The 57,607-nt window shown below is 43.2% G+C and overlaps 3 protein-coding genes and 1 long non-coding RNA gene across 4 annotated transcripts in view; 1 reads left to right on the top strand and 3 right to left on the bottom strand.

The window, feature by feature from the left end:
* Positions 1–1,415: 1,415 nt before the first annotated feature.
* LOC125178360 lies at positions 1,416–2,652 on the bottom strand. Its single transcript, XR_007156872.1, has 2 exons — positions 2,453–2,652; positions 1,416–2,315 (listed from the first exon to the last, which is right to left on the bottom strand). It is a non-coding gene; the product is annotated as an uncharacterized LOC125178360 (long non-coding RNA).
* A 4,277-nt stretch (positions 2,653–6,929) lies between these two features.
* LOC125178358 lies at positions 6,930–22,421 on the bottom strand. The gene is made up of 13 exons (XM_047881910.1): positions 22,167–22,421; positions 20,572–20,649; positions 18,442–18,569; positions 18,113–18,161; positions 16,152–16,276; positions 13,821–13,918; positions 13,311–13,450; positions 12,765–12,867; positions 11,443–11,508; positions 10,818–10,957; positions 9,912–10,078; positions 9,780–9,786; positions 6,930–8,987 (listed from the first exon to the last, which is right to left on the bottom strand). The coding sequence occupies exons 1-13, from the start codon at positions 22,309–22,311 to the stop codon at positions 7,564–7,566; spliced, it is 2,670 nt and encodes an 889-aa protein (XP_047737866.1). The 5' UTR covers positions 22,312–22,421; the 3' UTR covers positions 6,930–7,563.
* A 6,378-nt stretch (positions 22,422–28,799) lies between these two features.
* LOC125178361 (beta-1,3-galactosyltransferase 1-like) lies at positions 28,800–30,397 on the top strand. Its single transcript, XM_047881916.1, has 2 exons — positions 28,800–29,755; positions 30,196–30,397. Exons 1-2 carry the CDS (start codon positions 28,863–28,865, stop codon positions 30,278–30,280), a joined length of 978 nt encoding a protein of 325 aa, XP_047737872.1. The 5' UTR covers positions 28,800–28,862; the 3' UTR covers positions 30,281–30,397.
* Positions 30,398–39,858: 9,461 nt separating this feature from the next.
* LOC108672996 (eye-specific diacylglycerol kinase) overlaps positions 39,859–57,607 on the bottom strand; it is a 25,186-nt gene continuing 7,437 nt past the window's right edge. The window contains exons 5-18 of the mRNA XM_047881909.1: positions 57,125–57,246; positions 54,755–54,936; positions 53,637–53,813; positions 52,628–52,836; positions 51,913–52,105; positions 51,548–51,647; positions 50,777–50,961; positions 49,789–49,936; positions 48,873–48,948; positions 48,417–48,666; positions 47,667–47,730; positions 46,282–46,439; positions 45,913–46,076; positions 39,859–40,233 (exon numbers count right to left, since the gene is read on the bottom strand). Of these exons, the coding sequence (XP_047737865.1) occupies positions 40,181–40,233; positions 45,913–46,076; positions 46,282–46,439; positions 47,667–47,730; positions 48,417–48,666; positions 48,873–48,948; positions 49,789–49,936; positions 50,777–50,961; positions 51,548–51,647; positions 51,913–52,105; positions 52,628–52,836; positions 53,637–53,813; positions 54,755–54,936; positions 57,125–57,246 (2,081 nt within the window). The 3' untranslated portion in view covers positions 39,859–40,180. The remainder of the gene's footprint in view (positions 40,234–45,912; positions 46,077–46,281; positions 46,440–47,666; positions 47,731–48,416; positions 48,667–48,872; positions 48,949–49,788; positions 49,937–50,776; positions 50,962–51,547; positions 51,648–51,912; positions 52,106–52,627; positions 52,837–53,636; positions 53,814–54,754; positions 54,937–57,124; positions 57,247–57,607) is intronic.

The raw sequence follows: 57,607 nt of genomic DNA, 5'->3' as shown, positions 1-57,607 counted from the left end.
AACGCAGTACACTCACCGAGACAAGAACGCAGTACACTCACCGAGACAAGAATGGAGTACATCTGTCTCTTATACACATCTAGATGTGTATAAGAGACAGGTCCCAGGTGGGGGGTGGGGGGACAGCCCCAGGTCAGGAGGGAGGGGGTTAGTCCTAGGTGAGGGAAGGGGGAAATTATTGTTAATATTATAATATATTTAAAACTTATTATATACTTATTATTATGAGAAAGTATTAGTTGAAGATTTTCTCCATAGTAGACGTTATCAGAGAAATATGCTGAAAAAGAAAAAATTTTTAGAAAGAAGAAGAGGAAGATATTAATAAAAGATTTATTTAGAAAAAATAATATTATGAAGGTATAGAATTTATATTATAATATTATGAAGGTATGAATTAAAGACCGCGTTATACAGCAGGATGACGGGGGGATGTGGGATGTGTACCAGAGCTACGCCCCCACCCCCGCCTTCACCCCCAGCCGCCTCCCCAAACCCACATCAAAGATGGCGGCTAAACCCGTGAAAAAACCGTCGGGCATCCCGCGCCCGAAGACCGGCCGGAGCAAGTAGACCGAATAGTGAACATAATAATTATATCGATTAAATTAATATTTAATTAGTTATCATTTATTTATACAATATTAATTAATTAAATCCATTATAATATTATAATAATTATACCAATTAATATTTTTAGTATTATGAATGTTGTTAATATTTATTATTGTTCTGTTCAATAATTGTGTATAAATTTCGCATATTAAAGTTTTTTAATTTATTAATAATTGTACAAATTTTTGCAGTATTTTTTACTTAGAATATTTCAATTTTGGCAAGTGCAAGTTCCATTAATAATTGAGAAATCGAAGTTTAGTTCAAATATTAAAATGCAATTAAAATTGGAGTTATGTGCAAATTGTTGATTGGAAATTGACTTAATATAATTTTTTTATGTTTTAGGATCATGAAAAAAATCAGTCAAATAGGATTATTAAATATCAAGGATTTTTCACTCCCAACGCCGGATTAAAGTGCTATAAATATTACTGATTATTACATAGCATCGCTGTAAATCACCTCTTGTAATATTAGTACATAATATATATACATATTAATTCCTGCATATATGTTTCATTACTTTTAATTAAATATATTAGTTTCATATTATGTTGAGAACATGCAGCTCTGTAGTCTGCATGTTGCGATGTGGCCAACATTCCAATTAAACAATTAATTCGATAACATGTATTAATTAGTTCGATAATTAATTGGATAACATGATTAAGTAGTGAATTAATCCTGATTAATTAGCTACTGCTGGATTAATGAAGTAATTCATGAAGTAATTCGCTATTTTGTGTTGGGTTCAGGATTCCTTAGTTGAAGATAGAGGATTTAAATAAAATTCATTGTTTACAAACATAAAATAAATAAATATATTCTCACTGAAACAACAGCAACCGTTATTAAACTTTACATTCAAAACATCGATCTACACAAAACATTTTGTACTCTTCACACATTACAAAAGTTATAGATGTACACTCTTCACACATTACAAAAGTTATAGTTGTACACTATAACAAGTTACAAAAGTTATAGTTGTACACTCTTCACACATTACAAAAGTTATAGTTGTACACTCTTCACACATTACAAAAGTTATAGTTGTACACTCTTCACACATTACAAAAGTTATAGTTGTACACTATAACACATTATAAAAGTTACAATATGTAACAGTGCTACTATTTCCTTGGACGGTTGATACATGAAAATAATTCCCCTGAAAAGTAATTCTCCTAAAAAAGTAAAAAGTAAATTAAAAAAATAAGTAATAACAAGCCACACACACGGCAGGTTAATCAGCATTAAACAGCTTCAAATCATTACCTTCTTGCCTAACTATACTTATTAATAAATAATATTGAACAAGTCATGAACTTGTGAGTTCAACCAGAACAACCAAAAGGTAGGACTCCGGAGGGCAGGATAAGTTTAAGTCAATCATTAAAAATGACATTTCTTTTAATTTTTTCTCATGAAAAGACAAGATAATACTGGGAATATAGAATGTTTATCCATAAGTAAAGACCAGATCTATTATAATACTCGGAATGTAGATTATTTGTCCTTAGGGAATGACCAGATCTATAATAATACTCGGAATATCAGATATTTTTCCTAAAGGAAAAACCAGATCTATAATAATACTCTTAAGACTACAAAATAGGCACGTCACAGAAACATTTTAACGTCGTGCTGATTATAACGCTTAACACCAAATAATAACACCAGTATCTCGTTGTTACCTTGGGTAACGTATTCAATAATAACACCAGTATCTCGTTGTTACCTTGGGTAACACATTCAATAATTAAAAACACCAGTACCTTCGTTGTTACCTTGGGTAACGTATTCAATAATAACACCAGTACCTTGTTGTTACCTTGGGTAACGTATTCAATAATAACACCAGTATCTCGTTGTTACCTTGGGTAACACATTCAATAATTAAAAACACCAGTACCTTCGTTGTTACCTTGGGTAACGCATTCAATAATAACACCAGTACCTTGTTGTTACCTTGGGTAACGTATTCAATAATAACACCAGTATCTCGTTGTTACCTTGGGTAACACATTCAATAATTAAAANACACACTTGTCATACTCCTGTCTCTTATACACATCTAGATGTGTATAAGAGACGGGTCCTATTCCATAGGATCCTTAGTCCCAGCTTCTCTAAATAATTAATTATATAGTGAAACGTATCATCATAAACTCTGCTGAGGCGCAAGACTCTCTTCACGGCGCCTGTCGAGGCGCAGCTTCTCTTCGGACACAGGACTCTCTTCACGGCGCCTGTCGAGGCGCAGCTTCTCTTCGGACTCAGGACTCTCTTCACGGCGCCTGTCGAGGCGCAGTTCCTCTTCAGAAGAGTCGCTGTCGAGGTAGCGGGGCCTGTGCGACCCTTTGTTCAGTTTGTAACCCTCGCTGTTGGGGTCGGGGGGTTCAAGCCCCTGTTCCAAGTAGGCGGGGTTGCTGTAGCGAACCCCATACGTGAAGTACAGGATTAAACCTGCACAATTACAGAGGTGTTAAGGCATTATTTTGATGGATTTAGAAGTGACGAAAGGATAGGATTCTTTAGGATTCTTTGTATACGATTCTATACAGAGAATCGTACAGAGGAGTAAAGGTGCCCTTACCCTAGGTAAGCTACTCGAATTGATCGTTTGTATTCACGATGTATGTATGTATTCATGAAGAATGTAGGTATTTATTATTGACGTGTGTATGTACTCATGTGTAAACTTTCATAAGCACTACTTACCTACAATGTATGGCCGATGTATGAAGGACGCGCAAACAGTTAACGAGATTATGTCACAAATAATGAATACGAAAACGGAAATATAATGAGGGTTGAATTACAGTGAGATTTTCTCACTCCTTTAAATTATAAATAATCTTACGATGTGATACATGACATACGTTACCAAGGGGCGCGTATTCGTATCTTGGCAGACAAGTGCTGGCATGGAAAACAGCTATTGTTTATTGTTATAAACGTATATCTAAGTATATATCTATAATCTAAGTGAGTATTGCAAGTATTGTACCCTAGTCGTTAGGACTTGAAGTTAAGAGGCCAGTATTGTACCCTAGTCGTTAGGACTTGAAGTGAAGAGGCCAGTATTGTAGCCTAGTCGTTAGGACTTGAAGTTAAGAGGCCAGTATTGCAGCCTAGTCGTTAGGACTTGAAGTTGAAAGGCTAGTATTGTACCCTAGTCGTTAGGACTTGAAGTTAAGAGGCCAGTATTGTACCCTAGTCGTTAGGACTTGAAGTTAAGTGCGCATCTACGACGCTTGATTGCAGAAGTAAATGATATAGGATTGCAGTTAATCATTTTAATGCATAATCACAATGGTCACATGATGGTTGTTCCTGAGACAAGTTCATCAGTTAAAGCTCAAATAACATATAGTTTAATAAAATAAATAGATAGGCAAAGAAATGAAACCGAAAATGCCAGATGAACGGCCGAAGTAACGTAACAACCAATGGGTACATAATTTCAACGGAAACTAAAAAACTGTTTTATTAATGAGATAATATTTAATTTTTATTTAAAACGTTGACTTCGATTGCTTCATCTAGTAATATTATTTCATTTTTGTACTATTTTGAAACAGGGTTGCCAGAGGGTCTTTTTCTCAGGACCAATTCCGCAATTTAGTTTTTTCCAATTGCGTTGGCCGGCTTAAATTTATGATAGGGGTACTATCTAATTAAATTTTAATAACGGCAAAAAACTTGAATTTTTACACCGGAACCTACAAATACGCTAGTATATATCGAGTTATATTCCTTTTTTGGCCTTTTTTCTTCGCGGACTTGGCCGTTTTTATTATTACTTGGCCGTTTTTAGGCCATCTGACAACCCTGAATTATGTACCACTACGTCTTGGAGAAATACACTTCGTGGTACGCATATGTACCACTTCGGAGTCAACGTGTTGAAATATGGTGCTTTTTTAGGCACTATCTTTGTTTTTAAATCATTGGTTAATTTGTGATTTAAGTAAATTAATAATACATAAATACATTCACTGATTATTAGTTTTCTAAAGCAAATCTCTACAGGTTCTACTTCAAGTTCTACCTTATCTTTTAAATGAAGATGAAATTAATCAAAATTTTATACATGAATTTCGTAGGGAATTAACCTCTGAATTTGTAAATAAAAGGCTAATTCTGCATGCATTCAGAGAAATATATACGTCATATCGTCCAAAAAAGTGACAATTTTCTCACGTAGCACTGATACGTATTTTTTTCGGGGTAAAACAAAATCAAGGTAAAAATTACCTTGATTTTGGATTAAGACTCACTCATTTCTTTGAGTGTGGATTCGACTCGTACCACCATTCTTTCTATAGCATACAAACCATGTGTAGGTACGTTTTTTGGACAAGTGGACTTTACAATTAAAAAAATATATATTTTTATCTTAATATATCATGTCTTAAATTAGAACATACAAAGCCATGTGATTTGCGTGCAAAAGCAGGCAAAAGAAACCGACAGGTTGAGGTCCTTAGATGAAATTTATCAAATAAATAAATAAATGATTGGAAAAATGTAAAAAAAAGTTCATCCAGTTACCAAATGCCAGGCTCCGTAAATGTGTTTTTACACATGGAAACTAGTGGCGGCCACTGGAACTATCAAATGATAATGGTGAATATTTACCGTGCTATTAAAAAAATATTAATTACCGCCACTATTTACCGTGCTATTGGCCCCATGAAAAAGACGCTACTGGCCACTGAAGGACCCAGTAACTGTTTACACGAGGCCAGTAGCACGAATATTTAGTGGCGGTTAGTATTAGCAAGTTTTACTGGCCGCCACTACTGTCCGCGTGTACTAGCACCTTATGGCGTGGAAAGTTAAGATATTCAAATTAAACAAATGGCTTGTTTTAATAGCATTATTGTGACGGATATAGTGACGTCATTATAGTTGGAAAGTTTAAAAGATATATATATGTATAAAATACACACTTAATAGAAAAATTATTTGATAAATAACCTAATTTTAAGATTGTCAAGAAAATTCTGTATATTTCACAGAAAAATTCGAATTTCGTTTTCATCGCCACAAAATTTTAAGATGAAAACAATCAAATTTATTTGAAAACAGAATAAAATTATTGTTATTGTTAGCTTCCACCCAGTCGTTATATTTCCGGTCACAAATGAGAGCAAAATGAACAGGCAAGCAAGGGTTTAAACGTTGATGATAGATAATATTATTATTATTATAATCAGTATCATTATTACTATTCTGTACAGCATTACTATTATGTACAGCCTCGGGTGCAGTAGGCATTACAGGTTACTACTTCATCGAAATATGGAACAAAATAGTCGAAGTAAAATGATCCAGATCTAAAAATTATTAATGAGAGACAAAGAACTGATAGCAGCCAAAGAAAATTTCGGTTAATTTTATATAGGTCTTTCTTATTTTCATCAAATTATTCATTAATAATGACCGTTCATAGAGGTTTATTGATAGAGTGCGCTATATTTATAAGGGCGCTTTTCCGCTCCCCCTAGGTGATGATGGTTAATCTAAAGATAATTGCATTATTGTTGTATAAGAGCTATTGGTAATATAAACTTTTCATGGCATAAATCGCTTAATTCCGCATTATACTCATGATATCTAAAAGCTTACAATAAGTTATTTTATTAGTAGTTAATCAAGTTCATATTTCATGTCAGCGAGATAACAAAGCATCGATAAAAAACTATTTTAGCGATTAAAAACAAAGCACAGAAAGGAAAAGTCAAAAAGCAGTCAAAGGAAAATACGGCCATGCGTGCTAATAAATTACAGCCAGGCGTGCCTTTATTATAAAATATTCTGAATATACAAACTAATTACAAGCATGAGCTGATGTGTGACAGCTATTGCCGTGCAATGAGAATGCTCCAGTTCTGAGAATGGCAATGTTCCAGTTTTGGGATTGGAGCAATGGGAAACCTCCAGTCATAGAAATGATGAAGATCCAGTCATAGAAATGATGAAGATCCATTCCTGAATGATGATGCTACATCAGGCGCCGCCCAGGACTCGGGGAGCGCGTAAATCAGCCGCTCATGTCCGCCTCGGCCGGGCTTGAAGTGCAGCCTCTGAGCAGCTTGCAAGCTCGGCATGACTCGGCCATGACAACCGTTGTCATACTCTCAGGACACACTTGTCATACTCTCAGGACACACTTGTCATACTCTCAGGACACACTTGTCATACTCTCAGGACACACTTGTCATACTCTCAGGACACACATGTCATACTCTCAGGACACACTTGTCATACTCTCAGGACACACTTGTCATACTCTCAGGACACACTTGTCATACTCTCAGGACACACTTGTCATACTCTCAGGACACACGTGTCATACTCTAGACCCAAAGTAACTTTGGGCCCAGTGTAGCGACTCCAGCACAAAAGCGAAGGCGTTCCCCGACTTTAGTAAGGGTAGAGGAGGGAATGCTCTCGTTCTAAGGGAATGTTAGGGCATCCAAGAGTTGGGTCTGCAGCTCTAAGCACGAATGCAGGTGCCACGAATGCAGGTTGCAGGTGCCACGAATGCAGGTTGCAGGTGCCACGAATGCAGGTTGCAGGTGCCACGAATGCAGGTTGCAGGTGCCATGAATCACTGAAATTTGTTCCTGAGGTCCGTAAGCAACGCCGGCGCTGCGCTAGATGGTAATAGGATCGCTGGCCGCCGATGGCGCGTCCTTAGCACCGTCAGCAGAGAAGCTCTGCACTAACGTCCTGACCTGAGACTCCCTGCTACTGGGGCGCAAGTAGGGGGTCCTCCTTTGGGGAGGTGGCATCCCCAGGGAGGATAGAAACATTGGGGAAAGACTCGGGGATTTCGGTGAAGTCGCTGTGGATGACGGCGGATGGGATTGCTAATGGTAACGTCTTGGCAGGTGGTGATACTTCAGCGGGGGTTTCAGAAGGGGAATTTTATTGGGGGGAAGTAGGGGGATGATTTTGGGAGATACTTTCTCTTCGGGGAGATGTAGGGGGTGTGAGGGGAGGCGAAGATGATGGAGGAGTAGGAGGCATAGGGGACGAAGGAGGAGTAGGGGGTAGAGGGGACGGCGGAGGTGAGACTGATGAACCTACCAGGGGATCTGATTGCAAATTATCAAAGGGGGAATCTTTCCGGTTGACTGCGTTATCATTTGTATTATTATTTGCATTATGATTAGTGTTATCATTTGTTTTATTTGCGGAATCATTTGCCTTATTATTAGCGTTATCATTCAGGCTATCATTTGCTTTATTGACGCCGTAAGCGCCAGACAAATCATCGAACGGGTCACCGGCGACTAGTTTGCTCTCGCCCCGTTCACGTATAACGTCTAGCCCGTCAAATGGTTCTTTAACGGGTATCACCAAGAACTCGTTGACCCGTTTTGCTAACGGGTCAGTTGGAGAGCTGGGGGGTATTGAATCGAAGCTTGAATTCCGTATCAACGGGCCGGGTCTTTGGGCCAGCGGTGTTGATGGAACGCTTGATGAAACGGGGCCGTGGGCCTCGATGTCTTCGTGTACGTCACCAACGGACGATGATTTGGCGAGCAGAGTTAGAGGGTCCGCTTGGTGGGTCACAGGGTCCGTTTGGTGGCCCACAGTGTCCGTTTGGTGGGTCACAGGGTCCGTTTGGTGGGTCACAGGGTCCGTTTGGTGGGTAACAGGGTCCGTTTGGTGGGTCACAGAAGCAGACGATGATAATGCTGCTTCGTTACCTTCGTCTCGTGCGACGTCTTCAGGTCGTATCCCATCGTCAGGTTCGTCGTCGGACAGCGACCAGCGAACAAGCGGAGCCGCAACCAGCGCGGAGTTTGGTACCGATGGTTCCTGGTCGCCGGTAGGTGGTTCTTGCCCGCCTGGAGAAAGTTCTTGCCCGCCTGCAGGTTGTTCCTCTCCGCCTGCAGAAGGTTCTTTCTGCCCTACAGGTGGTTCTGCCACTTGACCGTAAGCTGGTGGAGCGTCGTAGCCCAAAAGAGCTTCTTCCTTTTGGACGATTTTTTGGTCGCTGTTTTCCATTTCAATTGCCATGCCATCAGTTACAGGGTCGTCTGCTTGCGGCATTTGCCGTACGAGTTCTTCGGTAACTAGTGGAACCATGGCAAGTTCTTCGGTACCTAATGGACTAGTAACAGGTTCTTTGGTATCACTAATCCCTGGGTCTTTGTTATCGGTACCATCAGGGGTCGGGGTGTGGGGTCGGGACGGGTGTGGGGTTGGCTGCTGGACCAGGATTTTAGGGACCTCAGGGTCAGGGTTGTCATCCTCAAAGGCAGGGTTAGTCACGGATTCCCTACCGGTCGTTTGTTCAGGGTCCACGTGGCAAATGCCGTAGAAAAAGTAGATGGCGAAGCCTTAAAGAAAAAGAAGAAAAAATAATGTTTAAGGAAAAAATAGGCAAAAAATGTAACAAGGATAACGGAGTGCATGCCCAGAACGTGATTAGTTTCGTGCATGTTTAAAAACAAGCGTGAACAATTAGTAATAACAATGAAGTAAAAAAAAGTTAGGTATAAATTTAAACAAAAATGAATTAGTGAAGTAGTGAGGCAATAGTTAGTGAGGGGTCGGTGAAAAATTATATTCTAGTGATATAGTAATTAGAACAGAGGCAGCAATGTAAATACTTAAACAAAAAGTGTTATAGCAAGCAGATATGTACACGTGCAAGATGTAAAATAATAGTAATGCAAATAAAATAAAAATAGCAAAATTAAAATAATAATTACCACTCAAAAATAAAAAAATTGAAGATGCAAACTTAAGAGAAGTGGAAACCAGAGACCAAATTTGCGGAAGTCGACGGCAAAGTTTAAAGTTTGCGTTTAACTTACTTCGAATTTCGCTGAGCGGAGATTTTGGTCTTAAAGAAATAATAAAAAAATAATTTCCATGTGAGGCTTAGTTACGGTAGAGTGAGGCTAAGTCTCACGCCTCACCTAGCCTCCCTAGCCTCACCTAGCCTCCCCAGCCTCACCTAGCCTCCCCAGCCTCACCTAGCCTCCCCAGCCTCCCCTAGCCTCCCTAGCCTCACCTAACCTCCCCAGCCTCACCTAACCTCCCCAGCCTCACCTAGCCTTTCACACATCCAGACTGACAGTCACACATCCAGACTGACAGTCACACATCCAGACTGACAGTCACACATCCAGACTGACAGTCACACATCCAGAATGATAGTCTCACAAATTTCTCTGACGAAGGCTACCGGTGCACCGCTATGTGGACAGTCCCACTCGTTCCTCTAAGTGTACAGGAAAAAGTTTTTATTGGCGTACCTCGAAAGCGAGGCGCTTCTTTGACCGCGGCTGTCTGGAGATGGACGCCACGACGATGATGGACAGCACCAAGCACAAAGAGCAGAAGAAGATGGACACCGCATCACCGTCCACCACGGACGGCCCTAGCAGCGTGAACAGCAGCGTCGTCGTGAAGCACAACACACCTGCCAACAAATGCCATCTTCAACTTCTCTGTGCAAATACAATTGTTACTAAATCCTGACACACCCGAACAAAATTTGGGTACCGCCTCGACGTCTGCCCTATAGAGTCGCCACACTCGCTTGAAGTTATTCCCCTAACAAAATTCGGGGTGTGCTTCAGCCTCTGCCCCAGAGTTGCTATGTTCGCGTTAGAGTTATTCTGGGTCAGTTGGCCAACTGATCGCAATCAGCGACTAGTCAGAACCTTCTTGCCGACTTTATGGTCTCCTGAGAGTTGGGCAAGAGTTGGCAGAATCCCCTCAGTCCCCTCACCAGGCTCTGGTAGCTGTCTGATTCGGGGACCAGAATGTAGACCAAAAAAGCGGACATATATATATAGAGAAGCTGATTTACGTTCGGTCCGAGTCCTAGGCGGTTCGTAATTCAAGGTCGCCAATAACTAAAAATTTTGATAGGGATGCTGGTGGACTATGCTCCCAGAGGCCAGAGTCCTAGGCGTTCCTTAATCCAGAGCCGCCCTCGACTCTAAATTTTGTTAAAGCTCTGTGACAACACAGTCGTTACTAAAACCCGACACACCCGAACAAAATTTGGGTACCGCCTCGGCTTCTGCCCTAGAGTCGCTACACTCGCTTAAAGTTATTCTGGGTCTGCTTGGCCACCCGATCATGAGAGTATGACAAGTGTGTCCTGAGAGTATGACAAGTGTGTCCTGAGAGTATGACAAGTGTNCACGCACCAGCGAAGACGCCCGACACGAAGGTGGCCACGACGGGGGACTGGAAGCGCTCGCTGACGCGCGCGAGGCTCCTGAAGAGCAGCCCGTCCGCTGCCATGGCGTAGATGATGCGAGGCATGGGGAAGATCGCGCCGAACAAACTAAACGCGTAATTACTGTGATTACCTGGTAATACTTTACGATATTAGCGATGCAAACTACCGGCGTAATTGCCGTCATTACTGCGATTAAACGCGGAATTACTGTGATTACCTCTGTCTCTTATACACATCTAGATGTGTATAAGAGACAGGTCATACAGCAGGGTGAAGGCAAGTAACACAAGGCAAGTAACACAAGGCAAGTAACACAAGGCAAGCAACAACATACAAGTAACCCAAAAATATAACACACATCGGGGGGCAGAAAGTGCACTGATATTAGGACAAAGTGTCGCTCATTTCTCTCAGTGTACAGGGCCTATACTTTCAAAAAAATTTAAGAGATCGTAAGTCCATCAGCCAATTATTGACGGCCTTTCAAGCAAAATCCACCAATCATAGATAAGAAAATAGAGCGTAAGTACTTACGTTCACTTAGCGAGTTTTGAAAGTATGGCCCCTGGTAAGTAACGCTAATTACTCACGGCAGTTTCGAGTATCCGTACTCATGTACTGTAGGTACTCGTACGTACTCAGGGTCATCCGAGTATCTGGGGTACGCATACAGGGAAAAACACAAGCGTCATCACACAGAATATACAAAGCTTATTAGTCCACACAAAATATACACAGATATTAAAGCCACACGGAATATATGATGTTTATAAACCCATTCAGAGGTGTGCTGTATTAAATGCTGTGTGAGCATCGAATGTCGCCAATCAGACAAGTGTGTAATGTATGGATGTACTTTCTTCCATACACGACACATGTATAGAGGATATCATGAAAAAATCAGCAGAAAACTCAAAGTCAAGCTAATTAAATTATTATAAATCAAATGCCAAACAAATCAATAATAAACACACGGTGGCAAATCAATAAATCATTATAGATAAACCATGGAAATGCAAACGCTGGGGAGAAATCAATATAAATGAGCAACACACGACAAGCAAACAAAAGAAAAATAACTAAAATGTTATAATAATAAATAAATATACTATTAAATCGGTAGGATAAGCGAACATAATTCTGTGAAACAATACGGACAGCACAGTAACGATACGGTACATGTATAAGTACAGCATCATTACAACACCATTACATCCACAATCTAAAAGCAATGAAAACGCCATATAAATTCATCATTCTTCGTTCGAAAACATTTCGTAGTGCAGACCGGTCGTCGCTTCGAAAAATTTCATTGAACATAACTAAAATCAAAACAAGTAATTCCATAAATAAAAGAGAAATTTAAAGCCTCAGTAACGAGAAAACGATAAACGGAACATAAAAACCTATCGTTTCCGTCTAAAATATGCAAAAGTTTTACAGCAGGATCTTTCGTTCGAATCTGCTACTTTCTAATCCTTCTCATTCTGCTGGGCGGCTTCACGCCGATTTCAAGATAATTTCTTCCACCTCTGCTGGTTCTGATTTAATTATTGAAGAATCGTTGCATGTTTTTAAACGGAAACCTTGTCTTAATAACACAAGTACAGTTTTAATCCTCTGGAAATTATAAGTCGATAGATTTTCATCTTCCGTTATCGTTTTCTCATTACTTAAATTTAATTTTTCTCGTGTATATTCTTATTTTCGCAACTAATTGTACTTGTACCGGGAGTCTTTAATATTTTTAAACTAATTATATAGAGCTCGCCTCCGAAACATTTTCATTTAAAATATCGCGAATTGCATGGCGGGATTTTTACCTTAAAATTCTTGGTGAAGATGTAATTTAAGCAAAGTAATGATATAATTACATCATAATTAAATCATTACATGATAATACTGTGCCCACCTGAGCAACATGACGCAGAGAGCGACGATGGTGTAGGCCTGCAGCGTCCCTATGCTCATCATGTTGATGAGCTGGTCCAGGTCAAACAGCATGGCCATCATAGCTGTTAACATCATCACACATCATCATCCTCATCATGCTGGAGAACATGTAGAATAGGTAAGGTAGATGAGGTGGATGTGGTAGATGAGGTAGATATGGTAGATGAGGTAGGCAGGGTAGATGATGTAAACATGGTAGATAAGGCAGGCATGGTGGATGAGGTGGATATGGTAGACGAGATGGGTATAATAGATGAGGTAGGCATAGTTGATATGGTAGACAAGATAGGCATGGTAGACAAGGTAGTAGCTACGGTAGGCAAGGTAGATATGGTAGACAAGGTAGACAAGTTAGTAGCTACGGTACACAAGGTAGACAAGCTAGTAGGTATGGTAAACAAGCTAGTAGATATGGTAGACAAGTTAGTAGATATGGCAGACAAGTTAGTAGCTACGGTAGACAAGGTGGTAGATAAGGTAGACGAGGTAGATAGTAGACACGCACCAGCGAAGACGCCCGACACGAAGGTGGCCACGACGGGGGACTGGAAGCGCTCGCTGACGCGCGCGAGGCTCCTGAAGAGCAGCCCGTCCGCTGCCATGGCGTAGATGATGCGAGGCATGGGGAAGATCGCGCCGAACAAACTAAACGCGTAATTACTGTGATTACCTGGTAATACTTTACGATATTAGCGATGCAAACTACCGGCGTAATTGCCGTCATTACTGCGATTAAACGCGGAATTACTGTGATTACCTGGTAATACTCTACGATATTAGCGATGCAAACTACCGGCATTATTCCCATGATTACCGGGCAAATCTGTAAACTATTAGAAAGACAAACTACCAGCATTGCATTCATTATTAAAAGCGTCAACGTTGTTACCAGGCAAGACTTAACGCTTCTAGCGATGCAAACTACCTTGATTAAGATGATTCCTGTGATAACTAGCCAATAATTTTTATTATTTGGACAGTATGGCCCATTCATTTCTTGTGAGAGATCAGTTACCTGGCCGAGAAGCCGAAGAGCGCACCAAAGCTGACGATATTTTTGGAGACGTTCATGCCATAGTAGTCGTAGAGGTAGATTAGGGGCGCCCCAGGGTCCTGGGGGCGAGCGTGGGTAAGTGGGTCAAACATACTGCAATATTCCTGACTGTATTATAGCCTCGTAGAGGTAGATTAGGGCCGCCCCAGGGTCCTGGGGGCGAGCGTGGGTAAGTGGGTCAAACAGTGGCTAGGTGAGTCAAACATAACGCAATATTCCTACATGGATTATATAGACTTATATAGAATCGAATCTAATATTTAATGATGACATTAACGAAACACCAGCGGCACCACGGAGTGCACGAACTACGTACCCTAGGACCTCATGACCTAATGAAGAGTTTAGGACTTCTTAGTCTATATACGGTTACGCGGATTACGCCGCCTAGCTTCGTCGTCCATCATCTCCGAGTCTTCGCTAGGCATGTCGCCCCGCCTTCGGGTCCCGGATGTAATATTGAATGGGTTCCGTCTACCTACCCTCCTTTGGGGCCAGCTGATGCAAGATGCTGTTGCTTGTCTTGCTGAGGGTAGTTTCCTATAACCTGATGATCAAGAATCTTGCTCAAAAAGTCGTCCTGTCGTCGTTTGAATGTCGCAAGGGAGAAGTCCACTCTTTCCAGCTCCTTTGGCACGGCATTGAACAGCCACGGCCCTGCCACGGAATGAGATCCCTCAAAAGGAGTAGAAAAAGTCTGTACTCTGGCCGCAGCTCGATTTATAAATGGAGGAATCCTGATATTTTCTTCCTCCTTTCGTTGTAATACGTCACAATTTTCGAGGTCTCAAAGTCGGGAGCCAGTCCGGTTATTATCTTCCAAGTGTACAGTATGATACACCTCTCTCTTCTCCTCTCCAGTGAGTACAGTTCCAGGTGTTTCAGCCTTCCCCAGTAGTTCAGGTTCAGCTCCCTCATGCCGCTGATCCTGTACGTGAAGGTACGCTGCCTGCCTCCAGTTTCCGCACCGCACCCGCCTTGAGTGGCGACCAAAGCTGGCAGCAATACTCAAGATTGGGGGGCACGAAGGCTCTGATGAGTATATAGTCATTGGCTCCGTTTCTCTCGTTCGGAATGTCCGTCGGATCCAACCCATCACTTATCTGCCTCGCGCAACTATTTCCTCGATGTGGTCATCGAACGTGGCTTCAGTACACATCAACACTCCGAGATCTCGAACTAGTTGCTTCTCTTCAATTTGTATGTCGTTCGATGCCAAGTAGTGATGTGGCATCCCGACCTCCTTGCCAACTCTGTATCTCATTACTTCGAACTTAGTGCCGTTGAACTGCATACTGTTCACTAGGGCCCAATCGTATATTGACGATAGGTCATCCTGTAACCTCTCGCAGTCTAGGTCATCTGTTATCTTCATCAGCACTCTTGTATCGTCCGCAAATGACGACGTAGATGCGTGGGTGAGTTCTGAGTCAATATCAGCAATGTGGATGAGGAAGAGGATCGGTCCAAGCACTCAGTCCATCGAACACACCGCTTTTCACCCTCGCTTCTCCCGATTTAGAGTTTCCAATTGCAACGGCTTTTGCCTTGTCACCGGACATCTCAGCAACTTTTCAATGAAGACCACGGAATATATGGCCAAACGCCGGTAACTATCTTATTTAAAATAATGATCAGACTAAAGTTTCAATTGCTGGAATTTTATTGCACTTGGTTGCTCATTAAAACTACAGTTCATACGGATAAAACGTGAGTTGTATTTCGGTAAAGGACACTTAAAAAGTAAAACGATCAAAATAGTAAAACCATGTGTGACAGACATTGTACTGATTGATGGAGTTTTTAGAGCACAGCCAAAAGAGCTAGCGTTGGGGCACAAGATCTAGTGTTCTAGTGGAGCTAGTGGAACAACAAGCGAGGAAAGTTCAGGTCGAACCTCACAGTATGGCTGGCCTGACACGAATGACTACCCGACGTCTCTGTTACAGTAAAGTCAGACTCGAGTGTTACTCAGGCGACTGCGCCAGAGTAACAATTGCACTCTTGGTATCCTCGTTACCAAAAGCACTTGAAATTATAAATAGAATGCTGGTATTAAATGATTGAAAACAGTGAACGATCACCATCTTTCACAACCCTATCTGTCAAGAAGTTGTGGATCCACCCTAACAGGCTTCCTCCTACCCCCAAGAGCCTCAGCTTTCTAAAGAGCACCAACCCCTTGGTCAACTTTGTCTAAAGCTCTAGCAAAGTCCAGGTATACCTGCATGCACTACGTACCTGCATGCAGTAAGGCAGCGCCAGGGTCAGTACGGTGCATGAATTACGTACCTGCATGCAGTAGGGCAGCGCCAGGGTCAGTACGGTGCCGATGCCGAAGTACGCTAGGAAGATCACGAAGAGAGAAATGCAGATACTGAGAGGCAGGTTTCGCTCCGGTCTGATAGCCTCCTCACCTGCAGGAGTGAGGACATGCACGAGTAAGTGAGCAAAGAGGAGAAAACGGTCACGTCAAGCACGTGATGTCTCCTGACGACCATACCCTATGACGCGGCCATCGACGGTATCTTTTTCGGGAGGATACCCTGCCTTGTACTAGCTGGCGGACGGGTATATGGCACATTTTGGGTTGGGTCAAACGGCCGAGATTTCACGATAGAGGTCAAACGACAGAGGAACCACGGTACAGCCCCACGGTAGAACCCTGCAGCTGAGGCCCCACGGCAGAGGCCTCACGGCAGAGGACCCACGGATGAGGCCTCACGGCAGAGGCCCCATGGTAGAGGTCCCTCATCCCGCACGGTACCTAGTACCGGCGGTCGACTTCTCGTAAACGTTCGACAGCGTACAATGATTGCGACTCCTAACAATGATTACGACCAATAATTTCTAGCAATAGTTATGTCACTGGCTATGTTTCCATACCATAAATGCAGGCTAGCGTCCTGTTAGTCCCAGAAAATGCAATCCTTCTCCAGAGCTATTTTATCGACACAGGAGTCCCTCAGGGATCGGTTATATCTCCCACACTAGGTATTCAACCACTTGACCTCCGATACATCAGTACCGGTCTCCATCATTGCCTCTTACTCAGATGACTTCACAGTTTTCATGGCCTCCCCGAAGCTTGAGGCTACAGAAGTGAAACTCGCACAGCAACTCTTGGTCCACCGTAGAAATTGGCCGTAGCCCCTGGCAAGTCATCCGTCACACTTTTCACTTTTGACGTCCATCAATCACGCACAATTGTTCCACCATATTCTCTGCCTGCCTTATCTCCATCCAAAACTACCCCTCCAAAATTCTACCGCTCCTCGAAATACTACCCCTCCTCATCCCTTAAAAACTCCTAAAACTTCCCTACAAAACTCCATAAATTCTGATAGTCATTTGAGACAAACACTACACACTCATCCTTCACGTCAGGTCCAGGGCCCTGAACTAGGCGAGACGAAGCTAGAGGTCTTTACGCAGTCAGATCTCCACCCCCGCCTCTGAGTCCCGATAACCCCACCAATCCCCGATCGCCTTTCAAGAGATTTTGCTTCCCCGTTGCTACTGCGCCTCGGGTGCGGGGATCTCCTCCAGTGTACGCAACAAGTATTTGTCTTCCCCAACGTACCCCACGACCCAAAGCGTCCCCTTTCCTTGGAGACAGACTCATGAAGATGACGGTCTCCTAGCTGGGTCCACATCCCCACATGTGTGCGTGATGTCCGCACAAGACAAAACATGCGCCCCACCCGCTCCCCATTTGTGCCCTCACTCGCGCCCCACTCATGCCACCAGGTACCCCACTCATACCCCCCTCGCGCCCCACCTGTACCCACTTACACCCTCACGTGCCCAACCCATACCCCTGTCTCTTATACACATCTAGATGTGTATAAGAGACAGGCTCTGATGAGTATATAGTCATTGGCTCCGTTTCTCTCGTTCGGAATGTCCGTCGGATCCAACCCATCACTTATCTGCCTCGCGCAACTATTTCCTCGATGTGGTCATCGAACGTGGNACACGTGTCTCACCCAGTGTAGCGGCCGCGATGATGACGTATATCACCACACACATGTTGTACTGTAGCCCAGTATACAGGCCAGTATACACGTGTCTCACCCAGTGTAGCGGCCGCGATGATGACGTATATCACCACACACATGTTGTACTGTAGCCCAGTATACAGGCCAGTATACACGTGTCTCACCCAGTGTAGCGGCCGCGATGATGACGTATATCACCACACACATGTTGTACTGTAGCCCAGTATACAGGCCAGTATACACGTGTCTCACCCAGTGTAGCGGCCGCGATGATGACGTATATCACCACACACATGTTGTACTGTAGCCCAGTATACAGGCCAGTATACACGTGTCTCACCCAGTGTAGCGGCCGCGATGATGACGTATATCACCACACACATGTTGTACTGTAGCCCAGTATACAGGCCAGTATACACGTGTCTCACCCAGTGTAGCGGCCGCGATGATGACGTATATCACCACACACATGTTGTACTGTAGCCCAGTATACAGGCCAGTATACACGTGTCTCACCCAGTGTAGCGGCCGCGATGATGACGTATATCACCACACACATGTTGTACTGTAGCCCAGTATACAGGCCAGTATACACGTGTCTCACCCAGTGTAGCGGCCGCGATGATGACGTATATCACCACACACATGTTGATGATCGTCACGATGGTGTTCATCAGTGATGACTCCTTCACACCGAACGCCAGCACCACTGCCATATTCATCATACATCAATAATATAACGAGTTGTACGTGAATTATATCACGAATAACATAATGAGCTGTACGTTAATTATACAGTAATTATAGCTTAACCATAGTTATTTTCATTGCGTTAGATAAATTTTGAATACAAGTCATGTTGAATATGATATATAATGTAAGCAGAAAACCTCGACTAAAAATATTGCGGGGGTGAGGCCAGCCAAGACTCACCCGTGAGGCCAGTCAAGACTCACCCGTGAGGCCAGCCCAGACTCACCCGTGAGGCCAGCCAAGACTCACCCGTGAGGCCAGCCAAGACTCGCCCGTGAGGCCAGCCAAGACTCACCCGTGAGGCCAGCCAAGACTCACCCGTGAGGCCAGCCAAGACTCACCCGTGAGGCCAGCCAAGACTCACCCGTGAGGCCAGCCAAGACTCACCCGTGAGGCCAGCCAAGACTCACCCGTGAGGCCAGCCAAGACTCACCCGTGAGGCCAGCCAAGACTCACCCGTGAGGCCAGCCAAGACTCACCCGTGAGGCCAGCCAAGACTCACCCGTGAGGCCAGCCAAGACTCACCCGTGAGGCCAGCCAAGACTCACCCGTGAGGCCAGCCAAGACTCACCCGTGAGGCCAGCCAAGACTCACCCGTGAGGCCAGCCAAGACTCACCCGTGAGGCCAGCCAAGACTCACCCGTGAGGCCAGCCAAGACTCACCCGTGAGGCCAGCCAAGACTCACCCGTGAGGCCAGCCAAGACTCACCCGTGAGGCCAGCCAAGACTCACCCGTGAGGCCAGCCAAGACTCACCCGTGAGGCCAGCCAAGACTCACCCGTGAGGCCAGCCAAGACTCACCCGTGAGGCCAGCCAAGACTCACCCGTGAGGCCAGCCAAGACTCACCCGTGAGGCCAGCCAAGACTCACCCGTGAGGCCAGCCAAGACTCACCCGTGAGGCCAGCCAAGACTCACCCGTGAGGCCAGCCAAGACTCACCCGTGAGGCCAGCCAAGACTCACCCGTGAGGCCAGCCAAGACTCACCCGTGAGGCCAGCCAAGACTCACCCGTGAGGCCAGCCAAGACTCACCCGTGAGGCCAGCCAAGACTCACCCGTGAGGCCAGCCAAGACTCACCCGTGAGGCCAGCCAAGACTCACCCGTGAGGCCAGCCAAGACTCACCCGTGAGGCCAGCCAAGACTCACCCGTGAGGCCAGCCAAGACTCACCCGTGAGGCCAGCCAAGACTCACCCGTGAGGCCAGCCAAGACTCACCCGTGAGGCCAGCCAAGACTCACCCGTGAGGCCAGCCAAGACTCACCCGTGAGGCCAGCCAAGACTCACCCGTGAGGCCAGCCAAGACTCACCCGTGAGGCCAGCCAAGACTCACCCGTGAGGCCAGCCAAGACTCACCCGTGAGGCCAGCCAAGACTCACCCGTGAGGCCAGCCAAGACTCACCCGTGAGGCCAGCCAAGACTCACCCGTGAGGCCAGCCAAGACTCACCCGTGAGGCCAGCCAAGACTCACCCGTGAGGCCAGCCAAGACTCACCCGTGAGGCCAGCCAAGACTCACCCGTGAGGCCAGCCAAGACTCACCCGTGAGGCCAGCCAAGACTCACCCGTGAGGCCAGCCAAGACTCACCCGTGAGGCCAGCCAAGACTCACCCGTGAGGCCAGCCAAGACTCACCCGTGAGGCCAGCCAAGACTCACCCGTGAGGCCAGCCAAGACTCACCCGTGAGGCCAGCCAAGACTCACCCGTGAGGCCAGCCAAGACTCACCCGTGAGGCCAGCCAAGACTCACCCGTGAGGCCAGCCAAGACTCACCCGTGAGGCCAGCCAAGACTCACCCGTGAGGCCAGCCAAGACTCACCCGTGAGGCCAGCCAAGACTCACCCGTNCTAGACTACCGTACGCCTAGACTACCGTACGTCTAGACTACCGTACGCCTAGACTACCGTACGCCTAGACTACCGTACGTCTAGACTACCGTACGCCTAGACTATCGTACGTCTCACCGGCAAACACAGATGTGATGGCGGCGATGAGGAAGGAGATCACCACAGCGGGGCCAGCGATGTGTTGTGCAACATCGCCTGTCAAACATCATCGATATGAACCAAACATCTAGCAAACGTTTGACATGGACATAAAAGGTTTGAAATCAACGTCAAACGTCTGGCATCAACATCCAACATCTGACATCAAGATTAAACGTCTGGCATCAACATCAAATGTCAGTAATCAACATCAACTGTCTGTCAACAATGAGAGACAATAAAAAACTGCTAGGTATACCACTACATTGATTGATTGCTATAGTATTAATAGCAAGTATCTCAAGTTTTTTGAAGGATGAATGTTAAAATCTGAGGCTGCTGTGAGAGATCAGCCTGCACTTGTCAATAAGAAGATAACAGCTTTGACATTAGTTGAGCAAGGTTACGTAAATTTCTGACCATAAGCGTTATCATGATGAACTCATAATTCTGTCATGTGATATGCATGGGACTTGCCAACTCATATTAGTGATAGTAAGATTTCTGCAATGACTGGACGAATATATGGTAGATATGGAGGTAGGTAATTGATTCTTTTAATTAATTTGAAGAAAAAAATAGCTAAACAATCTAAGAACTACTAATTCCAGGTGATAATTTTCCTGGATTTGTCATTGAAAGATATTTAAATAAAAAACAAATTATTAAAAATTTACTTGGACAAACTTGAGCATCTTGGGACTGGAGCTAAAAAATTTACAGGTAAATTCTGTTGTTAATTAGGTCATTAAGTAATTTAAAAACATCATTAATTAGTAGGTAAGAAGAAGCTGCAGACAATTAGTCCTAATGAACTGGCCATATCAGCACAATAATAACCAAAAAAATAATAGTTAGATGCCCTTGACAGGCCCATGAGTGTTATCACTCTCAAACACAAACAACCCCAACTGATAAGACCCTTATCTTAATGTCTGCACTTCTCGCACTTCATAACAGTAGCAAGATAGACATGGCTGATAACATTTGGTAGTCATTGGAAATACTTTTATGGAAATTAGAGCAAAATTTATTGGGATTTTTATGAAATTTTATTGATTGTGATTTTGTAACAAAGTGCTCTAGTTTGACCCATGCAAGAGATACAAGAGACTTAGCTGAATTTTCCCCAAGATCTACCTATCAGAGACCATTTTATCTTTTATCAGTTCCCCAAAGCTCATGGGAAAGTCCATTACAAACATAATTAGATATATAAAAAAATGCCCAGTATATATTTCAACAGATTAACACAATGAAACATAAAACAAGACAATTTTCATGCAAGTATGCCATTAGACAGTAAATGCATATGATCAGATATATCGGTAACTAGTTAAAAGAGTATACATGCAAACTCACATTTTTATAACGTCAAGCACACATAACATTCAAGAGTTGATACTCAATGATGCTAATAACCATTAACCCAAATAGGCAATGTTATCTAAGAAGCAAACACACTGATAGATGGTAAATGGTTTATAATTTCATCACATATACATAAATTGTATAAATTGATATATATATATATATATATATATATAGATGAATATATATAAAATGGAACTTACCAGCAAGGATGTAAAATCCAACTCCAATGGTGGTACCAATGCCCAAAGTGGTAAGGTCAAGGAGACCGAGCACCCGAGGCAGTGGAGCTGAATCATAATTTATAATTTTGCGACGTCCGAGCGTTGCTAGAGTGACTTTAACCATGGTGACTTCTTGTTTTTTATCCTAATTAGCCCATCAATAAAATTATAAATTTTAAGTAAACTTTTTGAATCTTGCTAGTAGCCTTGAATTTTAAAATTTAGTTGCAAGATTATTCTTCTCACAGGAATAAGACAACATGAAATGGAAAATTATAAATATAATTTACGGGAAAATTTTAATGACAAGATTAATACTACTATATCAAGATACACAAAGTTAATTATTAATAATAAGTACTGGTACTAATATTCTTCAAAGCAAAATTTTTCCATCATTTTCAGTTCAAATGTGTTATTTTGATGATCAAATGTAGAGAAGTTTATCCTGGAGTTGTCTTTGTCTGATACAAATACAAGACAAAAAATAAAACGTGAACATTATGAAAAAATTTTGAAATATGTTCTATTTATAAAGCATTTTATTCATATGAAATCCACAACATAAAAAATGCACTCTAATCCTAATTACTTCTTTTTTTTCAGTTCAAGGTAACAATGCAAGTTTTGTCAAAATTGGATAAGCTTTAAACTGATAATTTTGGAACTCTTGTGTTTCTTAAAACAAACCAAAATGAGAAAATGAGTTAGATTACTTCCACACAGATCATTTTTGTATGGAAATTGATTTATAAAAACGGTCTGATAAGACAGAAAAAACAATAAAGACCTATTTTCTAGTAATTTATTTAATTTGACTTTTAATTCAAGCTCACTAAATATAATACCATATTAGGAATACTGAAAATATCAAACATGAAAATGATTGCTATTTTTCAAATTGTAACTGAAAATTAGCCACATTACTTAAAGTTAACAAATCGTATTAGGTTAGTTTACATCCTAATATAATGATATCAAGATTTTAGTTAAACCATGGAACTTTGGTGCCAATTTGGAATATCAAACAGAAGTTTCATAAAATTGCAGGCAAAAATGATACCTTTGCAAATGATTTTCAAAAATTGTGGCTGAAATAGGCCATTTTTCTTATTCTACATTGGAGCAATTGTAAAAAAGCTATAAGAAAGGGTTAAATTTGCCAAATTTATTTGCTAGATGTCAAATTTGCAGGCTGCTTATGCCTTATGTCCAATTTACCGTTTAGGCTTGGGAGGCATTCAAGCTGGTTATTATAGATAATTTCAATAGTTTGTTACTTTCTATGGCCCTTTTCAAATTTCTTCATGGAATACTAAGAAAAACAGGTCTCAATTTTGCTGGTAATATTTAAAAAATACCAATGAAACTCTCGATTTTACATGCAATTTTTGAAAAATTTTGCTTGATACTCCAGATTGAGTAGTGATCAGCGCCATCAGCCCAATGTTGGCAATATGAACATCAAAGATTGACCTAACTGAGGCTAACTCCATATGACCATTTTTGTATTTTGCTATGAGCAGGTAATTATTTAAATAATTCAAAAAACCTATAAAATAAGATCACTAAAGTTACATTTTAAAATATTAGGCTTCATAGTCAACTGAAAATTTTAAATTATTTCTAAAAGTTCTGATTTGAATGGCCTATAATGATAATCACTGCTTAGTTACTATGAAGATAACACTTTAACCAAATTCTGGAATCAAATTACTATGATTAAAAAACACAACTGGTAATCTATTTACTTAAGAACTCTTGAATATACTATAAATACATTATGAGTACAGCAAGTTTTGCTTATGAAACAGGAATTAAAATTAGTCAAGTTGAAATTACAACAAAATGTAATAATTGGATTAAAGAGACCGAATCAAATTTAATAACCTAAATTTCTATAAGCATGCTCACTTGGATACAAAATTGACAAATTCATCCTTTACATTCCGCCCAACTTTCCTCAACATTAATTTAATTTTTGGAAGATTTTCCGTCTTCTTTACAGCCAACTGACTACTGAAAGTTAGGTACGAGACAGAGACAACGTCATGAAACTGAATTATTATATACTGAATGGCACAAGCTCAGGGCAAAACATCGCAATATTAGCTTCAATTTGTTGAATCGACAAAAGAAATTCGAGAATTAGCTAATGCTTCATTTTTTTGAACAGTAAGCAAATCGTGACGCAATTTTCATAAGAAACTTCCCCAGTCAACAGGTGACAGCTGTTGCCCTTTGAACCTTTTTTCATGCTTCCGTTGGCACGGAAAATTCCAACTTGATAAAATTACTAACGGTGGTGTGGAATAAATATTAACTAGGATAAGTTCATTGCAATTGAAATTATTTGGTAAAGATAGAGCTATTTCCGATTGAAATTATTCTTTATTTCGATTAAGCATCAATTGAATGGCTCTGGGAATAAAGTTCATTCAACCAATACCGTTTGAAAAACGCTTATCCTTCAGCCTTTAAAAATGTCAACGAATTCATTTTCCTAAACTGATTACAACGTTGAATACAACAAAAATAAAACCGCTCATGGCTGGACAGGTTAGACATAGAAAGAAAAATCATTTACCATTTAAACAACTTATTTCTGACAACGGAATATCATGTCCATCAGATGTAAAATGCAACCCTCCACGAATTAACAACAATCAGACTCGTTTTTCTTCAATATATACATATTTTTGTTATTATACAAATCACTTTAACGTACATATAAAAATAATTAATGGTTGATTGTGAGACGAACGTCTAGCCATGATAATTACTCGCAAAGAAATGCGTCGTAGGTGACCAGGCCCTGAAGATGCCTCGTATCCGAATATTCAGGGCAACACTTGGCTTATCAGATAAGAACAAAAAGCTAGTCGCATGCCGGGGCACAGACCGAGACAGATTAATAGTAAAGCGAACTATATTTTCATAGTGGTCAACAAGACGCACTTTCACCCTATGTTGTTGATTGCGCAACTACAGGGCATTCTTAATAGAATAGAATAGAATGGAATAGAATAGAATAGAATAGAATAGAATAGAATAGAATAGAATAGAATAGAATAGAATAGAATAGAATGGAATAGAATAGAATAGAATAGAATAGAATAGAATAGAATAGAATAGAATAGAATAGAATAGAATAGAATAGAATAGAATAGAATATGGCATTTTAAGACTGAACATATGCTCCTGCATAGCTTCGTCTAGTCTGTTCTTGAAGGCGTTCATACTCGGGGCGTCAACGATGCTAATGCAAGACTTTATAAGAAAAGAAAACGTTCTCTAAATTCATCAGATTTTCGTAAAAACGTTTCGGAGACCAGCTCCATCATCAGTTCCAAAACGTTTTCATGAACATATGGTGAACTTGCTTGACGTTTTTTTGTCACTTCTAAGTTCTTGGTTAATTTGCAAACTTCTCATGAAAGAACCTATATATTTCACATTCACTAGTGCCGTGTGTTCTACTCCGCAGCATGGTTAAATAATTATTGTATTTATTGTAATTATCATATTATTATTGTATAGATATTAAATATTATATATTATCATAAGCATCAAGCACCAACAGAAGGATGAAAAGGTAAGAGAGAAGGAGGATGGAAAGAACGAGCGCAGGGATAGAATAAGAAGAAATGTGGGAGAGAGGGTGGAAGGAATAAGCGAATGGATGAAATAAAAAGGTATGTGGGAAAGGTAGAAAGGGAAAGGACGGACGAAGGATTGAAACAAGAAGGAATGTGGGAGGTATGGAGCTACGCAACAGATGTCGTGACGACAAAATTCCTCCCGTTATCCTGAACAGTTGAGCAAGCAACCGTTACGAGCTGTAACGAGGACTGTAATGAGCTCTTAACGGAACTTTAAAGGTTTATAACGTTAATAATAAATGACAGTTGGTTAGTGGTGGTAACTAGTGACAGTGCTGTGTGTGGCGGTAACTAGTGACAGCGCTGTGTATGGTGGTAACTAGTGACAGCGCTGTGTGTGGCGGTAACTAGTGACAGCGCTGTGTGTGGTGGTAACTAGTGACAGCGCTGTGTGTGGCGGTAACTAGTGACAGAGCTGTGTGTGGCAGTAACTGGTGACGGCGTTGTATGTGGTGGTAACTAGTGACAGCGCTGTGTGTGGTGGTAACTAGTGACAGCGCTGTGCGTGGCGGTAACTAATGACAGCGCTGTGTGTGACTGTAACTAGTGACAGCGCTGTGTGTGGCAGTAAATAGTGATAGCGCTGTGTGGCGGTAACTAGTGACAGCGCTGTGTGGGGCAGTAAATAGTGACAGCGCTGTGTGTGGCGGTAACTAGTGACAGCGCTGTGTGGGGCAGTGATAGCGCTGTGTGGCGGTAACTAGTGACAGCGCTGTGTGGGGCAGTAAATAGTGACAGCGCTGTGTGTGGCGGTAACTAGTGACAGCGCTGTGTGGCGGTAACTAGTGACAGCGCTGTGTGTGGCGGTAACTAGTGACAGCGCTGTGTGTGGCAGTAAATAGTGATAGCGCTGTGTGGTGGTAACTAGTGACACCTAATCTTTAAAAATAGCGAAATTTGAGTTGAATAATTCGGACATTTGATATTTACGTAAACATAAATTTCTTCATCGCTAACAACCGGAAATAAATAATCATAATCTCAATTGTCTTCCACTCTGCCGGTATCCGTGATACGATACTTCAAGTGGTACAGGGAATTTGTGACGCGATAAGATCACGAGGAAACTTTATCTTTTCTACGCGTAATTAACGTGGGAACGGTACCTGGGATACCCATGTATAGTTAACAACGGAGAGGTATCTGTGATACGCGCAATTCGTGGAGGGATAGTATCTGTGATATACGCGCAATTCGTGGAGGGATGGTATCTGTGATACGCACAATTCGTAGAGGGATGGTATCTGTGATACGCGCAATTCGTTAATGAACGGTATCTGTGATACGCACAATTCGTGGAGGGATGGTATTTGTGATACGCACAATTCGTGGAGGGATGGTATCTGTGATACGCGCAATTCGTTAATGAACGGTATCTGTGATACGCACAATTCGTCAACGAACGGTATCTGGGATACGCGAAATTCGTAGAGGGATGGTATCTGTGATACGCACAATTCGTGGAGGGATGGTATCTGTGATACGTGCAATTCGTAGAGGGATGGTATCTGTGATACGCGCAATTAGCCAAGGAACGGTATCTGGGATACGCGCAATTCGTAGAGGAACGGTATCATAAGATAAGCATAATTCTCAACATGAGCGTAATTCACGCAGAAATGTTAACTAAAATCAGGTAACAGTAATTGTAAAACTGGTAATTTATCGAGGAATGGTTCCCGTCAACATTTTTTCTGTGGTAGCAGGTTAGCCAAGCGTTGCTCAACGCTCTTCTAGCATAGATATTCAATTTAACTCTAGATTCTAGTTTTTGACTACTGTAAAAATAATTAAATTTAATTTAAATCCACGTTTCTATATTTAGATGCCACACTCATTGTTCCGTTATATATGTGATTCTGTCATTGCAAACATATTGCGGGTCCAGTAATACATCTGTATGGTATGTAATGCGTATACGTTCGAATAGCCCCCGGATATTGACGATGCCGGACATACAAATCGCACATATAACAACAAAAAAAAAACTTTTTAAAATTAAATGGCGCAATTCGCTTGTTTTTTTCAAGTTCTATTAAAGACAAAATTTAAAATCAAAATGCTCTCTCTGGTCATGAATCGAACTTGCATAAAAACCAAAAGTTGACATTTATACGCAAGATTCTAGCGGTATCCGTGCTACGTGCTCACACGTGCGCGCCGTATTTAGACACGCACACGGCCACTCACCCCGCGACGTCCAGTCGGCGATCATACCTGCTGGTGCGGCGTCAAGTTGAACACGGAGTGTGTGTTTTTTTTTTAATATTTTTAGCATCAAAAGCGTGCATAATTTTGAAAGCATATTTACATGAATTCTCATGCGACTTTTAGACAGAGAGTGATAATATATTCCCTGTGATTCAAATTGTTTGAAACGTGCATTCAGATATAGGTACTTTTTATAATATAGTGTTCAAGAGCCATGGGCAATGCATAAAGAAAACTGCAGCTAGACTTATATAAAAGTAAAAAACAGAGTATGCATTCATCATCACTTGGTTTGGACTTTGTATCACCACCGTTATTGTCAAGTTCACTACTGAGGTCCCTTGTCAGCAGTAGTTTGGAATTTCCCCCACTAGGTGCTTAAAATAATTGGTATAATAAACTGGAGAGAGCACTTTACTCGATGAAAACAATCCCAAAAACTAAAGCAGGAAAAATTGAAAATTTGTATACAAAAACGAAAACATATACGTTGTCTTGTCACTATAAACTATATAAATAAAAAAGTCATTTTTGCAGTCAAGATGCAGATCAATTGGAAATGAAACTGAAGGAGAAAACTTAAGAAAAGAAGCCAAATTTGATTTCCTTAGTTTTCAGTCATTTTACCATGATTCGGAGGCTCTTTTGCTCAAGATGTTCCGTAAGGCATTCCATTCTCTCAGCTTGGATCATTCTGTGCACGTTCGTCTTACTGCACCGAGTTGCTAATATTTCAGTGTCCCCTCAAAAATATGATCATCCCAAAGAAAATTTTTATGGCACAAACTATAGCGAAAAAGAAATGGTTGGAAATCCGTTCGGTGTTCAAGTGAACGAAACCACCATGAAGTACTTAGACGCTACCATAAATCAACCGAGCAAATGTGGCAAAGAAACATTGTTTTTGATGGCGGTGATTTCGAGTCCCATTAACTTTCAACAAAGAAAATCAATCCGAAAACTTTGGAGGAGGCCAACACAAGTTTTTGGTTCAGGAGGAACCCTACTATTTTTCTTAGGTAAAACCACGTCCACAAAAGTGCAATTCCGAATTGAAAAAGAATCTGCTAAAAACAAAGATATTGTACAGTTTGATATTATGGATGATTATACAAAACTCACAACTAAAAGCATCAATATGATGCATTGGTTTACCGTGTACTGTAGAGACGCGCGATGGTACGTCAAATCTGCTGACGACGTCTTCTGGAATATTCCCGTTCTGAATTCTTTATTGTCGGCAGGAAACCAACACAGACTTGTTGAGAAGTTATCAAAATCGAACTTCAAACTTTTCGAGAAGAAAGTACATTATTGTAATCATTATTTAGTGGAAAACCCATACGAAAGATCACCTGAAATTAAATCCGAACGCAGGGCAAGTGATCATGGAAACCAATCGTTAATAAATAACAACGCGGAAATTATTTGCGCCAAGACGCAGGGCACGCGAGTTTGTCGGTACGAGGATCGCGATAGCTGTGACCCAAGATCCGTGATGACGAAGTACGAGTATCCCTACGACGAGTACCCTCGTCACTGCCGTGGGTCTGGGTACGTGTTGAGGAGTCACGTCGTTGAGGAATTGGTCAAAAAAGATGCACTGATTCGTACGTCACGACGCTTACGAATGGAGGACGTGTACGTCACTGGGATACTGACGCAGGGAGCGGGATTCATTGAGCTCGACATGGCGTGAGTACCTTCATGAAATATATTTTAGTAATATTTATGCATCATTTTTTTAACTCATTATTTTTATATGTTTAGCGAACTATCTATATCATTTAGGGTTGTTGTTCAAGCTTATATCTTTAATTCGTATACTCCTAGATTTGGTAATTTGTACCCTAACGTAACTGACGGGACATTTCGGTCCCAAGCCTCTAGGTACGAATAGCATTAAAGACGGTGAATGCATTCCGAGATCAAATTGTTGAAAAACTCAGTTAGTAATTAATTATCAGCCATGTTTATGGATTAAAACCTTTGCATTTTCCCTCTAGTCAGGATAGAGCCCGCTTTCTAAGAATACATATTTATTAGTTCTCAACTCCTTCCTCCCCGTTCCTACCAACCGATCACCCTAACGCCAACATAAAATAATAAAAATGTAATATTTGCTGCACCTACAGGAACCTGACCACGACGACCCGCAGCTGCCGGCACGACGGGCGCCGCCCAACGCGCGCCTCACGCACGGTCGTGAGGCGCAAGTGAGGCCATCGTACGCCTCCGGAGCTCTGAGGCGCGGGACCACCTCACGACGGCCTCCCGACCACCTCACGACGGCCTCCTGACCACCTCACGACGGCCTCCTGACCACATCACGACGGCCTCCCGACCACCTCACGACGGCCTCCCGACCACCTCACGACGGCTTTCCGACCACCTCACGACGGCCTTCCGACCACCTCACGACGGCCTCCCGACTACCTCACGACGGCCTCACAACTTTTTCACGACCACCTTTCAATTAACAAAATAAATATTTGATCTAGAATAATCAGCTTCAATACAATTGCAGGTGATTCACTTCCTTATCTCAACTTTGCTGGGATCCACTATCCGACAAACAACTGTGGCTGATCCCCCCCCTTCATCTCAACCCCCTTCATCTCAACCCCCTTCATCTCAACCCCCTAGCCACGTAGTAGGTACAGTATTTGTCAGCCCTGCACATCGAGTGACATACCGTGACCATAACGTGCACGGTATATGGCGCACGAGATACAGCTACAGATACAGCACGAGATACCGTGCGAGATACCGCTCAAGATACCATTCAAGATACTGTATGAGATACCGCATGATACAGCTACAGATACCGACCGAGATACCGTGCGAGATACCGCTCAAGATACCGCTCAAGACACTGTATGACGAGATACCGCATGACACAGCTCAAGATACCGTATGAGATACCGTGTGAGATACCGCTCAAGATACCGATCAAGATCCCACACGAAGTATCTTCAGGACTGATCCCCTAACAAAATTCGTAGATCGCCAAGGCTTTGGCGAATAGTCACTACACTCGGCGCAAAGTTATTCTGCGTCTGCTTGGCCACCTGATCGAAATCAGTTTCTGGTCAAAGTTTACTATCCGACTTTAGAGTCGCCTAAAAGTATGACAAGGGTTGATCGAGCTGAGTCATACCGAGCTAGCAAGCTGCCCAGAGGCAGCCCTTCGAACCCTGAGCCGAAGCGGACATAGAGAAGCTGATTTACGTGCTCCCTGAGTCCTATAGGCGGCCCTAATGCAGGGTCGCGCATGCCTCTAAATTTTGTTAGGAGAAGGATGCAATCAAAGGCATGTCAGAAGAGCATTTACTTGAATGTAATAATAAATTTTCTAGCTACATAGTTGACTACCACGACATCTACTTCTACTATAGGTACGTGACCCAAGGGTAGTCCCTGATTGTTGTAGAATTAGGTGGTATATCAAGAGTCCTATATTATATATATAGCCCTATATGAAATCTAGAGTCCTATATGATAGGTACAGTCTGCGAGACCAGGTCTAGAACAACAGATTTTCCACTAGGTTTAGACATCTCAGGTAGAAAGACAACGTTTCATCAGTGATAACAACATCGAAAACATCGTCTGATATGCGAAAAAATTAAACCTAACATTTATAAACGTATCTATATTTATATAAATATATATATATAGTGTACCAGGAATTAGCGGGTGAGGTTGAGAGTGCCTATACGTAATGAGGTTGAGAATGTTTAATATATACTAGGAGCATAAGTTGAAAACAACTTATTACGAGTTGAAGAAGCTGTGGTCCAGCGAACGCATTAATGCTGCACCGCAGCATCTCCACAAATGCTTACACAAGATTAAAATATTAAGCAAATATTAATCCCATCAGTAATCAATACAAAATGAATATAGTCTCCTTAAACATTATAGAAACGAAAAGAAGTTTCCAATATTACAGCAAATATTTCGATTGCGTCGGCTATTATTTGGGCTGTGTCGGCTATTATTTAGGCTGTGTCGGCTATTATTTTGGTCCTGTCGGCTATTATTTTGGTTGTGTCGGCTATTATTTTGGCTGTGTCGGCTATTATTTAGGCTGAGTCGGCTATTATTTCGATTGATTAGGCTATTACGAGTAAACGGCCATTTTTTAAGTCACATTTCATTGCCGGAAATAAGTTACTAATAATAACACACTTACTGAAAAAATATATCCTGTAAATATAAATGCTTTAAATTTTTACACTGTTAATTTGTTTACCGTAATATAAGTAGAGAATTTTACCGTCATACCTTGTTTTATTATTCAGCCCATGCAGCAAAATATGAAAGTCATGTTCACCATGCAGCACAATGTAGAAGTCATGTTCACCATGCAGCACAATGTAGAGGTCATGTTCACCATGCAGCACAATGTCACCATGCAGCACAATGTGAAGGTCATGTTCACCATGCAGCACAATGTAGAGGTCATGTTCACCATGCAGCACAATGTAGAGGTCATGTTCACCATGCAGCACAATGTGAAGGTCATGTTCACCATGCACAACATGAGCTCTGATACACTCATAATCCTACCAAACTGCGTCAGAATGACACACTCAAGGGCTCACAATGCATCGCCATTTAGAAAAAATTTCACTGATTTTTTTGAGTGTGAGATGTCACAATTACATTGCAGCACAACACTATAATTATTGTCACGTCAGGAAATATAAAAAGTGATTATTATTAAAATAATAACTTTCATTAAAAATTGAAATTAATACAATAATAAATTTTGCCCACTCATGGGCCAATGAACTTAAATAAATTGCTTGTAAAGTTATCTGACGTTAAATCAACATTGAATTAAACGTTTTTACGGGAAATAAACGTTAATTAAAGGCTGTTTATAAACGTCATTTGACTGATGGGAAGGTTTTAAAAGTTAAATAACTAATTACAAAGGTTATAGAAGCAGAACATGCGGTGCCCCACAGCACGCTATAAGCTCATTTGAAATTGTAACTTCACAGTAACTTCAAACTAACGTCGCTGTAACGTCAGTGCAACGTCAAGTTAGAGACATTGTTACGTCATTGTTAATTTTTTTATCTAATAAACGTCAAGGTGCCTATTGCGTAGTAAGCACATAGGCGAGTGTCTAGTATACACCTAGGCGTGTCTCTAGTACACACCTATAGGTGTGTCTCTAGTCCACACCTATAGGCGTGTCTCTAGTACACACCTATAGGTGTGTCTCTAGTACACACCTAGGCGTGTCTCTAGTACACACCTAGGTGTGTCTCTAGTACACACCTATAGGTGTGTCTCTAGTACACACCTATAGGTGTGTCTCTAGTACACACCTATAGGTGTGTCTCTAGGACACATAATATATAAAAGGTTGAGCGGATATATCATCTAAAAGGTTAAATAGAAAAGTTAATCGGGAACCAACACCTTTCAGCCTACCAAGGGAGTAAATAATAATATTAAGCCTAATCGTGGTAATAATAATAATATTAATATTATTAATAATAAATGACCTGCATCTTATATAGGTATTTATATGATTAGTCAGCTTAAATCGCATTCTCAGCAAGCATACGAAAAGTAGAGATAATGAACATTATATGCACTATTCCCTCGTTGAAAAAGCTTTCAATAAAGATATAATTAATTTACTAGGCTTTTTTTTGCTTTAAAAATGATTCGCAACTTATATAGGCCTTGATAGAGAAAAAATTCAGTGAAGCAGAAATGAAGACCGATTGCCAATATTCAGGTAACGTTGAATGATGTTGATAACTACATCGAAATAATTAATTATAATAATTATAACAGTTATAATTATAATTAATTAATAATAATTAATTTACGCAGACTTCGTTTCGAAATAAATAAATTACGCTGACTACGTAGAAAATCATTAAATTACCCCGACTGTGTAACAAAATAATTAATAATTACTAGGTTCAAGTTGAGTTTATTTAGATGATGTAGAAGTCACACGGTAGAGATCACAGCTGAGTTAGAAAAATGATTGCGGATCAAATAAGTGACTATGACATAGTTGTGCTGCACCTGCCTATCGTGAGTGCCATGCTACATATACCAGTTTAAAAATACATTCCTTCACATTAGATACCAATACTAATACCTGAAATACTCCACGGGTATTGCGAGTAATTACGAGAGGGTCGGTAACTGTCCGGTATCTGACAGGCCATCATCACAGAGGGGAGATGGAGGCTCCTCGGTCAAATGTCTAACATGATCTATTATAAAATAAAACGTAGAGAAATATTTTGTAACTTTAAGATTGTATGTTCAATGACGGCAGTAATTATGTTCAAAGTAGGCTATAATATTCAAGTGCACTACGTCCATTTATTCTTCTCAAGTCCCCTCTCTTCCCCTCAAAACCCTTCTCTTCCCCTTAAAACCCCTCTCTTCCCCTCAAGTCCCGTCTCTTCCCCTCAAAACCCCTATTTCCCATCATATCCTCTCTCTTCCCCTTAAAACCCCTCTCTTCCCCTCAAGTCCCCTCTCTTCCCCTCAAAACCCCTCTCTTCCCCTTAAAACCCCTCTCTTCCCCTCAAGTCCCGTCTCTTCCCCTCAAACCCCTATTTCCCATCATATCCCCTCTCTTCCCTTTAAAACCCCTATCTTCCCCTCAAGTCCCCTCTCATGCCATCAAGTCCCCTCTCATCCCATCAAGTCCACTATTGATGGGAAGAGAGTCCCCCTAAAAACCACTCTCTTCCCCTAAAGTCCCTTCTCCATTCCCCTAAAGTCCCTTACCATTATTATCATTAGGAAGTTACCACTATTACCATTAGGTAGTTACCACTATTACCATTAGGTAGTTAATATTATTACCATTAGGTACTTACCACTAGGTCCGCAATGGTAGCCATGGTGCGGGACTGAATGCTCTAGATTGATTACATATAACGGAGCCAACTTCACGAAAGTTCTTATCAAGATTTTCATACGTTTTTCATTGAAGATTCTTACTGGCGTAGGTGCCGTGCCGTGCGGTAAATATATAATTTGAAATAATCACATTTTTGGAGTAAGATCTATTGAAAGAAAATTGCTTTTTGCTGCAAAAAAGTAAGGTAAAATAAAACACATTAACACATGAAAAAGAATAATGACGAGGCAAACAAAAAAGAACGTATTACAACCTTGCGTTATTTACCTAATATACACATAGGAATGTACGTTATATACTCATATAACGTACTATAACTTAACAAAACAATAGCGAAAAACTGCAGAAAATATTTTATAACTTCCAGCCACATTTTGGCGCGTGACTCGTAACAGAAAAACAGACAACCGTCGGCTTCTGTTTCCGCTATAATAAAAAACTACATTTAATGGGGACCAACAGGTTACTACAAACAGGAAACTATAACAGAATTGAAACAGAAGAAACAGCAACGCTTGCATGCACAAACTTGCAGTGCACTTTACAAAATACATTTTATTTAACAGTGGAATTTATCAAGATATCGTGACATAATTAAAGTAGATTTAATCACAATTATGTTATTAAATCAAATAAAATTAATCACAATTTTGTGATAAAACAAAAATAAAATTAATCATGATTTTTTGTTTAAAAGCAAAGTAAATTTAATCCCAAATCTTTGCGTAAATCTATTCTGCATGGGAAAACACTGCATTTTATTTTTCACGGTCCCGGCAGCTTGAATTATCTTCTTATTTATTAAGATAATCATCGCGATCGACAATGAGTATGAATATCAATTATGATGAAAATACCCACGTGACCACACTGCATTCACTACATAAATAAAATGTTCATAATACAACTCATATAATAAGGAATAGAAAAGATTTCCTTTGCATATTAATACATGGATATGATCTCTATCACATATTAGATACAAATAATTTTCTCGCTAAATATTACAGAGAAAAAAATTTCCCCGTATAATATTAAATAGACAAAACCATATGCCTCATAATATACAGATTATTGTTTACATGTGTGAAGGGAATGAGGGCATGTGTGAGGGGAATGAGGGCATGTGTGAGGGGAATGAGGGCATGTGTGAGGGGAATGAGGGCATGTGTGAGGGGAATGAGGGCATGTGTGAGGGGAATGAAGGAAGGCCATATATCACTTATTTCGAAAAAGATTGCCTTTAAATACATACATACAAATATCAATAAAGAGAAATATTTCTTTAGATATATTCTTATAAAATATTACATGAATAAATAACAGGAGTTGCACAAACCGATTTTATCACCTAAACTACCGACACCTTCATCATTCAGTAGAAGTGAAATCATTAGAAAAAAAATATTCACACATCCTTTCAAACTATCACCTAATCTTTACATAATGATTAATTATACAAACTATCATAAAAACTTTATATAATGATTTGCAAGGAGAAAAAGGCTGAGGATACCACTAAAGTTAATATTGCAGTTGAACATCAACCTTTACTGATATGACGTATCTACATATCTACGAGTAGACGCAGCATCTACGTATCTACGAGTAGACGCAACATCTACGTATCTACGAGTAGATGCAGCATCTACGTATCTACAAGTAGATGCAGCATCTACGTATCTACGAGTAGACGCAGCATCTACGTATCTACGAGTAGACGCAGCATCTACGTATCTACAAGTAGACGCAGCATCTACGTATCTACGAGTAGACGAAGGATCTACATCAAAACTTATTATTAGTTTGGAACTTCAATTGTTAGGGAATTTCTAGGAAAATGCTATATCCTAGATAAGGTGAATACGATAATACACTAGAAAAATGTGAATACGACAATTTCATAGAAAAATGTGAATTAGACATTCCTCTAGAAAAATATGAATAAAACTTTTTGATAGAAATTGTGAGAAAGAACATTTTCAAGACAAGTGTCTTACTCACAATTGGAAAACTTACCCTAGCACGATCGTGACGTAAATAAGTTACCCTTACACGGCCCATAAGCAAATAAGTTACCCTATATGACCCCGCTGTCGAAAACATACATTAAAATGACCCTGACGTAAATAAGTTACCCTAAAGTGAATCCCAACGAAAATAATTCCCTCAAATGACTTAAACTTAAATGTGTTAAAATAATGTAAATAAGTTACCCTAACGTAAATAAGTTACCCTAACGTAAATAAGTTACCATAAGAAACTGTAAATAAAAACCTATACCGCACAAAAAACCTCCTGCCCGAGGCGCGATTATAATTCTTCTTCATTTTCTAAATTCATCATAACATTATTCATCATTAAATTCAAGTACATCACAGATACGATCAGAACCTCACGTTCTTTACCCTCTTGCCAAGCATGAGTAAATGATAGCATTTGAGTAATATTCAGATATTCGGTTATTATTAATTCGATTATCTTTACTTCTTCTTAATGGATAATCTCGTCCAGCAAAGATAGCAACACGAATGATTGTGATGATATTGTGATGATATTCAGCCCCCAGCGTCACGATAAATGGTGATAAGATATAGTGATGAGGGATGATAGGAGCAGCACGTATCGGCGCCCCTACAGTTACGCGCATATTTATTGGCAACATTCAACTCCAAATTTAAATATTACACCTATGTTCAAGATACTGATGAAATATTAGTGTGCATGTATTAAAATGCTAGCCTGTAATCGTGTCAATTAATTTCGTACCTTAAAAATATATTATTCATTTAATATTTTCAGGTTTATCTTATTTTGTAAATTGATTATTATTTTCCGCGTGCAAAATTAATGGCAACCTTTACATAAAATCAATTTAACTCATCATTGTTGATCAAGAATATTCTAGGTTGATCTGAGGATGACTCTACAACATTGCAAAACATTCCAAAACACTATGTGCCTGTACTATAAACTTATACGCCAAGTTTGGGCTTGCTCAGTTAGTCAATGGAAGCAGTCGTATAAACACATCTCCAAAATTTTCTAAATTCAATTATGGCGAAGACTTCTGAATACTCACAGGACATAAGGAAGTGTGTAGTTGAACTACACAACAAAGGAAATGGATATCGAAAAATATGATCAACTCTGAATGTTCCAATTTCATCTGTAAAGAATATTATTGTCAAGTTCAGGAATGATGGGACCACTGTTAATCGAGCACGAACCGGTCGTAATCGAAAATTAACTGAAAGAGATGTGAGTTCCTGCATGCAAATAGTAAATAAAGACCCGAAGATCACTTAAATTCCAAGGAATTGCAATCACATCTGGCTAGTACTATAAAAACTGTGGATGTGTCAACAGTGCGACGCTACCTGGACCGTGAGGGCCTTCACGGGCGTGTACCAAGGATGAAGCCACTGTTGAAGCCAATTCACAAGGAGAAGCGTTTGGAGTTCGCCAGGAAGCACATCAATGCTCAATAATATATTGTGGTCGGACGAGACAAAGCTTGAACTTTTTGGTGTGAATGACAACCGCTTTGTATGGAGGAAATCTGGTGATGCTCTGCTGGAAAAGAACACTCTACCTACTGTGAAGCATGGTGGTGGGTCCATCATGTTGTGGGGATGCTTTGCTGCTGCAGGTACTGGGAATACGTATTTCTGTGATAGAGGGCATCATGAATTCTGAAGGATATCAACATATTTTAACTGATAATGTTAAGGCTTGTAGTCAAAATGCAGCGAAGTCTGAGAGCGAGGTTTTCGCGACCATCGTGTAAAATCCTTGATCTGCCCAAAGCTCGGCCAGTCGCTATTCTCGAGCTTGTACTCTTTGTAATATGATATCCTAGCCAGACCCTTCTTCGCGGCAACTGATCGCTTTCAGGTGGCCGAGGAATGGCCAACGGTTGGCTATAACTAATTGGACTAGGCCGACCACTGGCCACGTATTATCCTTCGCCCCCTCATTGACTTCGCCTTTACCATGCCACCCGTCGTGAACTGACAGTTGAGTAATTTACGATGTCTCTTTCCCCTCAAACATTGCACAACGTCTCCATTTGAGCAGCTAGTATGCGGGATTTTCCCTCCGCGTATCTGCAGACTCGATCATAACTATTTTTCGGTAGAAAATATCTACAACAAGGAGGCTGATCAAGGAATGCCGAGTATACCATTCAATGGAGAATAAAAATTACAACCCGTTTACATCTCGAAAAAAGTAAAAAAGTCGCAGACATGATGAAGAATAATATCAAAGTTTCTTGAAATTTCCTCTCATTAAAACTCTTTTAATACAAAGTTTACATATTTTTTGTTACTGGTCGACGCTTATAAATAAATAGCTGGGTAAGTATGGAAAAATCCATATCGCCATCTTATTTGCGAGTGGATTAAAGTCTATCCTAATTAGTGAAGAAACGCATAGGGAAGAGCCGAGCCTGTTCGAAGCCTCCCGGTTCTCAATCAGGGCCTTAAGCAATCGGCAAGAAAACTGCATCTTGGATGGGCATTTGTCTGTCAACAGGATAACGACCCTAAGCAAACAAGCAAATCAACACAGAAATATTTTGCTACACAGAAATTGAGAGTGTTGGAATGGCCTTCCCAAAGCCCAGATTTAAATCCAATTGAAAATTTATGGAGGGAACTCAAGAGGAGTGTTCATAAAAGAAGCCCCAGCAACATCGAAGAATTGAAGACTTTTGCCATGGAAGAGTGGCGCAAGATTCCTACAACATACAAGCCAACATCGTAGAAACATACAAGAAACGTCTGTCCGCTATAATTATTGCCAAGGGAGGTCACACAAAGTATTAATTTAGAGTTGCCAACAATTTATATGCTTTTTTTCAAAATGTTGCCATTACTTTTGCTTTTGGTGTTTTTTCTAATAAATATAAATACAACAAAGATCTAACGTTTTACTATTCGTTATGCACAGTAATTAGATGTTCTTTGATGAATTTAACTGAAAATAAATGCAGAAATTGCAATAAATGCTTCAAATTATTATATTTCTCAAATTAAATATTTTTAAGCGTGTTGCCAATAAAAATGCCCGTAACTGTACATCACACGGTCTTCCTAGGCGCCTCTACATCGCACGGTCGGCCTAGGCGCCCCAGCATCATACGATCGGCCTAGGCGCCCCTGCATCATACGGTCGGCCTAGGCGCCCCTGCATCATACGGTCGTCTCGATGTCGGGCGCCGAGGAGGCAGCGCGGCGCCCCTCACCTGCAGGGGAAAGAGAAGGTATTAATACCAGAACGCAGGTATTGCTGATAATTCTGGTATTAATATCAATACACAGATATTAACATCATCAAACAGGTAATGGTGGTGCGGTATCAGTTTCATTACTCTCGTATTGGTGGCAGTAATATCATTATACCGGTATTTCAAATATTAATAGGAGAATAATGAAAAAGGATTAAAATAGAGAGTCTTATTACAGGGGTTGTTACAGAAGAAACGGTCACAGAAAGTAGGTTCAGAGAGAAAAAAAGTAGAAAATAGGACATCAAAACGCAGGTGATAAGCACTAGATAATGCATCTTTGGGGGTTCGAGTTTATTGAGGGTATAATGAGTGAGGGTAGCTGAATGTGAGCGCTTGACAATCCAATTACGTGGCAGTTAAAGGACAGTCTGGTTATAAAGTACGAAGCCAGTCGGGTTATTACTTTCTATGTCCGCAGAACCAGACAAATCTCCCGTCTCCTATGCAGTAAGTACAAGTCCAGGCGCTCCAGCCCCCCTCAGTAGTACAGCTCTTCCATTCCGCTGATCCTGGACGTGAGGGTTTACTGGACTGCTTCCAATTGCCGCACTTCGCCGAGCGCGAACGGGGTCCAAAGTTAGCAACAGTACTCAAAGAGCGCGATTAAAAGCGCTCTGAAGTGCGTGGTCATCGGTTCCGCTACTCTTGTTCTGTACGTCCGCTGGATCAACCTATCTGTCACCTACCTCTTGCAGTTACAGCCGGTATGCGATCACCTAATTTGACCGAGCTACTCATCAACACCATGAGATCTCGAGTAAGTTGTTTTTCTTCAATTTCTCTTTGTAATCAAGTGGCAGGTAGCGGTGTTCCATCACGACTCCTCAGCCAGTTCAATAGCTAACTCAGAACCTCAAACTTGTTCTCGTTCAACTGTGTGATGTTTGTTCGGGCCAAGTCACATATTGCAGAAACCCCTCGCTATCCACCCTTTCCGTAATTGTTCTCCGTACCCTGATATCGTCTGCGAATGACGATGTAATTGTTTCGATTAGTTCATGAAGTATCTATGTCGGTGTTGTCTTTAATCCCTCCGTTTATTATACAAGTCCCTTTCATATAATGAAGTCTCCTTCATACTAAGGAAAAGTCTCCTGGTCACTAGCATCTAAACATTTTGGACACTTATCAGGGATAATCAATTCATGTGGACATTTGAGTCAGTGGAAATTACATTGGACGACGAACTAGGTTGAATAGATTCTATAGGGATTTTAATAAAATGCAAAACCCCTATAAGTCTTGGTTGCTAAAATTGAGGCGCGTTGCTGAAATGGAAGTAGGCCTATTGCATGAACGAGTCTGGGTGTAGCAATATTTAATGATTACTTCCGACGGTTTCAATTAAAAAAAGTCGTGATGATACTGTCGCGGCGATACCGGCTAGTGTATACTGTATGTGACAGTGAACAGTCGGCGGCTACGAAGCGATAGAAAATTGCCCATTGAGCCGCGGGTGCGTACTGATATTAGTTGGTGTCTGCAGTGGGTGACTGCCTTGAAACTTTCACTAAAGCGTTTCAAATAATTCAATAGTTACGAGTATATTGAAGAACAAAGAATAAAAGGAACAGGTGGCGAGAAACCGCCCGCAAATCGTCGAAAGTATTCACAAAAGGTTTTTAAAGAGGGTTATAATTGGTAATAAAATTTCGGACGAGCAGGATATGAAGGTCTGGGAACGACAGCAAATGTTCAAGATGTAAAAAATTCAAAGGAAAAATTTTCTAAAACATAAACATTGAAGTAACAATCTACGGAAAAGGAGGGAGTAATGGCCAGAATGAAGGGCCGTGACTGGACCGAAGTAAAGAGACTATAGGGAAGGGGCTTAGACTGGACCGAAACATTGAGACGATAAAGGGGAGAGGCTTAGACTGGACCGAAACATTGAGACGATAAAGGGGAGGGGCTGAAACTGGACCGAAACATACAGACTGTTAATCGGAGATGCCAAGACTGGACCGAAACATTGAGTCTAAAAAGGGATGAGGCGTGACTGAACCGAAGCATAGAGACTGTAAAGGGAAGGGCCATGGCTGCAACAACACATAGACTGTACAGGGGAGAGGAAGTAGCTGTACCGATTCATAAGACTGTAAAAAGGATAGGGCGTGACTGGACCGAAATATAGACTGTAAAGGGGAGGAGCCGTAACTGTACCGTGACTGTAGGTATACGTACTCGATGTATCCGCGATCCGATAGCCGCAGAGACCGCACATCGGTTAATATTTGGCGGGGGAGAACAGACAAGAAAATGGACCAGAAAACAGACAATAAAACGGGCAAGAAAAAGACCAGAAAACAGGAAAGAAAACGGATTAGAAAAGAGGGAAGAAAACGGATTAGAAAACAGACTAGAAACATACAATGTAATAGACTAGAAAACAGACATGAAATAGCTCTGTTAATAGCCTACCACATAAAACATGTAAGAGCAAAGAAACAAACAAGTTGACAAGAGAGCCTGACAAACAGTATGAAATGTAGCAAAACAGCCTAAAGAATAGCCTGAAATGAATCGAAACAGCCTAAAGGACAGCCTGAAATGCAGAAAAACGTCCTAAAACAGCCTGGAACGAATCAAAACAGCCTAAAGTACAGCCTGAAATGAAGCAAAACAGCCAAATGAGCAGCATGAAATTTAGCAAGATAACTAAATAATTGTCTAGCCAATACCAGCTATTGTTGGCAGCTACTGGCGGCCAATATTGTTGGCAACTGCAATTGTAAACCACTCACTGCCCCTCACGTCACTTCACTGCCCCGCACGTCACTTCCCTTCCCCCTCACGTCACTTCACTGCACGTAGCTTTGCTTCTCGCCAACCATTGTCGTAAAATTTTGCTGTGCTGCGGTGAAGAGCAGGAGAAAAGTTAGCACAGTTTACGCTCAGCTGGTGCTGAGTTCCTCAGCATTGAGATCCTAAGCATTTCATTGACTGAGATCCTCAGCATTTCATTAACTGAGATCCTCAGCATTTCATTGACTGAAGTTCACACTTGAACAAGGGGAGGGATGTGGCACGACGTATTCCATGAAATTATGTTTTCGGCTAGCAAGCTTCTCACTTCTAACGCTGGGGGTCGTTACCGTCAAGCTTTTTTTGTAACCTTTGGTGAATTTGCTAACTGGCGTCCTTTGATTCGCAAGACAACATGTAAAGACACAGAATAGAATAGGTCCTACACAAATTAAAGCCAGAAAAAAATCTTTCGAGAAATACCCAGAATAGAATGAGTCCTACAAATAATAAATACGTAGCTCTGTAAAAATATGTTTTTCGAGATATGACCCAGCAACATAAAAAGAGTCCCACAAAAAATATCATGTATGAAATTCCGATAATAGACCTATTATCAAATGAGTCTCTCAAGCTTTATTGGTCTGTCTCTACGACGACGGCTGTCTCGCAAAGACCTTCGGTTTGTACCTCTGGATCTATATTTTAAAAATTCCTCAAGAATTGCGTCAGCCAGAGCTTGTGTGAAAATTTGGGCCTGCCAAACGGCCATCGGAGAAATGAAAGGAAGCTTCCGGATGTTGGGATACCCGAGGGCCAGAGACGTGGCATGGGAGGCCGCCAAGGCCAAAACTGCTGATCCCGCTTGGGTCGCGGAAGACAGAGGACAACTCCGTACGGGGGCAACGGGAATAGGAACGCGTAAAGGCTTCGCGATGGCCAATGATGACAAACTGGTTCCTGAAGATTCAGATCCAAATTTGTAGGATTTGCAAGAAGATCGCAGGGAACCGCCAACTGATCTGGAAACCGTGGCAGATCTACCAACCCGCAACGAATGTGTAGATCGTAAGCTCTGGGTCACCCTAGGCGCGGCAGCAGTGACGGGAGGTTTTGAGGCTCGCGTAGATTCAGATTTTCGAGTCTTGCGTTTTGACAAAATTGACCTAAAAGATCGAGAATGAACAGGAGCAATGCTTTGAGAACTTCCTTTCTCTTCGCTGCGTGATGACAGTAAAGCTCTACCACGTTTATTTTTGTTGGTTGTCACGCTATCGAAGGAACTGGCGAGGTAGGGTTTATGGTAGCCTTTTTTGGGCGTTTGGGAAGGGTCAAATGCTACTGGGTTAACGTACCCGCAATTCGCCGAGCACTCTGCCCGGCACTGATCACAATTATTGAACTCTGCCACAGGACAAATTGGAGTAAAAGATTCCTCTGGGGCAACTCGGGGCTTAAACTGACCAGCGGAAGGACACCGGCTACGGAAGATCGGCGAGTTCATCGCAGTCGAAGAGTGAGAACTAACGGTATCGACTGTTGGCGCGTTTTTGTTACTGGACCCGGATGGAGAATTTAAGCAAATTATAGAAAAACTCGATGGGTTGGCTATTGGGGAGTTAGGGTTGGTAACGGGAATAGGTGAGTCTTCGCTGCGCCCAGTGGAAGATTTGCGGGAATGGACCGGAGCGATGGAATCATCGTCGGTGACGTGCACCAGCGCTGCAGTAGTTGAGTTCACAAATAAGTTCGACGGTGTACCACCGACCTTCTGGTCGGATGAAGCAATCGCTTGATTATTAGTTAGAGGCGAGTACAAAGTACAGCCAATCTCTGGGTCTGTCGGTGCCTCAAATGACGAACCATCAGCAGACGAGCTAGACTCAACCGCGTAATCGGAAAACTGAGACGATAGTTTTTGGTAGGCGTTTCGGATATCCAACGAATTGGCTTGGCTGTTGAACTTGTCAGGAGAGCCGTAGTGATTCCTATCTTCCGAAGAACTCGAGCTGCTCCAAAAATCGTTAAGTTCGTCGTCCTCATCAAAGGATTTCTCGATTTGGTATTCATCGAAATCTCTCACTTCAGTTACTGTGTAGGTGAACTTACCAGTTTTCCTGCTCACACCATTGTTAGGCGAAGGAAAATTGGACGTTAATCTTCTGGGTGAACTCGGGCAACTTTGCCGGTGAATAGGAGATGTCGGAACACTGCCCTTAAATGTCGGAGACGATGGACAACTTCCCTGAAGAGTTGGAGATGATGAACAATTTCCTATTTTCCCAGTCATCCCCCTTCCTTCTTTCCCCGTCATCCCCCTCGTAGGGGATGACGGGCAACTGCCTTTCATTTTATGAGTCGATGGAAAACTTCCTCGTATTGTGGCAGATAATGGAGATAATGGACCACAGCTTCGACCTTTTAGTGAAAGTGAAGAATTTCTAAAAAAAATCGGAGATGAACGGCCATATTTGAGTGAATTTCGAAATTTGCTTTCGTTGCGACGTCGCTCTAGATCATCGCTCGGGAAATGTAGTAGCTCATTTGGATCACAAGCTCGACCAGAACGGCCGACGTTAATTGAATTTACGTCATGAATGCGATTAGAGTTTATGCCATAACTGCGCTGCGAGTCCGCGTATCCAGTGTGGTAGAATCTCGAGCCTTCAATGTTGGTGGGTCTGGTATATCCAAAGTGAGTATTAGTAGTCCACGGGTAACTGGTGCCTTCTCCACTACCATCACGCCCGACGTTATACTTGCCACTACTAACTTCACCGGTACTGATGCCACTACCATCTCGCTCGACGTTACACATGTTACGACCAGCGTCACTGGAACTTGGTGCCCTATGGTTGCCGCGTGCCCAGGCTTGGGTAATGCACTTACTTTCGAGGTACTGGGCAAGTTCTTGGTCGTCCGCCCGCCTGGCGAGGGACAGAGGCGTGTGTCCATCAGTGTCCTTCAGGAATAGGGAGGCGCCGGCGGCCACCAGCATACAACAGACGTTGCGTCGACCATTGGCGGCGGCTAAGTGCAGGGCGGACTGGCCTCTGAAATGGACCAGGTATAATAAAGGGGTGCGCCTTGGCATTAGTATTTCATTGCCGCACCCCCCAATTCATTGTATTCATCAACTCCTAACTCTTTGTTACAATAGTATCAATTAACGCACCTGTAATCTACGTTAGGTTCAAGAGCTGCAAGAGCAAGCAAGAGTGAGCATGCAAGAGTCAGCAAGAGCAAGTAAGAGCTGACCTCTCTGTGTCGGTGAGGTCGAGGAGGGCCGGAGGGGCCGCGGCCACGAGGTACCTCACGACGTCCCGGTGGCCCAAGCGAGCCGCGTGGTGAAGAGCCGTCTGGCCCCTCGCGTCGATGCTGAGCAGCGAGTAGCCTGCCTGGTGCACCTCCTTCACCTGTGCCCAAGTGATGATATGTACAGAGCTGGGCAGCGCTACTTTGAACTGTAGCGGCCGCTACCGCTACCGCTACGTGCTCTAAATGTAGCGGGCGCTACCGCTACCGCTACAATTGCTTAAATGTAGCGCCGCTACCGATCCCGCTACAACTGCTTAAATGTAGCGGCCGCGGCCGCTACCGCTACCGCTACAATTGCTTAAATGTAGCGCCGCTACTGCAACCGCTACTGAAAATGTAGCAGCCGCTACATGTAGCGCGCTACTGCCCACCTCTGGGTATGTATACTTAATCACTATCAGTATATATAGGTACCAATGGACCATGGATCCCAAGTATCATTATGTATTATAACCTAGCATTATTATTAAAGGTATCAATACCTGTACACCAAAGTATTGTAGCGACCATGTCCGCATATTTCCTTTAGTTATCCCACAAATCACTTTTTAAGAATGTTTGTAGATTTGTTGCCGTTATTAATCAGCGCTATTACCCTTCAACTGGAATCCATTATTATCGATCACATTTAAATTACCATAATTTATAATTACCAACCATAATGTAAATACTGGTAAATTTAAGTTAGCAATACATTCTCAATAACAGCATAGACCTAGTTCAAGTTATCAAGTAGTTCCACTTTGCCAGCTTGCTTTATACAACTGTCATAGCAATTGCAACCATACCTGTTTCATAGCTTACGCAACCTGGTCTCCTAAACTTTAATTGAATAACTAAAAGAGTTCTTCCTGTGATTCATTCCAAATAAGAAATACGGTTGTATAAGACGCTAGCGCAGTTTGGTCACCGACTCGCACGCCTTAACCGAACCATAGGAAGATTGGAATTAACAGCCGAAAATTGGCAAGCGTTAGGGCCTTAACCCTCTATAACGCCGTTCGTCACTCTCCGGGAACATAGCTTTTAACTTGAATTATACGTATACTATTGAGTGTAGCAACCTGAGGACGTTTGTACGCAACAGAGAACATGTTAAAGTTGTACGTGGCGGCAACCATGCATGTGTAAGTCATTTTGCGCTCACTTGCAAAATATCCATTTTGGGAAGTAGGCGCGTGACAATATTGCTCCGGTTACTCATGTCAGGCGGTAGAGGGTTAAGGAATTCATACTACACCAGCTAGCATTCCCTAGTTTTGCAGTATCAATACCGGCACTCGTTTGTGTTGAAACATAAGTGTCAATACAGTTTCAATACTCACGGCCTTCAAGTCACCAAGCTTGGCGGCTTTGATGAGATTCTCGGTGTGTCGCTCTAGCAGGTTACTGCACATAGAAACAACCATCATAGCTCCTCCATACCAGACGTACATCCATCCAATATAGACTCAATAAAGACATTATACTGACCCAAAATAGAACATACATGGACTCCAAGCAGAGACTAAACAGACAACATACCTGCAGACCCTATATAGGTAGGCCATATATAAATCATATATCGACCAAGAATTTATGAGGAAAGAAAACACCAAGAATATTTACCATATCTTCGAATAAAACATTTCGGAGACCAGCTCCATCATCAGTTAAAAAATTTATCAGGATATAAAATTTCACAGAAGATCGAGAAGGTCTGGAAAGTGGCAGATTCGTACGAAAACTCCCGCCTTGGTGTTCAGAAAGCCGGATGCAGAAGTTACGTGACGTCATAAGCATGTCAGCTGAGGCGCAACGCGCACAACTGTATTCATGAACCTGGTCTTGTGGAGCTGGTCTCCAAAACGCTTTCATTGAAGATATTGTGAATATACTTGGCGTTTCCTTTGCTTTTGTATTCTTGTTGAACTTGCGATATAAGTAGTATAATAATATAATACATATACAGGCCCGTTATAGAATATATATAAACCCTATTGGACTATATTATGACCATTTTAGACCCTATATAGTTTAGATATGACCATATAGACCCTATAAAGACCATATTTAAACCATATATCGACCCTGACCTGACATCGCCGGCGACGACATCTGCGGCAAGTCTGCAGTTTGCCGAAGGGGAGAGGGGAGAGTCAGAGGAGGGTTGGGGGGCAACGTCCCCTACAGATTGAGTGGGGATCACGTCTCCCTCAGACGAGGAGGCAGGGGGAACGTCATCGTCAGGGTTGAGGAGGAAGAGCTCATCACTGCACACGTCAGTGACGAAGTGCAGATGCTCCTGACCGTGGTCGATGCGGAAGAATCGCTCCGCAGTGCACGCTACGAAGGGGATTATTATCTCATTACCTTACTGTTACCGCTTTTTGCTATCTTAGAATTTTGATATCTTATTATCTCATAATCTCATTATTTTAGTATCTTGTTATTTTAGTACCCTGCTATCTTAGTCTTAGTCGGAGAGTCTTACTGTATTACTCTGTTTCTTTTATATATAGTATCATTATATCTTAGTTTTTGCTACTTACAGTCGAGGAAGCACCAATGCTCGGCCAGCGGTGGGGCCCCCGCGTCGCTGATCTTCTTGTTGATGATGCGGCGCACCTGCGGGGGGTGGGTCATGAGAGTGGGTCATGAGAGTGGGTCATGAGAGTGGGTCATGAGAGTGGGTCACGAGAGTGGGCCGTGAGAGTGGGTCATGAGAGTATGACTAAAAGCTGCATGTCAGAGTGAGACCTAAGAACGGCCATCATGGCGGGACATCAGAGTAGATGGTAGAGTGGGATGTAAAGCCCGGTCCACACGCTCAGTTTTACACAACGATTTGTCTGCGCAGTTCTAATCGTTGCAGATAAAACGTTGCGTGTGGACGGGAAAACTGCGCAGTTTTGGAGCCGGCGGGAAAACTGCGCAGTTCCATCGTGTCCGAGACGTCTCCATGGCGAGATCGCGCAAAACTGAGCAAACTACTCAGATAAGTCGGTACCGTGTGGACGCTCTAAAAATTGCAACGATTTCAATCCGACTTAAAACTGCGCAGACAAATCGTTGTGAAAACTGAGCGTGTGGACCGGGCTTGAGAAGGTGATAACAATAAAGTTTGAATCTTATGTAGAGGGCACCAGGCTTCTCACGTGGTCCAGGCTTCTTATATGGTCCAGGCCACTAGCGTGGACAAGGCCTCTCACGTTATACTGGTCACTCGCGTTCCCTACGCAACTCCATTACACAGGCCACTCATGGTCCCCAGGCCTCTCACGTTACACAGGTCAGTCGCGTTCCCCAGTCCACTCACGTTACATAGGCCACTCACGTTCCCCAGGTCACATACGTGCTCCAGGCCACTTACGTTCTCTATGGCCACTCGTGTGCTCAAGGACCCTCACGTGCTTCAGGATATTCTCATGCCTCAGGTTACTCGCGTGTCCATGCAGTATCACTCACGTGCTCCAGGTCGCTGTCGTGGTCCAGATCGAGCTGGAAGAGTGGCGTGGCTGCGAGCCTAAGTTTCTCCTTGTCGTAGTGGTGCTGCGTGTAGGCCTTCATCCCCAGCACCGCCACCTGCAGCCGCGCCTGCAGCGGCGCTCGCGGCCTGACATATAAGTGGTGTCAGCGGTGGGATGGCAAGGAGGAGGAGCGTCAGGTGTGGGAGGTCAGGGAGGAGGAGCGTCAAGTGTGGGAGGTCAAGGAGGAGGAGCATCAGAGGTGGGATGTCAGGGAGGAGAGCGTCAGGTGTGGGGGGTCAGGAAGGAGGAGCATCAGAGGTGGGATGTCATGGAGGAGGAGCATCAGGTGTGGGGGGTCAGGAAGGAGGAGCATCAGAGGTGGGATGTCATGGAGGAGGAGCGTCAGGTGTGTGGGGTCAGGAAGGAGGAGCATCAGAGGTGGGATATCAGGGAGGAGGAACGTCAGGTATGGGGGGATCAGGAAAGAGGAGCATCAGAGGAGGGATGTCAGGGAGGAGCGTCAGGTGTGGGGGGGTCAAGAAGGAGGAGCATCAGAGGTGGAATGTCAGGGAGGAGGAGCGTCAGGTATGGGGGGGTCAGGAAAGAGGAGTATCAGAGCTGGGATGTCAGGGAGGTGGGGCGTCAGGTGTGGGGGTCAGGAAGGAGGAGCATCTGAGGTGGGAGGTCAGGAAGGAGGGACAACAGGAGTGGGTATCATGAATGATGGGCATCATGAGGGAGGAGGGGCATCAGGAAGGAGGGGCGTGGGGGATGGAGCGTCAGGAAGTAGGGCGCCCCAGGGAGGTGGGCTTCAAGGAGGAGGGCGTCAGAGAGGAGAGCGTCAGGGGTGGAGCGTATGGGTGGAGCGTCAGGGAGGTGGGACGAGTGAGGAGGGGCGTAAGGAGTAGGGCACAAGAAGTGGGATGTCAGGGGTTCATTCACATATGAACAATTGTATGAAAATACTATTTGTAAAAGGTGCTCACCCGCTAGCCTTAGCCTTCATCTTGGTGACCATGGGTGCTTTGTTGAGGTGAGATATCTCGATGATGGCGGGGTTCACCCGACACGCCTCCCCATCAACCTGCATGGGGATGGTTTTGGTGGTGACGATGCGTGCGCGGGTGCACTGGGTAAGGCAAGTGCCATGTCCTCCCGCCTGCAGGAGGGGCTGTGGGGGAAGGGGGAGTTGAGGGAGCATACATTGTGGAAAAGAATCCAATGATTCACATGCGCCACCCGCCGCAGCTGACTCGGATAAACCACTTCTCGTCTTAACCACCGCACAAACTCTCAACGCCACTAATAAACCTCACCCTAGCCTCAATTTCACCGCCATCAGGCCTCGCCTTCCCTAAACCGTAAACACCTTGTCCGAGCTTCTCCTTACCCTCACTAAGATTCACCTAAGATTTTTTTCTATGAGCCATTAGAATAAAAGATACTCGGAATCACAAGCCCCTCTTATGATTGAAATTAAAAAATCATCTCAGCTTACGATGTTCGGAACAACGACTCAAACTATTTCGAAGCTCCACCTATGTGCAGGGCCTACTACTGGCCTCACACCCGCCCCTCACTGAGCCCCGCCCACACCCCTCTGAGCACTGCCTCTGCCCACGCCCCTCTGAGTACTGCTTACGCCCCCATGTTGAGCCCTGCCCACGCCCCTCTGAGCACTGCCAACGCCCCCATGCTGAGCCCCACCCACGCTCTTCTGAGCCCCGCCCACGCCCCATGCTCAGCCCCGCCCTCACCATCTGGTAGGTAGTGAGGCCGAGCACCTCGATCTTGCCGTCGTCTGTGCGCTGTTCGGCACCGCAGCTCCTGTTCCAAGGGTGCGTGCCGGACCCGTAGCTGGAGGTGGGTCAGTAGTGAGTGCATGGGTGGATCAAGAGGTGTGTAAACAGGTGGATCAAGAGGTGATTACATGGGCGAGTCAGGAGGTGAGTACAAGAGTAAGTACACGGATGGATTAAGAATGGAGTACAAAGATGCTCACGAAGGAGGTCTGTTCACCCAGGACCTATGTGTCACCATTCCCATAATATCATCCAGTCCCCAACAGTGTTCCCCACGCACCTAGTGTCATCCATAGCGTCACCCATACCCCTATGGTCACCTGGGGATGTTGAGGAAAACTAAGGCGTGCACGCGGTGCTCCTTAAGGAGGGGCGTGAGGTCCTTGCCGTCACACTCGAGGGTGCACATCTCGCAGAGGTCCTTCCAGCGCCGCTGCAAGAGATCCTTCCCGCCCGCCTGCCCGTAGAACATCTTGTTGCGCAGCCGCGAGTTGAACTTCTGCGGGTTGGCCTCTGTCGGGGGGAGGGGCGAGTAAGTTGGAGGCGGGTGGGTGGGGAATTGAGTTGGGATGGGAGAGCGAGTTGGGGGAGTTGAGGGAAGTGAAGGAAAGCGTGAGATGCGATAGGGAGAGTTAGTTGGGGAAAGAGCGAGTTTGGGGGGAAAGGTGGGAGAATATTCTGTTGAGTTTCCTCAATTAACAAACAAAAGAGTCGTGTTAATTCTGTTAAAAAATAAGCAAGGATGGAGTAAAGTTCTATACCCCGGGCCTTATAGCCTCATACCCCTTGCTTCATGGCCTCATACCCTTGGCTTTATGGCCTCATACCACTAGCCTCATACCCGGGGCCTCATACCACTAGTCTCATGCTCCTGGTCTCATACCTTTGGCTACATTGTCTTATACCCCTGGCTTCGTGGCCTCTTACCCCAGGACTCAACATGGCCTCACGCCCCGGGTCTCATTGTGGCCTCATGCCACTAGCCTCATACCCCTGGCCTCATGGCCTCATACCCCGGGCCTCATGGCCTCATACCCCGGGCCTCATGGAACTCGAGGGCGATGTGGGCGTCCACGCCGAAGGAGAAATAATTATTGACGACCGTGAGGGGTGGGGCATCCCTCCCCTCCTCGTTGGGGGGAGCATCGGGGTTGGGGGAGACGTCGAGCTTCCACCGGTCCAGGTGGATGACTTCCCCATCTGATATATTGCAGAGGATCTTGCTGATGGGTTCATCGGTGTACCTAGGGAAGAGACGAGGGGGACCTAAGAAAATGGGGGATCCAGATACACCGTTCATCGGTGTATCTGGGACCTGAGAAAAGTTAACCTAAGATAAACTGAAGTGTCATTGATATGATACGGACGCTTGAGAGAAGAGCGCCTCAAGACAGGAGCGCCTAATATAGATAAGGGCGCCTGATATAGACATGGTCGCCTAATATAGATAAGGGCACCTAATATAAATAAGGGCGCATAATATAGATGAGGGCGCCTGATATAGACAAGGGCGCCTAATATAGATAAGGGCACCTGATATAGACAAGGGCGCCTAATATAGATAAGGGCACCTGATATAGACAAGGGCGCCTAATATAGATAAGGGCGCCTAATATAGACAAGGGCGCCTAATATAGATAAGGGCACCTAATATAGATAAGGGCGCCTAATATAAATAAGGGCGCTTAATACAGATAAGGGCGCCTAATATAGATTAGGGCGCCTAATATAGATAAGGGCGCCTAGATAAGGGCGCCTAATATAAATAAGGGCGCTTAATACAGATAAGGGTGCCTAATATAGATTAGGGTGCCTAATATAGATTAGGGCGCTTAATACAGATAAGGGTGCCTAATATAGATTAGGGTGCCTAATATAGATTAGGGCGCCTAATATAGATAAGGGCGCCTAATATAGACAAGGGTGCCTAAGATAGACAAGGGCGCCTAATACAGACAAGGGCGCCTATTACAGATAATGGCGCCTAATATAGATAAGGGCGCCTAATATAGATAAAGGCGCCAAAGATAAGATATCCCCTCACCCGCCGCCCCAGCCCAGCGCCCTGGCCAGGTCGTTGCCGGTGCCCAGCGGCAGCACCGCCACGGCGGGCGGCGGGTCGATGGCGAGCTCGTCCAGCACACTGAGCACCCAGCCCACCGTCCCGTCCCCCCCACACGCCAGCACCCGCAGCTGGGGGACCTTCCTGAACATCTCCATCCTGGGGGAATAAAGAGGGATGACATTAGGAACCCATTCACTCCCCCACAGTATCGTCCCCCACACGCCAGCACCCGCAGCTGGGGGACCATCCTGAACATCTCCATCATGGGGGAAAAAGGAATATGGGAGCGTCAAGAGCGGCCCGTTAAAAAGAAAGAGGGGGACAGGAGCGGCCCGTTAAAGAGGAAGTGGGGACAGGAGCAGCCCGTTAAAGAGGAAGTGGGGGACAGGAGCGGCCCGTTAAAGAGGAAGGTGGGACAGGAGCGGCCCGTTAAAGAGGAAGGGGGGACAAGGAGGGGCCCGTTAAAGAGGAAGAGGGAGGACAAGAGCGGCCCGTTAAAGAGAAAGGGGGGACAGGAACGGCCCGTTAAAGAGGAAGGGGGACAGGAGCAGCCCGCTAAAGAGGAAGGGGGGACATGAACGGACCGTTAAAGAGGAAGGGCTGTCTCTTATACACATCTAGATGTGTATAAGAGACAGGCTCTGAGCATTGCCAACGCCCTCATGCTGAGCCCCACCCACGCCCCTCTGAGCACTGCCAACGCCCCCATGCTGAGTTTCGTACACGCCCCTCTGAGCACTGCCCACGCCCCTCTGAGTACTGCTTACGCCCCCATGTTGAGCCCTGCCCACGCCCCTCTGAGCACTGCCAACGCCCCCATGCTGAGCCCCACCCACGCTCTTCTGAGCCCCGCCCACGCCCCATGCTCAGCCCCGCCCTCACCATCTGGTAGGTAGCTGTCTCTTATACACATCTAGATGTGTATAAGAGACAGGCCCTGGTCCCCCTGATGACTCACCCAGCCCTGGTCCCCCCTGATGACTCACCCAGCCCTGGTCCCCCTGATGACTCACCCAGCCCTGGGTCCCCCCTGATGACTCACCCAGCCCTGGTCCCCCCTGATGACTCACCCAGCCCTGGTCCCCCTGATGACTCACCCAGCGCGAGGTCCCCCTTGTGTGAGATCGAACACCTGACGGGGGTTGAGAAGCCACTGGAATTTCTGCATGAGTTTAGCCCCCTGATTTCCCCCACTCTTGGGGTTAATGAAGACGAGCACGGGCCGGACGTTAGCGTTGGGGATGGGCTTGATAGCAAACGTCCGCACGTCCTTGTCCGGCTGTGGGTGTTAGGGTTATAACGGGTCAGTAACGGGCACTGGCGTACGTTATAAATACGTCTTTAGATGATCACAGTTTATTATAGGATTTCCTCATGCGCCTGTTTGCGTGAGAACCCATTATTCCGAGCGTGAGAACCATTTATTCTGAGCGTGAGAACTCTTTATTCCGAGCGTGAGAACTCATTATTCCGAGCGTGAGAACCATTTATTCTGAGCGTGAGAACTCTTTATTCCGAGCGTGAGAACTCATTATTCCGAGCGTGAGAACTCATTCCGAGCGTGAGAACTCATTATTCCGAGCGTGAGAACGCATTATTCCGAGCGTGAGAACCATTTATTCTGAGCGTGAGAACTCTTTATTCCGAGCGTGAGAACTCATTATTACGAGCGTGAGAACTCATTATTCCGAGCGTGAGAACTCATTGTTCCGAGCGTGAGAACTCATTATTCCGAGCGTGAGAACGCATTATTCCGAGCGTGAGAACCCATTATTATGAGCGTGAGAACTGATTATTCCGAGCGTGAGAATCCAATATTCCGAGCGTGAAAACTTGTTATTCCGAGCGTGAGAACTCATTATTCCGAGCGTGAGAATCCATTATTTCGAGCGTGAGAACTCATTATTCCGAGAGTGAGAACCCATTATTGTGAGCACGAGAATTCATTATTCCGAGCGTGAGAACTCATTATTCCGAACGTGAGAACCCATTATTGTGAGCGTGAGAACTCATTATTCCGAGCGTGAAAACTCATTATTCCGAGCGTGAAAGCTCATTATTCCGAGCGTGAGAACCCATTATTGTGAGCGTGAGAACTCATTATACCGAGCGTGAGAACTCATTATTCCGAGAGTGAGAACCCATTATTGTGAGCGTGAGAATCCATTATTCCGAGCGTGAGAACTCATTATTCCGAGAGTGAGAACCCATTATTGTGAGCGTGAGAACCCATTATTTCGAGCTTGAGAACTCATCACTCTGGGTGTGGGAACTCATTATTTCGGTCGTGAAACAACGTCATTCCCAGCGACTGTTAATGACGGAAACGAAGAGCAAAGTGATCGCTATTTATTTCCACACGCATTAGATTCCTTCTTTTTATTATTTCATAAATAATATAAGCTAAAGTTTGCTCTCAATTTACAATATTCGTTGATAATAACTTTGAGTGAAATAGAAACCTTCTATTATCAGTACAGCATATGAGCGAAGAACATGAATGAGAGAAGCTAATTTCTTAATTAGTATTTAACCGTAATTGGAACACAACAAGCCTGCACACTAATTAGCCTGCGTACTAATTAGTCTGCGTTATAATTAGCAACGCTAAGCAACTGGCAATAATTGAGCTTAATAACAAAAACAATAACAAACAAAGCCTCGGCAAATGCCAGAAATAATCAAACAAGCACCCAACAAACAATCGAAAGTAAACAAAAACAAAGGACGAAAGTCCTTTGTTTGAAAGGATGTAAACAAAGACGGAAGTACATCGATATTTGGACAAAGGCTCACTCATTTCTTTGAGTGTACGCACATTTACGCAACTTGCAAAGGCAGGAGTATATATGCGGTCATAAATTTGAATTTGTTTAATATTGCAATTGTAAAATTGCATTAAAATAGCGGCGTATGAGAATATTGTATTATTCAATCAGAAGCAATTTAAAGGGCAACTGCAATTAATACTGAGGTTCTAAATAAATTTAATTAAAAAACTGGCAAGCGAAGATTTAAATCCACCCACACATGATCACTCAGGGAAATAAGGAAGGTTTTGTCAAAATAGCGATGAACATTTTTACGTATGTGAGTCATTTTGACCCAGTTGGGCCCGAAATAGGACGCATTAGTGCCGCGTGCAGGAAGTGAGTCACAATTTTGACAATATGAATCATAAATTTTTCTGGTTGAAATATTCTACCGAACACAATATTGAAAAAATATTTAAAATATTGAAAATATTGAAAAAAAATATTGACAGTAAGAGAAATTTATATGTCATATTGTCTAAATAGTGGCACACATGTTACGTGAAGCACAGACACGTCCTTTTTTTCGGGGCCAAACTAGGTCAAGTCTGACCAAAACTGAGTCAAGATGACACAAGGGTAGAAGAGCATCGATATTCGGACAAAGTTTCATTAATTTTTCTACGTGTTAAATCAAGCCCAACGAAAGGTTACCGCTTGCGCCTCGTCAGGGGGGGCGCTGGGCCCCCCGCCCCCCGCCGCCTCGTCGCCCCCCTGGTCCTTAGACCCCCGAAAAAAAGACACGAATTGAGCCTTGAATTTTAATGAGTGTAGTCCTCATATACTGTATATAGAGTGGAGTGGACAAATGACGTCATCGTTAGGAGAATAAATGTGATAATATTTTATATTAAAATAATTTAACCTCCGTGTGATGAGTTCCGTATTAACCGTAATGAAAATATGTCCGCCCCTTCACACTCACTCCCCACCTCACCCTGTAACCCCTTTCACCCTCTCCTACGTCCCCACCCACCCCTCACCACTCATCCCCTCACCACCCACTACCCTCACCCGTCACCCCCACCTCACCCAGCAACCCCTTTCACCCTCCCCTATGCCCAGCCACCCCCCACCATTCATCCCCCTCACTCCTCCCCTCACCACTCATCCCCCTCACCCCTCCCCTCACCACTC

The sequence above is a fragment of the Hyalella azteca genome, unplaced genomic scaffold (assembly GCF_000764305.2).
Source record: "Hyalella azteca isolate HAZT.00-mixed unplaced genomic scaffold, Hazt_2.0.2 contig9115, whole genome shotgun sequence".
Classification (NCBI taxonomy): domain Eukaryota; kingdom Metazoa; phylum Arthropoda; class Malacostraca; order Amphipoda; family Hyalellidae; genus Hyalella; species Hyalella azteca.
The sequence above is the reverse complement of the archived record's forward strand: the minus strand, read 5'-3'. Positions and strand labels throughout refer to the sequence as shown.

What these genes read in the sequence shown, in the direction of transcription:
- LOC125178361 (XM_047881916.1), top strand. Translation starts at nt 28,863, where the DNA reads ATGGTTGGAAATCCGTTCGGTGTTCAAGTGAACGAAACCACCATGAAG. An exon ending in TTCATTGAGCTCGACATGGC is followed by an intron (nt 29,756 to 30,195) that starts GTGAGTACCTTC and finishes CTGCACCTACAG; the next exon opens with GAACCTGACCACGACGACCC.
- LOC125178358 (XM_047881910.1), bottom strand. Translation starts at nt 22,311, where the DNA reads ATGGTTAAAGTCACTCTAGCAACGCTCGGACGTCGCAAAATTATAAAT. An exon ending in CATCACATCTGTGTTTGCCG is followed by an intron (nt 18,570 to 20,571) that starts GTGAGACGTACG and finishes TGAATATGGCAG; the next exon opens with TGGTGCTGGCGTTCGGTGTG. An exon ending in AGACACGTGTATACTGGCCT is followed by an intron (nt 18,162 to 18,441) that starts GTATACTGGGCT and finishes ACTGGGCTACAG; the next exon opens with TACAACATGTGTGTGGTGAT.